Source organism: Triticum aestivum, chromosome 5A, assembly GCF_018294505.1.
Source record: "Triticum aestivum cultivar Chinese Spring chromosome 5A, IWGSC CS RefSeq v2.1, whole genome shotgun sequence".
Taxonomy (NCBI): Eukaryota; Viridiplantae; Streptophyta; class Magnoliopsida; order Poales; family Poaceae; genus Triticum; species Triticum aestivum.
In genome coordinates, this window is record NC_057806.1 from 584,664,135 (window position 1) to 584,736,223 (window position 72,089).

A 72,089-nucleotide genomic window follows, 5' to 3' on the forward strand; every position below is an offset into this window, starting at 1 on the left:
GCCTGAACATTCTGTATGCAGAAACGTTGAAAGGAATGGGCATTCCGATGTCCAGACTTAGTGAAAGCCATATGAGTTTCCATGGGGTCATACCAGGCAAGAAGGCTGCGTCCCTCGGTCAGATTGCACTCAACGTGGTTTTCGGTGATGCCAAAAATTACCGCAAAGAAAAGTTGATGTTTGAAGTCGTGGATTTTCAGAGTGCATATCATGCAATTCTGGGCAAGCCGGCTTATGCACGATTCATGGCTCGACCTTGTTACGTGTACCTCAAACTGAAGATGCCTGGTCCCAGAGGAGTGATCACTATCTCTGGTAATCGGAAAAAGGCGGAAGAGTGTTTCCAGAAGGGCTCAAAGATCGCCAATGCCCAGATGGCCATGGCAGAATTGCAAGAATACCAGAAAAATGCAGACCCGAGTGCCTTGTTGCGAGCCAAGAAGCCAGCCACGGATTCAGCATTCCAGTCGTCTGGCGAGACGAAGTCTGTTCACATCCACCCGACGGACCCCAATGCAGCTCCGACCCACATTTCGACCACACTCGACTCCAAATAGGAAGAAGCGCTCATCCAGTTCCTCCGTGAGAACTGGGACATCTTTGCATGGAAGCCTTCTGACATGCCAGGTGTTCCCAGGGGACTGGCTGAGCATCGTTTGCGAGTCGACCCGAAAGTGAAACCAGTCAAAGAGCATCTTCGACGGTCCGCCGTCCAGAAAAGAAAAGCAATCGACAAAGAGGTGGCTCGGCTTTTGGCAGCTGAGTTTATCCGAGAGATTTACCACTCCGAGTGGTTAGCCAATGTTGTCATGGTCCCAAAGAAAGATGACTCACTCCGCATGTGCATCGATTTCAAGCATATCAATCGGGCCTGCCCGAAAGATCACTTCCCTCTCCCTCACATCGAACAAATAGTCGACTCGACTGCTGGGTGCGAGCGTTTGTCCTTTTTGGATGCCTACTCCGGGTACCACTAGATCCGTCTGTACGGAACCGACGAAATAAAGACAGCTTTTATCACCCCATTCGGGTGCTTCTGTTATGTCACAATGCCATTCGGCTTGAAGAACGCCGGAGCCACATTTATGCGAATGATTCAAAAGTGCCTGCTCACTCAGATCAGTCGGAATGTGGAAGCATACATGGATGACATTGTGGTCAAGTCACGTAAAGGTTCCGACCTACTGACCGACCTTGCTGAAACCTTTGCCAACCTCAGAAGGTATGATATCAAGCTCAATCCATCAAAGTGCATGTTTGGAGTTCCAGGTGGAAAGTTGCTCGGTTTTCTTGTATCCGAACGAGGAATCGATGCTAACCTAGAGAAAGTAGGCGCTATACTCCGAATGAAACGCCCTGTGCATGTGCATGATGTCCAGAAGCTTACTGCTTGCTTGGCCGCCCTAAGTCAATTCATTTCTCGTCTCGGTGAAAAGGCACTGCCCCTTTACCGACTGATGAAGAAATAAGATAAGTTCGAGTGGACTCCAGAAGCTGATACAACATTTGCAGAGCTAAAATCCGTGCTTTCCACCCAGCCGGTGCTTGCTGGTCCAATCACCAAAGAGCCTCTTTTGCTTTATATAGCATCCATTGGACAAGTCGTCGGTACAGTACTTACGGTCGAGCAGGAAGAAGGAAAAGCGTACAAAGTTCAACGCCTAGTTTATTATATTTCTGAAGTCCTGACCCCGTCAAAGCAGAGATATCCTCACTATCAGAAGCTTGTCTATGGAATTTAGATGACCACGAAGAAAGTTGCACACTACTTCTTAGATCACTCTGTTACAGTCGTCAGCGATGCTCCATTGTCAGAGATTCTGCACAACAGGAATGCAACTGGTCAAGTGGCAAAATGGGCGATTGAACTCCTTCCCTTGGATATCAAGTTTGAGGCAAAGAAAGCTATCAAGTCCCAAGCAATAGCAGATTTCCTCGCCGAGTGGATCGAACAGCAACTGCCGACTCAAGTTCACTCTGAGCACTGGACCATGTTCTTTGACGGATCCAAGATGTTGAACGGTTCTGGTGCTGGAGTAGTTCTGGTATCCCCCCGAGGAGACAAGCTCAGATATGTCCTCCAGATTCACTTTGATTCCTCCAACAATGAAGCAGAATATGAAGCACTCCTGTATGGGTTGCGCATGGCCATCTCACTCGGCGTCCGTCGCCTCATGGTCTATGGCGACTCAGATTTGGTAGTTAATCAAGTGATGAAGGAGTGGGACGTTAGAAGCCCAGCCATGACTGGTTACTGCAACGCGGTGAGAAAGCTTGAGAAGAAGTTCGAGGGGTTAGAACTCCACCACATCCCCCGATTGAAAAATCAAGCAGCCGATGAATTGGCAAAGATAGGTTCCAAGAGAGAAGCCATTCCCAGCAATGTGTTCTTGGAGCATCTTCACACGCCGACAGTTCAGGAAGACCCTTTCACTGAAGAGCCCCCACAACCCAAGAGCGCCACGGATCCGACTGAAGTCGAGGTCCCAGCTGTGGTCGACCTAATCATGGAGGTTCTGGCCATTACTCCCGATTGGACGGTGCCCTACATTGCGTACATCCTCAGGAAAGAGCTCCCAGAGGATGAAGAAGAAGCTCGACAGATCGTCTGCCGATCTAAAGCTTTTACTGTGATAAGAGGGCAGCTGTTCAGAGAAAGTGTGACTGGAGTCGGTTAGAAGTGCATAACACCAGAAGAAGGTTGAATGATCCTCAATGACATCCACTCGGGGACCTATGGCCACCATGCGTCCTCTCGGGCCATCGTGGCTGAAGCATATTGAGCTGGATTCTATTGGCCACGAGCAAATGAGATGGCGAAAGATATAGTCGACAGATGTGAAGGCTGTCAATTTTACTCCGATATGTCTCACAAGCCAGTGTCAGCCCTGAAGACCATTCCCCTCGTCTAGCTCTTCGCTGTTTGGGGACTGGATATGGTTGGACCGCTGAGGACCGGCAAAAGGGGCTTCACTCACGTGCTCGTTGCAGTCGACAAGTTTACCAAATGGATCGAAGCCAAACCTATCAAGAACCTTGACGCTAGCACCGCTGTCAGTTTTATCAGAGAATTGACATTCAGATATGGAGTCCCACACAACATCATCACGGACAATGGATCGAACTTCGATTCCGATGAGTTCAGAATTTTCTGCGCCTCTCAGGGCACTCGAGTCGACTATGCTTCTGCTGCTCACCCGCAGTCGAACGGACAAGCAGAAAGAGCCCATGGCCTAATTCTCAAAGGACTGAAGCCTCGACTGATGTTGATCTCAAACACGCAGCAGGTGCTTGGGTTGATGAACTTCCGTCAGTTATGTGGGGTTTAAGGACAACTCCTAATCGGTCGACTGGAAGAACTCCTTTCTTCTTAGTCTATGGAGCCGAAGCTGTTCTGCCAAGTGACTTGCTTCACAACGCGCCCCGAGTCGAACTCTTCTCCGAAGCAGAAGCAGAGCAGGCCCGGCAGGATTCAGTCAATCTCTTAGAGGAGGAAAGAGAGATGGCCTTGATCCGCTCGACCATTTATCAGCAAGATTTGCGTCGATTCCACGCCAGGAATGTGAGGGGTTGGGCCTTTCAAGAAGGAGACTTGGTTCTTCGAGTGGATCAGCAAAAACCACACAAGCTCGCTCCAACTTGGGAAGGCCCCTTCATCATCACCAAAGTTCTCCACAACAAAGCATACCATCTTTACAGTATCGAGCATCAGAAAGACGAGCCACGGGCTTGGAACGTGGAGCTTCTCTACCCCTTTTATACTTAAACACTCGTTTGAATAAAATGTAATAAGCAACACCTTTTGTAATTCGTTTATCAAAGACAAGAGCTTACGGTTCTCTCATTCGATTGTGTTGTTCTTATTTACTCCTAAAATCCCCAAGTGGGTGGCTTAGTCGCGAATCCGTTCCGCCTAAGTTCGAAAAAATCCTACCGAGTGGAGAGCAATCCTCCCACTCGGGGGCTTAGCTGCAGTCGAGCACTCGCCTAAGTTCTCTCACTAAGAGGCTTAACAGCAGTCCAGCACTCGCCTAAGTTTGAAAAAATCCTACAGAGTGGAGAGCAGTCCTCCCACTCGGGGGCTTAGCTCTAGTTGAGCACTCGCCTAAGTTCTCTCACTAAGAGGCTTAACGGCAGTCCAGCACTCGCCTAAGTTTGGAAAAATCCTACCGACTGGAGAGCAATCCTCCCACTCGGGGGCTTAGCTGCAGTCGAGCACTCGCCTAAGTTCTCTCACTAAGAGGCTTAACGGCAGTCCAGCACTCGCCTAAGTTTGGAAAAATCCTACCGAGTGGAGAGCAATCCTCCCACTCGGGGGCTTAGCTGCAGTCGAGCACTCACCTAAGTTCTCTCACTAAGAGGCTTAACGGCAGTCCAGCACTCGCCTAAGTTTGGAAAAATCCTACCGAGTGGAGAGCAATCCTCCCACTCGGGGGCTTAGCTGCAGTCGAACACTCACCTAAGTTCTCTCACTAAGAGGCTTAACGGCAGTCCAACACTCGCCTAAGTTTGAAAAAATCCTACCAAGTGGAGAGAAATCCTCCCACTCGAGGGCTTAGCTGCATTCGAGCACTCGCCTAAGTTCTCTCACTAAGAGGCTAAATGGCAGTCCAGCACTCGCCTAAGTTTGAAAAAATCCTACCGAGTGGAGAGCAGTCCTCCCACTCGGGGGCTTAGCTGCAGTCGAGCACTTGCCTAAGTTCTCTCACTAAGAGGCTTAACGGCAGTCCAGCACTCGCCTAAGTTTGAAAAAATCCTACCGAGTGGAGAGCAGTCCTCCCACTCGGGGGCTTAGCTGCAGTCGAGCACTCGCCTAAGTTCTCTCACTAAGAGACTTAACGGCAGTCTAGCACTCGCCTAAGTTTGAAAAAACCCTACCGAGTGGAGAGCAGTCCTCTCACTGGGAGGCTTAGCTGTAGTCGAGCACTCGCCTAAGTTCTCTCACTAAGAGGCTTAACGGCAGTCCAGCACTCGCCTAAGTTTGGAAAAATCCTACCGAGTGGAGAGCAATCATCCCACTCGGGGGCTTAGCTGCAGTCCAGTACTCGCCTAAGTTTAAGACCCATTCCTATCTGCAAGGACGACAAGGTGCAGGTCGACTGCAACCTTCTCCTTCGGAGCTGTGGCACAAATACAACGTCTGCTCCATCCCTATCCACAAGGACGACGAGGTGCAGGTCGACTGCAACCTTCTCCTTCAGAGCTGCGGCACAAATACAACGTCCGCTCCATCCCTATCCGCAAGGATGACGAGGTGCAGGTTGACTACAACCTTCTCCTTCGGAGCTACGGCACAAATACAACGTCCGCTCCATCCCTATCCGCAAGGACGACGAGGTGCAGGTCGACTGCAACCTTCTCCTTCGGAGCTGCGGCACAAATACAACGTCCGCTCCATCCCTATCCGCAAGGACGACGAGGTGCAGGTCGACTACAACCTTCTCCTTCGGAGCTCCGGCACAAATACAACGTCTGCTCCATCCCTATCTGCAAGGACGACGAGGTGTAGGTCGACTGCAACCTTCTCCTTCCGAGCTGCAGCACAAATACAACGCCCGCTCCATCCCTATCCGCAAGGACGACGAGGTGCAGGTCGACTGCAACCTTCTCCTTCGGAGCTGCGGCACAAATACAACATCCGCTCCATCCTTATCCGCAAGGACGATGAGGTGCAGGTCGACTGTCACCTTCTCCTTCGGAGCTGCGGCACAAATACAACGTCCGCTCCATCCCTATCCGCAAGGATGAAGAGGTGCAGCAAGCAAAGTCCATCCGAAGGCAAACACAAGCACATCGAAGATAAACCAAATTCAGATAAATACTAAAAGGTTCCAAGCAGCGAATCAAAGGTACTCGGGCACCAAGCCCGGAGGAGTTTAACGGTTACAGAAACCACTCGGCATTCCGAGGCAAATTTAAAGTGTATCCAAGTTTCATAAGATTGTTCACTAGGCCGGAGGAGGGCTGGCAGGCTCCACGAATGAGTCCAGATCGATCCCATCAGCGATCCGAGTGGCGGCAGTAATGAAAGTATCCATGAAGGAATGGAAGTCGTGCTTTTTGGTGTTAGCGACTTTGATCGCAGCCAGGTTGTCTTCACGAGCCTCCTTGCAATGGACTCGCACCAGGGACAGCGCCACATCAGCACCACACCGGGCGGAGGATTTCTTCCATTCTTGCACTCGGTCAGGGATCTCGTTTAGTCGAGTCATCAGAGATTCCAGATCATTCTGAAGCGTCGCCCCCGGCCAAAGTGTCGAGTCGATTCGAGAGACAACCTCCTTCAGGCGTGCGAGGTAGCTTGTGGCGCTGGCGATACAGGACTCCAGTCAGAGCACGTTCATCGCAGTTTCGTCACAGACCGGGGAAGCGATATGGTCCAGACCCGTCTCGACCCTTCCAGTTTCTTTGTCAAAGTCTTGACAGAGTTCTGCAGCCAAAAGTCAGTTCAATCAACCGAGCAAAATCCGATGGCAAGCATCAACACAGTCGGATTAAAAGAAATACCTCCCAGCACGAGATAAAGCTTCTTGGCGAGGGTCCTCAGATAAGCTTCTGTGTCGTTCCTCTTGCGGATCGCAGACTCCAACTTTTCGTTCAGGACGACGTTATCCTTTTTCAGGCTGGTCACTTCGCGATTAGCTTCATTAAGACAAGATGTCAGTCTAGTCACCACTCCTTCAAGCGTTCCGACTGAAGCAAGCTTCTTGTCTACGAGAACGGTTTTGTCTTGGGCTGCTTTTTGCGCGGCGGCGAGGTCCGAGTCCTTCTTGTCCAGAGCCAACTTCATTTTCTCTGCAAAAGAAATAATCGAATCAAAAAAGAGATCAAAGAGATATATTGAAGTTCAGTCGGCAATCAGTTACCTTCCATACCAGCGGCCTCATCTTGAGCTTTTTCAGATTTTGCTGAGCCAATTCCAAGTCTAAGTTGAGTTGCCTCTGCTTATCTTCGAGTTTGGCAAACTTGGAGATAAGAGTACAAGACTTCTGCAGGAGGCAAGAGACAAATCAATCGATAGGTTCGAAGGCAGTTCATTTTCGAGTGAATAAAACCTAAAGAAGTGGACAACAAGCTGTTCAGACCCCAGTCGACTGCCAGCAATCGACCGCAGTCTCGGGGACTACACCCAGTGGGTGCACTTGGCATGCCCCCACCAGTTCTGATCCCACTCGACCGGCCTGCCGGAGTCGAGTGCAAGGAGTAAAGAGAGAGAGAGAGAGAGAGAGAGAGAGAGAGAGAGGGAGAGAGAGAGAGAGAAAGAACAATTGCGCCGTCAAGAAAGAAGAACTCAGACCATAGTCGACTGCCAGCAGTCGACCGCGGTATCGGGGACTACACCCAGTGGGTGCACTTGGCGTGACCCCACCAGTTCTGATCCCACTCACCCAGACCAAGTGGAAGAGCGAAACTACCAAAAACGACAACAACACCCAGTGGGTGCTCTAATTCAACGCGAACAACAGGAGATTGTGCAGAAGAAGATTTTTCAAGAACAAAAATAGTAGGAAAGTCTACTCACCTGGACATTGGCCCGAAGGGCGGCACTAGCGTCGTAGGCAGCCTGACTGCTCTCGTGCACTATCTTCACCCGCTCCATCATCATATCAGCCTGTCGGATGGCTTCCGCAGCTGCTTCCGACTGGTTGTCTGGGACGGGGTAGCTGGTGAAAAAATGTGCAGACAACCCAAGTGCGGCTGCTTGAGGCTCCGTGGTGTGGAGTTGGATAGTTGAAGGAACCACAGGCGCGGTCGACCGCGTGGGATGCCCACTCGGCAAGGGTGCAGCGAACGTCACAGTGGCCCTGCCCGCATCGTCAGCTTGACAGACGGGAGGCGTTGCAGTTGGTTCTTGCCGAGCCACCCTGCCAGCTGTTACCTTCTTGCTCTTCCTAGGCTTAGGAGCCACATCTTCGTCGTCTTCCGGAAGGTCAATGATGTTGGGTGGAGCTGCTAGACAGAACATTCGACCCCAAGTGAACCACTCGACCCTAAAAGGATCAAGAATTGAAATCGCAAGAGTTCATACCTGGGTTAGAGGTTACCGCATCCTCCATTTCCTCGTCCCGGTACTGGTATGAAGAGGTCCCTGATGTAGCAGCACTACTAAGGCCCGCATTCAATCGGATACACCCAGTTAATCGAATCCATATAAAGGACAAGTCAGATGGTTACCCGGAGATAGTAGGAACGGTCACTTTGATCTGAGGCAAAGCTTTGGGCGGTTTGGAAGAGATGGCTTTCGGCACTTTCGGGGCTGGAAGCGGCACGACCTTGGATTGCTTTGGAGGCTTCTCAGTCGGCGTCAGGGAAGACGTCCTGGGGCGCTTCAAGGATTGCCAGATCGGCGCAGCCACCAAGTCCGGAGTGCGTGCCAGGTCATGAGTGTGCTTGGCCCTCCTCTCCCTGCGAGGAGGCGAGTCGACTTCTTCCTCATCGATCGATTCATCGCTCTCCTCGTCCTCCTCGGCTTCCGAATGCTCCTCGCCGCTCTCGCCCCCGCTCCCTTCTTCTTCAGCGCCGGGGTCCTGCACTCCGTTGGGCATCGAGTACATTTCAATGAGGGCCTGAGAGGATAACAATCAAAAGACATTCAGTCGACGACAAACGGGACATCACATGGTGAATCGGAAAGATACTTGATAAAACAGAAATATACCTGCTCCGGCTGGTGCGAGTTGTCGAATGGAATCACCCTCCTGGATCCCCGAGGGTTGTCTTTGTTGCCAGTGATTCCCCTCAACCAGTTCTCCAAGATATCCTCGCTAACCTCCTCCGGGTGGATCCGAGTGGTATCCTCGATCCCAGAGTACATCCACATCGGATGATCGCGCGCCTGAAGAGGTTGGATGTGTCAACCGAGAAAGACCTCCAGCAGATCCATCCCGGTCACTCCGTCGCGGACAAGCTGGACGACCCGTTCAACCAGCTCCTTGACCTGCGCCTTCTCTTCTGGAACTACCTTCAGGGGAGCAGGCTTCTCCACTCGAGCCAAGGAAAAAGGAGGAAGTCCAGTCGATTGGCCGGGGGTTGGCTGATCCTTGCAGTAAAACCAAGTCGACTGCCAGCCCCGGACCGAGTCAGGAAGGATCGTCGCTGGGAAAGTACTCTTGCTCCTCATCTGGATCCCCAGACCACCGCACATCTGGATCACCCGCGTCCTCTCGTCACTCGACTTGGCATTTTTGACCGACTGAGAACGGCAAGTGAAGATGTGTTTGAAAAGCCCCTAGTGCGGTCGACAGCCCAAGAAGTTTTCGCACATGGACACGAAAGCGGCCAGATAGACTATGGTGTTCGGAGTGAAATGGTGGAGTTGAGCCCCAAAGAAGTTCAAAAAACCCCAGAAGAAAGGGTGAGGAGGCAGTGAGAATCCGCGATCTATGTGGGTTGCTAGGAGGACACACTCACCCTCTCTAGGATGCAGCTCGTTTTCGTCCCCCGGGAGCCGAGCCGACTTGTGGGGGATCAATCCCACCTCCACCAGGTCATCGAGGTCGTCCTGCGTGATTGCCGAGCGGATCCAGTCGCCCTGGATCCAGCCCGCCAGCAGGCCGGACCTCGACGAGGATCCGCCCCGGCTGGTCCGCTTGCCCTTCGCCTTCACGGTCGCCTTCTTCACACGTTCCAGCGCCGCCGTCTTATCCTTCCCCATGGTGGCGGATCGAGCTCGAGCGGAGGTCCGGCGACGAGGCAGAAGCGAGAGTGGCAGAGGGATCGGGAGAAAGAGAAGAGAGAATGGGGGCGTGCAGAGCAGAGGCCTGGCCCGAGACCTTTTATAAGGCCTTCCACCAAGTGGTTGACTAGTGGACCCAAGCGATCTAAACAAATCCCGCAACAGTCGCGCGCACAGTACGTGGCGAAAAAGGTGGCGCGGGGATCGAGGAGACCTACCTAATCCGTCCCGATAACCTCGGTTCCTTCCGTCTGGCGCGCTTCCCAAAATTCGAATCCCGCGAGATCCGCGGAGAGCAGAACAAGCTGTCAGACTGAAGACAAACACCCTCTACATCATCATTCAGAATTCAACCATGAAAGTTCACTCGATAACAACCAAGAATGGACCAAGGCGATTGAGAAAGGAGTCGACGCCGTCTCCTCAACTCATTGTTTTAGGACAAGGCATATTCACAGCACTAAGAGTGGGTCGGGAGTGTTCTCAACCCCTTCCTCACTCAAACCCTGATCCATTCAGGGGCTAATGATGAAGCTATGTACCTAGGGTAGGGTCATGGACCTACCAGCATACCCTCCCCAAGGACATCTTTACAAAGAATCAGAAGCAGCCGAAGAGAAATCATCATCCACTCGACCGTGGAGATGCGCTCACTCGACCACCTTGGAGACACTCGACCATCAGAAGATGAGGAACCCTCCACTCTGCAACGGTTAGGACTTAAACCATAGCATTATGAGCATTTATGACATTTACTGTAGACGTTACCAGTAACGCCTTTCCTTTATGAGCATTGAACTCTGTGTAACGGAGGGGAGCTGGGGTCCTGGCGCACTCTATATGTCGGGGGTTGGGTGCGACATATGCCAAAGGATGGCTTATCATGGTGGGGGCGAGTAGAATGTCGCCAATGCCTGGAAACAGGATGAGGTGAAGACATGCACGCCGGTGAATCTTACCCAGCTTCAGGGCTCTCCGAGGAGATAATACCCCTACTGCTGCTCTGCAGGGTCTCCGCGTGATCACTATGGCAAAGTGTTTACACGATTGCTCCTTGAGCTGTTTCCTGGAGGTAGGAGAGGGCAGGGCTAGCTCTCTCCCTCCTATATGATCTGGTCTAGAGCTAATGGATTCCAACCCTTTGCATGGGTGCCCTGGGGGGTTTATATAGGCCTACCCCCCAGGGGTACAACGGTAATCCGGCTGGACGCGGGCCCAGCCATTAGTGCCTCTGGCCTCCGTCTTCTCCGCCAATTGCTGGGGCCCGCCGACTGGTGGGCCCCGCCGACTGGTCTGGTACGGAGCCGATAGGCGTGTTCGCCGTGGGCGGGTCTTGTCGGCTGCTGATTACTGTAGCCGTGCTTCTGATGACGCGGGCTTGATCATGGAGTTGTGGCAACAGCCCCGCCGCCTGGCGGGCGATCACTATTGCCGCTCTCCATCACATCTGATTAATGGCGTGTGGGCCCCCCGGGGGAGTGCTTGGCTGACTTCGAGGCCGACTAGCGACGCACTTGCCGTCTCCTGGGGTCTCACTGACTGGTGGGACCTGCTGCCTCCGAGCCGTACAGACAAGCCGCCGTGGGCGCTAGATTTGGTCCTGCGGTGTTGATGTCAGGGCCGGCACGGAAACAGTGTCACGCCGCACGGAGATCTCCCTGGGTACGACGTACTGTGCCCATGCCTGCCTTTGGTAAGGGGTGGGAGTGGGTTTTACTGTAGCCACTCCCCAGTCCTGTCCCTCCCGATGAGGACATGGGGTTTGTTGGAGTCGCAGGCCGACTCCCCAAAGCCGACTTCTCTGGAAGTCGCCAGTCAGGAGTTGGCTTACCCTGAAGTCGTCCCTGGGACTCGGCCGTGAGTGGGCAGTCGGCCGTCTCGTCGTCGACTCCTTAGAAGGCGGCTCTTCGCCCTGGGGTCTTGAGGGGCGCAGCCTGCCCCGATGTCTTGAGAGGTTCTGGGGCTCGGGTTGGCCTACCCGTGGCCCATTACTCCGATAGTAGTCCCCGAAGCTGGTGAGGCACCGCGGACGATCGGCCGAGAAGCCTCAGCAGTTTCTCTTTCCGGGTGCTCAACACATGGTTCTTGGTTGACTTCTGCCGGGCCGGCTAGAAGGAGTCGGACTCGCCCAACTCTGACTCGCACAATATTTCGAACGTCGCGGCGGGATCCAAGTAGCGTGCTAGCTAAGCCTCCAGGCCGCCGCCCGTTCTAGGCCTGTCATGCGATGACACGTGGCTGGGCCATTCTGCCAGCCTACGCGCGCGACGGGACAGGCCCATAGGTGGGGCGCGCCACTACCGTGCCTCGGCGCCCGAGCGGATCCGCTGCGGCCCCGGCGGACGGTTGGGATTCCCGTGGAGTTACTGCGCACAGTAACTTTGTCGTGGAACGTGGGGGTCGTGGGACCGTGGGCGCGGTAAATCCAACGAATGCCCCCTCAGCTTCGCAGCCCACGAGGCTGTAAGTAGGGGAAAGAGGGGGGCACGCGCGGCCCTCCTTCCTACTACTCCTCGCTCTCCTCCTTCTTCTTCATCGCTCCGCCGCGCGCCCAAGCTTCGACGAACGCTGCGGCGATCAACTCGCGATGAGTTCTTCCTCTGCCGCCGCGCCTCCCCCGGTGCGCTCCGGCACTTGGGATGGCTCCGAAGTTCACGACGACCACATCGAGTTCCTCCGCAAGACTTGTCGGCTCCCCGGCGAGGATCACATGCGGGTGCGTCTTGCGCCGAAGGGGGAGATTTCCCCTGCGCCGCAGGAGGGCGAGCGGGTCATGTTCCGCTCGCACTGCTTGCGCGGGTTGGGTCTGCCGGCGAGCAGTTTCTTCCGCTCCTTCCTGGAGTTCTACGGCCTCCAGCCGCACCACCTCACCCCCAACACGGTGGTGCTGCTGTCCGCATTCGTGGCCTTGTGTGAAGGCTTCCTCGGAGTCCTCCCACCCTCGAGCTCTAGGGGGAGTTCTTCTCCAAGCTCGGCACCCAGGCTGCAGGCGTGCCGGATCAATGCGGCGCTTTCATCGCCATGCGAAGGTTGGGGGCCGACAACCCCTTCCCCACCATCTCGCTGATTAAGTCGGTGAAGATGTGGCAGCGATCATACTTCTATGTCAGGAGCGTCTCTGTGAGGGGCGACTAGGTCAACCTGCCGGCTTTCGAAGCCGGCCCGCCAGCTGGGAGGCTGCCCAACTGGTCGTACCAGGCCAAGTCGCTGACGCCTGCGGGAGCCGGCGCCGTCGCGCGACTCCGAGTGTTAACGCAGTCGGAGGGCTTGACTGGTCCAGACCTGCTGGCCGCCTTCGTGGCGCACCGAGTTCTCCCGCTCCAAGGTCGCCCCCACATGATATGCCAAACTAGCGGGCGCCACGACCCGAGTCGGATGTGCACCAAGGACATGCCTCAGGAGGAGGTGGCCTACATGGTGAACTACCTCTCAGACAGCAAGCTCCTGGAGGATTGGCGGTTCGGCAAGGAGTCGTACTACCGCGCCAACCCCCCGCCCGTGGTGAGTTGCCTTTTCTTTCTTTCTTTGGATTGTCTTCTTTCTTTCTAAGTTTGTTTTGACTAGTCGGCTTTGGTCAGAATCCCCTCCTCCATCCACCAGCCGGCACCTCGGGGCCGGCTCGCGAGTTCCTTGCCGACCGGGCGGAGAGAGATGTCGACGCCCTGATCTAGGGGCGGCGGCTCTGGAGGACGACACCAAGGGAGGAGGAGGAGCAACAGACGGCTCCAGGCCTTCGGCCACTTTCGCTGACTGGCCTGACAACGATGCCGAGGGAGAAGTCGCCCCCCGCCATCGGCCAGGAGCCAGCCAGCCTGGTGCGGGCTCTTCTGCCGCGCCGGGCGCTCTGGGCGGCGGGAAGAAGCGTAGGGCCGTGCCGACTTTGTTCGGCAGTCGGCCGAAGAAACCCAAGGGTTCGGCCGCGGCGACCCGGCGGGACGAGGCGGCTGCGAAGGCCATCCACTTCCGTAAGGAAGTGAAGAAGCCATCGCTGGTCTCCGCGTGAGTATTCTGTCTCAACACTTTATTCTTTCTTTGTGGCTTTGTCTGAGTCTTTTGCTTGCTTCCCTTGCTTCAGGGCTCCCCTCACTCTTGAGAGGGTCACCGCCACCTCCGTCATGGGGTCAGCGGAGACGTCCGCCACCACCCGGCGGATTGACCCCGCTGCTGACCTCCGGGAGGCAACAAAGCTAAATGCGCAGGAGAAGCGCAATGAAGAAGAGGCCGCTCGCCTGGAGAAGGCGGATACCGGTAGGGCGGAGGCCTCCGCCAAGAAGAAACTAGCGGAGGCCAAAGCCGTCGCCGCGGCGAAATGGCAGGATGAGGAGGCCACGCGCCGCCAATCGGTGGTGTTCGTCACCCCGCTGAACTCTGCGCCGCCGCCTCTGGAGTTCACCGGGCAGACTGGGGAAGCCGGCGGCGAGAACCCCGTCATGGAGAGGGAAGGCGATGACTCCTCTACGCCGGACGTGATCGTTCCACCGCCGCCTCCGCCGCCGTCTGGGAGCCCGCAAGGCAAACAGCCAGCGGACCCTCTGGTGCCGCCGACCGAAGACGAGGCCATAGCGAGGCTACTCCTCCAAGTTGGCTCGCCAATGCGCCGCCGTTTGGAGAAGGGGACTTCGGCACCCCGCCCCCTGGAGGCCGGCACCGCCAGCTCGGCGATCCCAGGCGCCGAAGCGACGAGCGCCGTGCCCATTGGGTGGGTGCGAGGAGGCGGCACATCGCCACTGAACCAGGCGCTTCTAGATGTCCAGGCGAAGCTTCGTGCTGAGGGCGACGCTCTCCAGAATTGCACCAAGGCGTACCTAGCATCGCGGGCAGTCGCCCGGGTATGTTTTTTTCCTTTGGTCCTTGTTTTCTTGTTCCTCTCTGTGGGGGCGCGCCAGCGCACCCACTGGGTGTAGTCCCCGAGTTTCGGGCTGGCTGCTGAGCAGGTGGCCCAGAACTCCAATTGATGAACTCTGGGTATTAACTTTTTGTCTGAAACGCTTGTCGCAGGATTACCACAACCTCCGCGTCACTGCCTTCAACCGTAATGTTGAAGAGCTGGGGAAGCGGACCACCGATTTGTCAGAGAGCCGGAGTAAGTCCTTTTCTTCCTTGCGGGGGCGCGCTGGCGCACCCGCGGGCTGTAGTCCCCGAGATTCGGGCCGACTGCTGAGCAGTCGGGCCGGATCTCCCCGACGACCTTCTTTATTGATGAATTAACGCTTTCTTTCTTTCTTCTTTCAGGAGCCAACGCTACTCTTCAATAGCAGCTGAGCGAAGCTAACTTCGCATTGCGTGCGAAAGGGGAGGAGTGCAGCAAGCTCGCCACAGAGCGCGATCTGCTGGCCACTCAATTAGCAGAGCAGAGGGAGCTGCTTGCGAAGGCGCAGAGGGAGGCGGAAGAGACGAAAACCGCCCTCCTGGCCGAGTTCGCGAGCGAGTGCTCCTCCTGGTCTGACAAGGAGGCGATGCTAGCCTCCGACTTCCATGAGATTGAAGACATCGTTGATGGTGAGTTTCTTTGCTTTCTTTCTTCGAGCTGCCGATTATAAGTCGTGCCGACTCCTAGTTTTTGACTTGCTTCTTCATTTCTTCCGTCTTGGCAGACTTCTTTCCCGGGCACTCACAGGCCGCCATCCAAGCTATCGAGGCTAACCATGAAGGTCGGAGGGCGGAGGGCGCAGAGATCGCCGCCGACGCCCCCCGAACCCTTGACGAGCACATCCTGAGTATCGAGGCTCGACTTCGGCCGACTCACCGGACGTTGCGCCAGCTTCGGCGTGTCGGTGCCCAGGCGATTGCCTCCATGTGGCCGTACATGCAGGCTCCGCGCACCCCCAGCCTGACGGACGACTGGCTAGAGGTCGCGGCTGGTCGTCTTGAGGCCTGGAAGGGCTCTTCGGCCCGAGCTGGAGCGCGTCGGGCCTTGGAGTTCGTCAAGGCGTGGTATCCGGGGCTGGATCTAGACCGGCTGGCCACACTTCGGTCGGAGGCCCAGGCGGAGCTGGCAGCTGCGGAAGACGCCCTCGTCAAGCGCGCTGCGGCGATCGCCGAGTACACTGACACCAGCATCTTCGTCCCTGAGCGGTCTGAAGACGGCAAGGAGGTACCGTCGGAGTGGTTTGGGATGAACCCAGACTACGGCGAGGACTTGGCTGAGGTGATTGGCTCCAGCGCCGAGGAGGAAGGCAAGGCGGAGGACAGAGGCGAGACGGAGGCACCAGAAGACGGAGCAGATGGCCAGCCCTCTTCCAGCAAATCGACGCTGTCTTGTCATGCTTCTTCTGCTTCCTCCTCGGTGTACATGGTGATTCGCGGGGAGTCGAACTCTATGTCCGTTGGGATGACGGCTTCGGCACCGTAGACGAGGAAGAAAGGCATGAAGCCGGTTGACTTGTTTGGAGTCGTGCGCAGACTCTAGAGGACGGCTGGTAGCTCGTCGAGCCAACAGCCAGCCAAGCGCTCCAGAGGCTCGATCAGCTGGGGTTTGATGCCGGATAGGATGAGGCCGTTTGCTCGCTCCACCTGGCCGTTTGACTGTGGGTGGGCGACGGACGCTAGGTCCAGTCGGATGCCCTGTGTTGTGCAGAAATGGGCCAAGGCGCCTTTGGCAAAATTTGTGCCATTGTCAGTGATGATGCTGTGTGGTATGCCGTACCGAATTGTGATACTAGAGATGAAAGTTACGGCAGTCGGACCATTCAGATTCTTGATTGGCTTTGCTTCTATCCACTTGGTGAACTTGTCCACTACGACGAGTAAGTGAGTTAAGCCACCTCGTGTTGTCTTGAATGGTCCCACCATGTCTAGACCCTAAACTGCGAAAGGCTAGGCAATGGGGATGGTCTTGAGTGCAGAAGCTGGCTAGTGCGGCTTGGAGCTGAACCTCTGGCACCCTTTGCATTTTTGGACCAATTCCTTGGCCTCTTCTAAGGCAGTCAGCCAGAAGAAACCGTGTCGAAAAGCTTTTGCGACGAGTGCTCTTGAAGCCGCATGGTGGCCGCACTCGCCTTGATGGATGTCTTTGAGAATTGCTTGGCCTTGCTCTGGCTCTACGCCAGCGCTGGGAGACACCAGTGAGGCTGCGCCTAATCAGCTCTCTGTTGACTATGGTGTAGGCTGCCGCCCGGCGTTACACTTCCCGAGCTGAGGTCTCATTGGTCGACAGCTTTTTGCTCACCAGGAATTTGAGGATGGGCTGGGCCCATGAGGGTGCTGCTATTTCTTCGACTGCCAGAACTGCGACTTAGACAAGGGCGGTTGGGCTGGGAGGCGGCGGGTTGGAGTCAACACTCGCTTGCTGGGTTAATGAAGTCCCCAGGCCGACTGGCGCGGCCCTTGGGTCGAGTTCTCTAGTCTTCGAGTCCGCCGCCGCAGTCCCTGGGCCGTGTTCAACTGTGGCGGCTTTGGAGTCATCTGCCAAAATCCCCGTACCGTCTGCCGGGGCTCTGGAGTCGGATCCGACGTCTTCGGGAGGAGCCGACACAAAGATGGAGTCTAATTCTGGTGAAGGCTTGACGGACGGCTTGAGGAGGCATTGAAGGGCGACGCCGAATGGTATTGCTTGGCAGGTAGATCCGATTCATGCCAAGGCGTCTGCTTGGTCGTTGTCGTTTCTTGGCACATGGAGGAACTCGCACCCTTCGAAATACCCGCTGAGTTGCTGCACGAGGAAACGGTAACTCGCCACGTTTGCATCCTTCGCATCCCAGTCGCTAGATGACTGCTGGACCACTAAGTCCGAGTCGCCATAACACAAGATCCGGCGGATGCCAAGTTCTTTGGCAAGCCGGAGCCCGTGAATGAGTGCCTCGTACTCGGCGATGTTGTTGGAGGTGGCAAAATGGATTTGTAGTGCGTATTTGAGCTTGTCGCCTTTAGGAGAGGTGAGGACGACGCCGGCTCCCAAGCCGGTGCGCATCTTGGAGCCGTCGAAATGCATCCGCCAATGGGTGGACTCAGGCGCTGGAGGTAGGTACTGGGTCTCGGCCCAGTCGACGAGGAAGTCGGCCAGTGCTTGTGACTTGATGGCGGTGCGGGGATGATAGTGGATGGTGTAGGGAGCCAGCTCTATGGCCCACTTGGCCACTCGGCCAGAAGCATCTCGTCTTCCGATGATCTCGGCAAGTGGGTCCGTGCAGACCACAGTGATCGGATGCTCTTGAAATTAAGGCTTCAATTTCTTGGTAGTAAAGTGTACGCCATAGCACATCTTCTGGTAGTGGGGGTAGTTCTGCTTGGAGGTCGACAGTACATCGCTCAGGTAATATACCGGTCTCTGGACAGGTAGTGCCTTGCCTTCCTCCTTGCGTTCCACTACAATGACCATGCTGACTACCTAGCTGGTGGCGGTGATGTACAGGAGCATGGGTTCCTTGGGAGTCGGAGCCGCTAGGACGGGTGGAGTAGTCAGCATCTTCTTCAACTGGAGAAAAGCTTCGTCCGCCTTATGGTTCCACTCAAAAAAAGTGGTCTTCTTCATGAGTTGGTATAAGGGGAGAGCTTTCTCGCCCAGCCGACTGATGAATCGGCTGATGGACGCCAAGCAGCCGGTGAAATTTTGCACATCCAGCAGTCGGCTGGGTACCTCCATTCTCTCAATGGCCTTGATCTTTACAGGGTTGCACTCTATGTCGCGTTCAGAGACCAGGAAGCCAAGGAGCTGGCCGGCTGGTACCCCGAAGACACACTTCTCGGGATTGAGCTTGATCTGGAATTGGCGCAGGTTCTCAAAGGTCTCCTTGAGGTCTTCCAGCAGTGTTCCACGCTTTTCTGTCTTCACCACTACGTCGTCCACGTAGACGTGGGCGTTCCTGCCGAGCTGCTTGAGGAGGCACTTCTGCATGCAACGCTGAAAGGTGGCGCCGGCATTCCTTAAGCCGAACGTCATGGTGAGGTAGCAGAAGGCTCCAAACGGCATGATGAAGGCGGTCTTCAGTCTGTCAGCCGGGTTCAGCTTGATCTGGTGATATCCTGAGTATGCATCCAAAAAACTCAACAGCTCGCATCCGGCTGTGGAGTCTATCACCTGATCAATTCTTGGTAGAGCAAACGGGTCCTTGGGGCAGGCCTTGTTGAGGCTCGTGTAGTCAATACACATTCGCCACTGCTTGTTCTTCTTCAGTACCAGGACCGGATTTGCTAGCCATTCTGGAAAGAATACTTCCATAATGAAGCCGGCTGCTAGGAGTCGGGCTATCTCTTCTCCGACAACTCTTCTCTTCTCTTCTGATAGGCGGCGCAGGGGCTGCCTGACCGGCTTTGCATCAGATCGGACATGTAACTTGTGCTCGGCGAATTCCGTCGGTACACCTGGCATGTCTTTGGGGGACCATGCGAAGATGTCCCGATTCTCATGGAGGAAATCGACGAGCTCGCCTTCCTATTTGCTGTCGAGGTTTGCGCCTACGACAGCGTACCTCTCTGGGTGCTCCGGATCCAAGGGTATCTTCTTTGTCTCTTTGGCCGGCTTGAACGAACCCTCAGCCTCCGACTCCTTTGGGTTGGGCGATACCTCTGGCTGCTTGCCGGCCATCGCCACAACTCGCTCAAGGAGCCGCTTCTCGGCCGCGATCACCAGGGACTCGGCTAGCCGACTGCTCTCAGCCGCACAGGCAGACGACTTCCGGTAGTCGCCGGCTACAGTCAGAATTCCCCTGGAACTGGGCATCTTCATTTTGAGGTAGGCGTAGTGGGGGACCGCCATGAACTTGGCCAAGGCGGGTCGGCCGAGTAGCGCATGGTATGGGCTCTCAAGGTCCACCACCTCAAACCAAACCGACTCTCGGCGGAAGTGATCTTTGTCTCCGAAGAGGATGTCCATCAAAATCTTGCCGATTGGTGAGCAGGAAAGCCCAGGAACAATGCTGTGGAACACAGTCCGGATCTTCTGAAGTTGTCTTTGCTTGATTCCTAACTTCTCCATGGTGTCCTTGTACAGGATATTGATGTTGCTGCCTCCGTCTATCAGAACTCACGAGAAACGCGCGGCTCGTCTATCCGTAGCAAAGGTGGCGTCCAAGACCAAGGCATAGGAGCCTGGACTCGACATCACCTCTGGGTGGTCAGCCCTGCTCCAGCTGATGGGCTTCTCGGACCAGTGCATGAACTCTGGCGTCTCTGATGCTACTGCATTCACCTCTTGTCGCTGCAGCCGCCTGCTACGTCGATCATCGGCCATACTGGTAAACACCACGTAGGCTCCGTATTCTTTAGAGTATTTGTCTTGTACTACGCTGACTGGCCTGACAGCCGGCTGCTGGGGCGGAGGCGGAGGCGGCTGCCCAGCAGGCGGGGGAGGCAGGAGGCCGTCTCCCTTGGCGATCCTGGTGAGCTAGTGGCACTTCTGGGTGGTGTGATTTGACGGCTTTGCGCCGCTATGGAACTTGCAAGGTCCATCAAGAGTCTGCTCGTAGGAGAAGGCCGGCAACCAGTTCGGCTTGCCGCCTTTCTGTCGCTTGGGTGGAGGCTGCTCGTCCAGCTGCTGGGCTTCAACGGTCGTGACCTGCCGGCTGCTGGAAGCCGGCAGCGGGGCCTTGCACTTGTGGTCGCCCTGCTGTTGTCGCCGATTGGCGTCTCCCGCCGGAGTTCTTGGAGCTTGAAGGGCCACTTTGCCAGTTATGTTGACTTGAATCTCCACCTTCATGGAGGAGTCGGTTGTGGCGTACTTGTCCGCTATGATCAGCAGCTCGTCGAGGGTTTTTGGCTCGTCGCAAAGGAGCTTGTGCTTGAGGAGGGTGCCTTCTCTGCACCCGGCCGTGAAGTACTCGATGGCCTGCACCTCATGCACGCCCTCGCAGGAGTTCCGAAGCTCGGCCCAATGCGTGAGGTAGTCGCGAGTCGACTCGTCGGGACCTTGCACGCACAAGGAGAGCTGACGAGGCTCGGGAGGACGCTTGTACGTGCTGGTGAAGTTGCGGACGAACGCTTCGGTGAAGTCGACCCAGCTGTTGATGCTGCGGGGCTTCAGGCTGTTCAGCCATGTTCGTGCCGTGCCCTGGAGCATGAGCGGAACGTATTTTACGGCGACACGCTTGTTGCCGTTTGCTATGTTGACAGCCGTGGAGTAGTCGACCAGCTAGTCTTCGGGCTTCACAGAGCCGGTATACTTGGGCGTGTCTCTTGGGAGCGTGAACCCTCTGGGAAAGGGATCATCTCGAATGTGGGGTCCGAAACAAGGCGGACCCAACTCGTCTTCTTCTTCCAGTGCTAGGGATCGGTGAAGTCGGTCGATCCGGTGGCGGGCGTCATTTTCTCTGACTCCCTCTCGGTGGCCAAGGCAATCGCCGAGAGTCGGATGGTCAACAGGCGGTGGGGAGACTGGCCTCTCCTTGCGAGGAGGAGGAGGCGGACAGTCGTCCCGTCGTTCCACTGCTCTCGGGCGGCCGTCTCGGTCGCACTCTATGGTAATGTGAGTCCGACTATGGCTGACAGCCGGATCCTTGTCTCTTCTTCCTCGGGCGCCGCCAGTCAACGTCCGAGACGTCGCGCCTTGATGTCGGCGAAGGTCGTCGTTTTGCCGCTGCAGCGCCTCCGTGCGGCAGCCGGCCTTGTTCTGCGCGGCAGCCGCGTCGAGGAGCCGCTGGACTCGCTCCATCATTAGGCGACGTTCTTCGCCCTTGTAATTGTCCAGCTCGTCCGCCACTGCCTGGGCGGCTCGGATGTTCTCCGCTGGTGTAGTGTACACAGGGCGGCTGGCCCCAAACAGGTTGGCGATGGCTACGCCATGCTGCTGGACCGCGGCAAGGCGGCTGGGCCCTGCCGGGGCCGGCGAGCCACCAACGGCATGATCCATCTCCCGCTGGTAGGCTTCTGACAAGCGTCTCATGCTGGCCAGCTTCTTCGCGCCTTCGACGAGCTGAAGGCGGCGCGCCTCCAACGTCTCTGCATCAACGTCTTCCGGAACGGGCGCAGTTAGGTCTTGTAGTGCCGCACCGAGTGAGCCGTGCGCTCCTCCGCCGGGGAGCTCGTCATGACTGATGACGAGCACCTCGGTGACGGTGCTTCTGTCGCTCTCCGTGCGAGGGAGAGGTTCGTCATAGACCACCACATTAGTGGGGAACGCGTCGAGCGACGCGGTGTCGGAGTCAACCAGCATCGGGTCGGTGGAGCCTACAGACTCCAAGTCTACGACACGCTCGCCGAAAACGCGGAGTTGATCGAGGAGGCCCGCGAGGAGGCTCTCGGAGCCGCCCGTGCCTGCGTTGGATGAAGGTTCGTCGGAGAGGCGAACCTCTCCGACAAGTTCGGCGAGGCAACTGGCTGTGCAGGCGATCTCAACGCCGCGTAGTGCGTCAGTGCAAACTCAATCTGGTGTGCCTGGCTGGCTGCACTCGCCAGGGAGGAAAAGGGTTCCCGTCCAGAACAAGTCTCCGGACGGCGGTGCACCAGGCCCCACGGTGGGCGCCAAATGTCGGGGGTTGGGTGCGACATATGCCAAAGGATGGCTTATCATGGTGGGGGCGAGTAGAACGTCGCCGGTGCCTGGAAACGGGATGAGGCGAAGACATGCACGCCGGCGAATCTTACCCAGCTTCAGGGCTCTCCGGGGAGATAATACCCCTACTGCTGCTCTGCGGGGTCTCCGCATGATCACTATGGCAAAGTGTTCACACGATTGCTCCTTGAGCTGTTTCCTGGAGGTAGGAGAGGGCAGGGCTAGCTCTCTCCCTCCTATATGATCTGGTCTAGAGCTAATGGATTCCAGCCCTTTGCATGGGTGCCCTGGGGGGTTTATATAGGCCTACCCCCCAGGGGTACAACGGTAATTCGGCTGGACGCGGGCCCAGTCGTCAGTGCCTCTGGCCTCCGTCTTCTCCGCCGATTGCTGGGGCCCGCCGACTGGTGGGCCCTGCCGACTGGTCTGGTACGGAACCAACAGGCCGTGTCCGCCGTGGGCGGGTCTTGCCGGCTGCTGATTACTGTAGCCGTGCTTCTGATGACGCAGGCTTGATCATGGAGTCATGGCAACAGCCCCGCCGCCTGGCGGGCGATCACTATTGCCGCTCTCCATCACATCTGATTAATGGCGCGTGGGCCCCCTGGGGGAGTGCTTGGCCGACTCCGGGGGCCGACTAGCGGCGCACTTGCCGTCTCCTGGGGTCTCACTGACTGGTGGGACCTGCTGCCTCCGGGCCGTATAGACAAGCCGTCATGGGCGCTGGATTCGATCCTGCGGTGCTGATGTCAGGGCCGGCACGGCAACAGTGTCAGGCCGCACGGAGATCTCCCTGGGTACGGCGTACTGTGCCCATGTCTGCCCTTGGTAAGGGGCGGGAGCGGGTTTTACTGTAGCCACTCCCCGGTCCTGTCCCTCCAGATGAGGACATGGGGTTTGTTGGAGTCGCAGGCCGACTCCCCAAAGCCGGCTTCTCTGGAAGTCGCCAGTCAGGAGTCGGCTTACCCTGAAGTCGTCCCTGGGACTCGGCCGTGAGTGGGCAGTCGGCCGTCTCGCCGTCGACTCCTTAGAAGGCGGCTCTTCGCCCTGGGGTCTTGAGGGGCGCAGCCTACCCCGATGTCTTGAAAGGTTCTGGGGCTCGGGTTGGCCTACCCGTGGCCCATTACTCCGACACTATATAAGCCACCTCCCTCCTCTGGGACAAGGGTTCGCACTTTTGTAAACACATACACACATATAATCCAGTCGACCGCCTTAGGGCACCGAGACGTAGGGCTGTTACTTCCTCCGAGAAGGGCCTGAACTCGTAAAACTCGTGTGTACAACTACTCCATAGCTAGGATCTTGCCTCCTCATACCTACCCCCCATTCTACTGTCAGTCTTAGATCCACGACACCGCTTGCGCCCGTTCCTAGCGAATCTGATTGGGCGCCGATCATGGAGTTTACCTCCGCGGATATTTTTCAGCACTCGCCCTTTGGCGACATACTGAACTCATTAAGGTCTCTCTCCTTGTCAGGAGGATCCTGGCCGAACTATGTCCGGCAGGATTGGGATGCGGATGACGAAGAAATTCGCTGCCCACCCACCACCCACTTAGTAGACACTGACGACGACTTAACCGACATGCTCGACTTCGACTCCGAAGACATCGACGGTATGGATGACGATGTGGGAGACAAAGAGGAACCACTGCCCACAGGGCACTGGACAGCCACCTCATCATATGATATATATATGGTGGACACACCCAAAGAAGGCAATGGCAACGAGACAACGGAGGATGACCCCTCCAAGAAGCAACCCAAGCGCCAACGTCAGCGGCGCCGCTCTAAGTCCCGCCAAAGCAAAAGTGGTGATACCGGCACAGGAGATAATAACACTTCGGATAGTGCCGAAGATGGCAATAATCCCCTCCAGCACGATTTAAGGCAGGAGGATGGAGAGGCCATCCCTCCTGAGAGAGCGGCAGATGAGGAGGATGATAATTACATGCCTCCCTCCGAAGATGAGGCAAGCCTCGACGATGACGAATTCGTCGTGTCAGAGGATCCCGTCGAACAAGAGCGCTTCAAGCGCCGGATTATAGCCACGGCAAATAGCCTTAAGAAAAAGCAGCAGCAGCTTCAAGCTGATCAAGATCTGCTAGCTGACAGATGGACTGAAGTCCTCGCGTTCGAGGAATATAAACTCGAACGCCCCTCCAAGAGTTACCCAAAATGCAGGTTGCTACCCCGAATGGAGGAAGAAGTGTATGACGCGGCTGACCGGCCACCTCGTGGCCACGACAGAGAGGCATTCCAGCCAAAAGTTCAGCCTGCACCCTGGCGCCATTCAAATAAAAAGGCATGGGGAAATACGCCAGACCTGCGAGACGTATTGGAGGACAAAGCAAAACATGCAAGTTTGATCTACGGATCACGAGGGCGCGCCACTACACGAGACGATAATCGTCATGCCGGATACAGTAAAAGTAAATCCGGCCAGGCCGAGCACAGCGGGCAAGACTCATTGGAGCTGCGTCGCGATATAGCCCAGTACAGAGGCGCCGCACACCCCTTATGCTTCACATACAAAGTAATGGATCATCAAATCCCAAAGGGTTTCAAACCCGTAAATATAGAATCATACGACAACACAACAGATCCTGCGGTATGGATCGAGGATTTCCTCCTGCATATCCACATGACACGCGGTGATGATCTACACGCCATTAAATACCTCCCACTCAAACTCAAAGGACCAGCGCGGCATTGGCTCAATAGCTTGCCAGCAGAGTCCATTGGCTGTTGGGAAGATCTGGAAGCCGCATTCCTCGACAACTTTCAGGGCACTTATGTGCGACCACCAAATGTCGATGACTTGAGCCACATAATTCAGCAGCCAGAGGAATCGGCCAGGTAATTCTGGACACGGTTCCTAACAAAGAAAAATTAAATCATCGACTGTCCGGATGCAGAGGACCTAGCAGCTTTCAAGCACAACATCCGTGATGAGTGGCTAGCCCAGCACCTTGGTCAGGAAAAGCCAAAATCTATGGCAGCCCTCACGACACTCATGACCCGCTTTTGTGCGGGAGAAGACAGCTGGCTAGCTCGCAGTAATAACATATCAAAGAACCATGGTACTTCGGATACCAAGGACGGCAATAGAAGGTCACGTCGCCACAAACATAATCACCGCATTAACAGCGACAATACCAAGGATACGGCAGTCAATGCCGGATTCAAAGGCTCTAAACCCGGCCAGCGAAAAAATCCATTCAAAAGAAGCACTCCGGGCCCGTCCAGTTTGGACCGTATACTCGATCGCTCGTGTCAAATACACGGCACCCCCGACAAGCCAGCTAACCACACCAATAGGGATTGTTGGGTGTTCAAGCAGGCCGGCAAGTTAATTGCCGAACACAAAGATAAGAGGCCACATAGCGATGACGAGGAGGAGCCCCGGCAGCCGAACACCGGAGGACAGAAGAGGTTCCCCCCACAAGTGCGGATGGTGAACATGATATATGCAACCCACATCCCCAAGAGGGAGCGGAAGCGTGCGCTCAGGGACATATATGCGTTGGAGCCAGTCTCCCCAAAGTTCAACCCATGGTCTTCCTGTCCGATCACCTTCGATCGCAGGGACCACCCCACTAGTATCCGTCATGGCGGATTCGCCGCACTGATCCTAGACCCAATCATTGACGGATTTCACCTCACTCGAGTCCTTATGGATGGCGGCAGCAGCCTGAACCTGCTTTACCAGGACACAGTGCGCAAAATGGGTATAGACCCCTCAAGGATCAAACCCACAAAATCGACCTTTAAAGGCGTCATACCGGGTGTAGAGGCCCATTGCACAGGCTCAGTCACACTGGAAGTGGTCTTTGGATCCCTGGATAACTTCCGAAGTGAAGAGTTAATCTTCGATATAGTCCCGTAACGCAGTGGTTATCATGCACTGCTCGGGCGAACCACATTTGCGAGATTCAATGTGGTACCGCATTATGCATACCTCAAGCTCAAGATGCCAGGACCTCAGGGGGTCATTACAGTTAATGGAAACACAGAGCGCTCTCTTTGAACAGAGGAGCACACTGCAGCCCTCGCAGCGGAAGCGCAAAGCAGCCTCTTAAGGCAATCCACTAGTTCGGCATTTAAGGACCCGAACACCTTCAAGCACGCCCGGAGTAATCGGCAATTGGACCGCCTGGCACGTTCCGAGCTCGCATAGCAATGCGGCCCCCACCCTGGCCCAAGCCAAACGGCGAAACTCATGCCACGCGTACATAATTACGCATTAAAAATACCATGGTCACAGGAGGGGAGGGGGGCACGACTGCGGCACGCTCCAAGACGCGGCTTAAACCGCACTAGGGGCTTCCCGCTTTGTTATTTTTCTCTTTTAGGACTTTAATCTCTGGAAACCCTGTCCGGCAGTATGATTGCCGAACACATGATGCAGCAACCAAGGAGGCAGAAAGCTACGTCACACCACGGAACTCCCAGGTGGATTACGATAACGAGTGAAATATTTGCTTTAATATTATTCCTCAGCTTGCCCTTGGAGGGGACATAGTCCTACTTTTTGCTTATCGCACTACCTGTATCATTCTGCTTTAACGCATGTTTTTGAATAAACAATGCATTGCATTAAGGCTTTTATTGCATTCTTCTTTATATATATATATGTTCATTCATGACATCCAGCACCCGTACACTCTGGTACGGCCAATACGCTAGGGGCTTAAGTATACCCACCAATACGGTGTGAGAAGTTCGAACACTTTCGACAGTGCGGCACCCCGAACTTATAGCATTATATGCATCAGCTCCGAATCATGTCTTGGGTCAATAGTTGGGTTTGCCCGGCTCCCATGTTTTGGTACCTTACATTCCGCTATATCGGCTAAGGTAGCACTGGGAGAACTACTGCGATTGTGCCCCGGTTCTGCTGGGCTAAGCACCTCAGTAGAGAAAGCTAAAACTGACTGTCATGATAAGGCAAGAGACTGTTCGTTGTTCAAGAGGTTTTCGAGTCCTTAAAGACTTATGCCGCTTAGAGCGAGGAGTCGGCCCTGTTTGGCTTAAGGCGTGTATCGCGCCCCAAATTCGGCCTTCCGAATACTAGGGGCTCCGCCGAAATTTAAAATTATAGAATTCTATGGCTAAGTGAGAGTGATAATGCATTATAGTCTGATTGCCTTGTTCATTGTGCTGAGCACATCCCTCGAAGGACCCAAAAATGGGAACAAGAGTGCTCAGGTTTATCCCGAACACCCCAGCACTCGTGGCATGGGGGCAGAAGCCGACGACTAGCCATCTCTCAGATTTGATAAACAACCAAACAGAAGGTAATATTTTAAATTCAAACAAGCGTTGCATAGCGCATATGAACAAGTTTTCATAAATACAGGATTGCACAAGCGAATTTACTCAAATATTATATCTTTCGTACACTCGTCTGCTACGAGACGAGCACCCTTCAGGACACCCTCATAGTACATCTCGGGGTGGCGATGCTCCTTGCCCTCCGGCGGCCCTTCCTTAATCAGCTTCACGGCGTCCAGCTTGACCCATTGCACCTTCACACGGGCGAAAGCCCGGCGTGCACCTTCGATGCAGACGGACCACTTGATGACTTCCAGCCATGGGCAGGCATCCACAAGTCGCCTCACCAGGCCGAAGTAGTTGTTGGGAAGGGCATCGCCAGGCCACATCCGAACTATAAAGCCCTTCATGGCCTATTCGGCCGCCTTGTGCAGCTCGACCAGTTGCTTCAGCTGGTCGCTCAGAGGTATCGGGTGTTCGGTCCCAGTATACTGAGACCAGAATAGCTTCTCTATTGAGCTTCCCTCCTTGCCCTGGTAAAACTGTGCAGCATCCGACACGCTGCGGGGCAAATCTACGAATGCTCCTGGAGAGCTCCGGATTCGGGTAAGTAACAGGTAATTTACTTTCACATGCTTGCTTTGCATATAGAATGCCTTACCCGCCGCTATCTTCTTCTTCGCATCAATCTCCTGGAGGGCCTTTTGGGCTTCAGCCTTGGCATTCTTTGCGCTCTCAAGGGCCGTGGCAAGCTCAGACTCTCGTGTCTTCAAGTCAAGCTCCAACGCCTCGTGCTTCGTCACGAGAGCGTGGAGCCCTTGCTGCACCTCGCCCACCCGTGCCTCATGCCTTTCCCGCTCGGTGCGCTCCTTGGCCGCTTTGTTTTCGGCCTCGGATAGCGCTTGCTTCAGGGTCGCCACCTCGGTCGTGGCCCCTGGCAAATTTACGATGATCCTGTCATTTTGCAATCGCGTTCTCTTTATACATATACATAGACTAGGTACTACTTATGTTTGTTCTCCTCGAGCTGCCTCTTGGCAAGGCCGAGCTCGTCCTTGGATCCTTTAAGGTCCTGCTTCAGTGCTGCGACCTCCGCAGTTAGTGCGGCAGAGGCCAGCAACGAAGCCTGCATACGCATATTGACATACTTATATTAGACTCCTGCGATATTATTTGATCCTCCGTTCGGCTTTTCTTTGTGAACACCGAACAGAGCATCAGGGGCTACTGTCTATGCAGTAATATTTCTCCTATATTTCAAAAACTTACCTCAAAGCCTGTTAGAAGGCTGGCGTAGGCTTCAGTCAGTCCGCTCTTGGCGGACTGAACCTTCTGGACCACCGCACTCATAATAGTGTGGTGCTCTTTGTCAATGGAAGCGATGCGAAGTGCTCCCAGCAGATTGTCCGGTGCCTCTGGATGGGCAGAGGTCACCGGCATAGGCGTCTTGCCCCTCTTGGAAGGAGGCCGCCTGCCCGAGTCCGGAACCACTGGAGGTTCCGGCGTGGTGTTCGGCTGAGGGACGAACTCGGAGCCTTCGGGGGGTTTGCTCCCCCTGCTCCCGGAGTCCGGAAGGTCTCTTTGAGGCGCTTCTGGGACTGTCTCCCCTCGACCAAGTGCCTCTTGAGACAACACCTCGGCGTTGTCCGTAGGGCAAGGGGAGGTGGCGGTCGGAAGTGGATCGCTATCCATATCCAACGAGCCCAGGGAGCCGTCCGACGAGGATACATCGATACGGGTTCGGGGCGGTCTGCACAATCATAATTCGGCGTTAGGAGAAGTAGTGCGGCAAAGGAATGCTATGAGTTACTCTGGTATCCGAATACTTATGACTTCGCCAGGGGCTTGGCCCTGAGCAGCCACTCGTCTTCGCCTTCGGCGGCGGTGGTGGAGTAGTCCGGAAGGAGAGTCCTTCCCTTCTTGGACCCTTCGCCCCCCTCCCCCCCCCCCCGTTGGGGCGGCCTTCCTTTTCTTGTCTTCCCCGACTGGAGGGGGAGCATCTTCATCTTCCTCCTCATCTTTGGGGGAGGAGTGCATCGCGGAGTTATCGGACGATGAGTCCGATATCACCTGGCGGCGGAACTCTTCCGGGTTCACTTGGCCTTCTTGGTCTTCTCCGGCATCTTGTAAGGAGCCAGAGTCAGCATCTCCGTCACGAGAGCGTCCGCAGTGTCTTCGGGCAGAGGGGCCGGACAGTTAATCTGCCCCGACGTCTCCACCCAGTCCTGTCAAAGGCATGGAGACTCAGATCCTGCACATGGTTAAGCAAAGGGAAGTAAAAATCCTATCGGATGTATAGAACTCACCGAATGCGATCGGCGCTTCGCGCTTAGCCCGCGGTCCTCTGTAAGAGAGGGAGGGACCTCGGGGCCCTTGAACAGCACCCTTCAGACGTCCTTGTGCATCGTGTCAAAGAGCTCGCTCAGAGTTTGGTGCCGGGTCGGGTCGAACTCCCACAAGTTAAAATCTCGTTGTTGACACGGGAGGATCCGGCGGATGAGCATGACCTGGACTATGTTGACCAGCTTGAGTTTCTTGCTTGCCATGTTCAGGATACATTTCTGGAGTCCGTCCAGCTCCACCGATGAACCCCACGACAAGCCCTTCTCTTTCCAGGAAGTGAGCCATGTAGGGAATCCGGATCAAAACTCGGGGCCCGCCGCCCAGTTGGTGTCGCGCGGCTCGGTGATGTAGAACCAGGCTGATTGCCACCCCTTTATGGTCTCCACGAAGGAGCCTTCAAGCCATATAACATTGGGCATCTTTCCCACCATGGCTCTGCCGCATTCCTCTTGTTAGCCTCCCACCACCTTTGGCTTGATATTGAAGGTCTTCAGCCACAGGCCGAAGTGAGGCCGGATGCGGAGGAAAGCCTCACAGACGATGATGAATGCCGAAATGTTGAGGATGAAGTTTGGGGCTAGATCATAAAAGTCCAGCCCGTAGTAGAACATGAGACCACGGACGAATGGATGAACGGGAAACCCCAGTCCGCGGGGGAAGTGGTGGAGGAAAACTACCCTCTCATGAGGTTTCGGGGTAGGAACGATCTGCCCCGCAGCAGGCAGCCGATGTCCGATATTCGCGGCTAAGTATCCGGCATCGTGCATCTTTTTGATGTGCCCCTCCGTAACGGAGGAAGCCATCCATTTGCCCCTGCTCCGGATATGTTTGGAGAAGATTGAGGGAAGGATGCAGACTTGGGCGTTGGAGCTCAAGTGCGCAAGAACGGATGAGCAAGGAGGAAGAAGGCGTGGGTAGAGAAAGTTTAAACCTTATCCCTTTATAAGGGCGGCCGAAACTATGCGCCCCCACTAGCCTGGTAAAACTCGCTTATCCCCCAAACGCCGTAATCGATGGTGCGGTTGGGTTACCCACACCCGTATTGATGAGAATCCCATGATAAGGGGAACACGATCTCTGCTTTGACAAGACGTGTCAAGAAACTGCCTCGCGTTATGTGCGGGGCTAGTTAAAGAGAAACGATTCAAATAATCGCCGAGCCATGGCATGATGTCATGTTACCTAAACGTGTCAGCAAATTAGATTTGTGGAAATATTATTCTCTCTACGGTGGTATGTGGAACTTATTTTGCAGGGTCGGACACTATCCTTTATTTGAACTCTTTTGTGGTATATCCGGAGGAGGAACCCGCCTTGCAATGCCGAATACAACACTGCACGCCGGACTCGTCGCCATTGAAGCCTGGTTTAGGGGCTACTGAGGGAGTCCGGGATTAGGGGGTCTCCGGACAGCCGGACTCTATCCTTTGGCCAGACTGTTGGACTATGAAGATACAAGATTGAAGACTTCGTCCCGTGTCCGGATGGGACTCTACTTGGCGTGGAAGGCAAGCTAGGCAGTACGGATGTGTATATCTCCTCCTTTGTAACCGACCTTGTGTAACCCTAGCCCCCTCCGGTGTCTATATAAACCGGAGGGTTTTAGTCCGTAGGACAACATACAATCATACCATAGGCTAGCTTTTAGGGTTTAGCCTCTCCGATCTCGTGGTAGATCAACTCTTGTAATACCCATATCATCAAGAATAAATCAAGCAGGACGTAGGGTTTTACCTCCATCAACAAGGGCCCGAACCTGGGTAAAACATCGTGTCCCCTGCCTCCTGTTACCATCCGCCTTAGACGCATAGTTCGGGACCCCCTACCCGAGATCCGCCGGTTTTGGCACCGACACTCGGAGGCGGCACAAGAAGCAATCTGGATGAAGGAGTTCATTACCGACCTACGAGTTATTCCCACTGCGTCGGGCCCGATGACACTCTTCTGTGACAACACTGGAGCTATTGCCCTTGCCAAGGAGCAGGTTTCACAGGAAGACCAGGCATATCAAGTGTCGCTTCAACTCCATTCGTGAAAATGTTCAAAATGGATACATAGATATTTCTAAAGTGCAGACGGACCTGAATGTCGCAGAACCATTGACTAAACCTCTTCCTCGAGCAAAACATGATCAACACCAGAACTCTATGGGTGTTCGATTCATCACAATGTAACTAGATTATTGACTCTAGTGCAAGTGGGAGACTGTTGGAAATATGCCCTAGAGGCAATAATAAAATGGTTATTATTATATTTCCTTGTTCATGATAATTGTCTATTGTTCATGCTATAATTGTATTATTCGGAAATCGTAATACATGTGTGAATACATAGACCACAACATGTCCCTAGTGAGCCTCTAATTGACTAGCTCGTTAATCAATAGATGGTTACGGTTTCTTGACCATGGACGTTGGATGTCATTGATAACGGGATCACATCATTAGGAGAATGATGTGATGGACAAGACCCAATCCTAAGCATAGTGCAAGATCGTGTAGTTCGTCTGCTAAAGCTTTTCTAATGTCAAGTATCTTTTCCTTAGACCATGAAATTGTGCAACTCCCGGATACTATAGGAATACTTTGGGTATGCCAAACGTCACAACGTAACTGGGTGACTATAAAGGTGCACTACGGGTATCCCTGAAAGTGTCTGTTGGGTTGGCACGAATCAAGATTGGGATTTGTCACTCCATATGACGGAGATGTATCTCTGGGCCCACTCGGTAAGACATCATCGTAATGATCTCAATGTGACTAAGGGTTGGTCACGGGATGATGTGTTACGCGACGAGTAAAGTGACATGCCGGTAACGAGATTAAACAAGGTATTGGGATACTGACGATCGAATTTCGGGCAAGTAACGTACCGATTGACAAAGGGAATTGTATACAGGATTGCTTGAATCCTCGACATCGTGGTTCATCCGATGAGATCATCGTGGAACATGTGGGAGCCAACATGGGTATCCAGATCCCGCGGTTGGTTATTGGCCGGAGAGTTGTCTCGGTCATGTCTGCATGGTTCCCGAACCCATAGGGTCTACACACTTAAGGTTCGATGACGCTAGAGTTATTAGGAAGATTTGTATGTGATTACCGAATGTTGTTCAGAGTCCCGGATGAGATCCCGGACGTCATGAGGAGTTCCGGAATAGTCCGGAGGTGAAGATTTATATATGGGAAGTCATCATACGGTCACCGGAAATATTCGGGGGTATACCGGTATTGTACTGGGACCACCAGAGGGGTTCCGGGGGTCCACCGGGAGGGTCCACCTGCCCCCGGAGGGCCTTATGGGCTGTAGGTGGAAGGGAACCAGCCCCTAGTGGGTTGGGCGCCATTCCCCCCTAGGGCCCATGCGCCTAGGGTTTGGGGGGGACCCTAAAGGGGGGCGCCCCCCTTGCTTGGGGGGCAAGCCCCCTCCCCCTTGGTCGCTGCCCTCCCTCTAGATCTCATCTAGAGGGGCCGGCCCCGTTCCCCTTTCTCCCTATAAATAGAGGGGCGAGGGGAGGGCTGCAGCAACACATCCAAGGCGCAGCCCCTCCCCTCCCCAAAACCTCTCCTCCTCCGTGTGAGCTTGGCGAAGCCCTGCCGGAGAACTGCCACTCCATCACCACCACGTCGTCGTTCTGCTGTTGGAGCCTTCTTCCTCAACCTCTCCCTCCTCTTTGCTGGATCAAGGCGCGTGAGACGTCACCGGGCTGCACGTGTGTTGAGCTCGGAGGCACCGTTGTTTGGTGCTTAGATCGGATTCGGCCGCGATCTGAATCGCTATGTGTACGACTCCGCCAACCGCATTCTTGCAACGCTTCCGAGTCGCGATCTTCAAGGGTATGAAGATGCACTCCCCTCTCGTTGCTAGTTACTCCATAGATTGATCTTGGTGATGCGTAGAAATTTTTTAATTTCTGCAACGATCCCCAACAGAAATTACTTTGGGTGAAGCCACCAAATTTCTTAACAATATCATGGCAAATTATTCACAATGGCATACCGAAAGGGCTCCTACTAGTAAAAAAGTTAATTCGGTTGAAGAAATTTCTCCTTTGAGTGAAAAAGTTGATGCTCTTGTGAAATTGGTTGCTAGTAGAAGTGCTCCTATTGATCTTAATGATATGCCTTTGTCTACTTTGATTGAGCAAAATAGTGATGCCATTGATGTGAATTTTATTTCTCGCAATAATTTCAACAACAATGCTTATAGAGGTAATTTTAATCCTAGGCCTTTTCCTAGTAATTCCTCTAATAATTATGGTAATTCCTATGGAAATCAATCTTATAATAATAATAGGAACACCTCTGATCTTGGGAATAATATTAAAGAATTTATCAACACACAAAAAGTTTTCAACACTTCCATAGAAGAAAAGTTGAGTAAGATTGATGATTTGTCTAGAAGTGTTGATAGAATTGCTCATGATGTGGAAAATCTCAAGATGAAAATTTTTGTGCCTAAAGTAGGTGAATCAATTAAATCTCTTTATGTTTCTATGGATGAAAATAAGAAAAGAACCGCTATGCTTAGAGCTAAAAGAGAATTTCTAGAAAAAGCTTTTTGTAGTGATTATTCTTGCAAAGATGATGAAAATCTTAAAATGATTGGTGTTTCTTCTATTGGTTCTTTGTTTAGTAAAGTTAAGAATTATGAAAAAGGGACTGGATAAGAGTCAACTTTACAAAGAAGGCGTCCCAATATTTCGAAGGGTGAAAATCTTGTTGAGAAAATTGATGAAAGTGGTTTGGAGAGGTCAAAACTTTAGCTAGTGATGCACCCACTCTTTTGGATTACAAAGGCTTTAATTATGATAGTTTCTCTTTGATTGATTGTATTTCTTTGTTGCAATCCATGATGAATTCACCCCATGCTTATGAACAAAACAAAGCTTTTACTAAACATATTGTTGATGCTATGATGAAAGCTCTTGAAGAAAAAATGGAATTAGAAGTTTCCATTCCTAGAAAATTGCATGATGAATGGGAACCTACTATCAAAGTCAAGATTAAAAATTCTGAGTGTTTTGCTTTGTGTGACTTGGGTGCAAGTGTTTCGACAATTCCGAAATCTTTATGTGATGTGCTTGGTCTTACTAATCTTGAAGAATGTTCTTTGAATTTGCACTTGGCGGATTCTACTATTAAAAAGCCTATGGGAAGAATTAATGATGTTCTTATTCTTTCAAATAGGAATTATGTTCCCATAGATTTTATTGTTCTTGATATTGATTGCAATCCATCTTGTCCAATTATTCTTGGCAGACCATTTTTACGCACTATCAGTGTCGTGATTGATATGAAAGAAGGCAATATTAAGTTCCAATTTCCTTTTAGGAAGGGTATGGAACACTTTCCTAGAACTAGAATTAAGCCACCTTATGAATCAATCATGAGGGCATCTTATGGATTTCGAACCAAAGATGACAAAACTTAGAGCGCTTGTTGGGAGGCAACCCAATGAAATAAATTTTATTTTTTCTTTTTGCTTCCTGTTTTTGAGTGTTAGCACAATTATGCTATTTTTATGATTGTGTTTTTTATGTTTTAATTAGTGTTTGTGCTAAGTAAAGCCTTTAGGATCTTCTTGGGTGATAGTTGTTTGATCTTGCTGAAAAACAGAAACTTTTACGCTCATGAAATTAATTTTCATTTTTTACCAGAGAGCGATAAAATACCCATTCCAATTGAGGTGGATTGATATACAAATTTATCAGGTCTTCGTAATTTTTCAGAGTTTTTTGAGTTACAGAAGTATTCGAAATAGTCAGATTTCTACAGACTGTTCTGTATTGACGGATTCTGTTTTCTTTGTGTTGTGTGCTTATTTTGATGGCTCTATGGTTTTCTTTGATGAGTTTTTTTCCATATAAAAGTTGGAATAAAGTAGATATAATACCAAACAAAATATGAATTGGTTTGATTCAGCACTTATAGTAGTGATTTATTATTCTTATACTAACGGATCTCACGAAGGCTTTGTTGAGTTTTGTGTGATTGAAGTTTTCAAGTTTTGGGTTATCTTATGATGGATGAAGGAAGGATGTAAGAGACTAAGTTTGAGTATGCCCTGGCATCCCAAGCTATCATCCAAGAATAAGAAACCAACTAAGCTTGGGGATGCCCTCGAGTGGCATCCCCGCTTTCTTCCAACAACTATCGGTATTTTACTCGAGACTATATTTTTATTCGTCACATGATATGTGTTTTTCTTAGAGCGTCTTGTATGATATGTGTCTTTGCTTGCTTCATTTTGTGTTTTAAGTCATGAATCCTTGCTGGACACACCTATTTGAGAGAAGCAAAATTATATCTTGGCTTGTTATAATTACTCTCTATGCTTCACTTAAATTTTTTATGAGCAATGGACTTGCTCTAGTGCTTCACTTATATCTTTTTGAGCATGGTGTGCTTTAGTATTTTTGAAGAAATTCTCTCTTGCTTCACTTAGATTTATTTGAGATTTAGTAAAATTCTGAATAAATTATCTCTTACTTCACTTAAATTATTTTGAGAGAAAGAAAAATTGTTATGCTCATGATCTTCACTTATATTTGTTTGAGCTTATGAAAAGAAACTCATGACAATTAGTCCCAAAGTGATAGATATCCAATAAGAATAAATAAAAAATAAAAAATATCATGAAGATCATTGGACAAAATAAACTTGATTCTTAGTAATAGTTTTGAGATATGATGATGTGATATGTGAGTCATCTTGATGAGTAATTATGCTTTAGTAAGAATATTGGTGTTAAGGTTTGTGATTCCCTATGCATGCACGAAAGTCAATAATCATGCAATGAAATTATATCCTACTTGTGGTGCATTATTCGGTGTTAATTATGCTTAATGCTTGCTTATGAGATTATTCGTTTCTTGATTGGTTGCTTCTCAATCTTTTGCTAGCCTTCATTTTGCACTAAGTATGATCACTACTTGTGCATCCAAAAACCTTAAACCAGTTTTGCCACATGAGTCCACTATATCTACCTATATGTGGTATTCTTTTGCTATTATAAGCAAATTTGCATGTGCCATCTCTAATTTTCAAAATAAACTTCTCTTTTGTGTGTTTGTTTCTCTCACGGAGCAGTGAGGGTGGCTAATATTTTCCATGCTAGATGTGTTATTCTCAAGATGAGTGTTTATGCACTTGTCATTGCATGAGAGTAAGGCAAAGGTATTAGGGATGCCCAGTCCCAAAATGCAAAAAAAAATTGAATTTAATTTATGTTGTCAAATAATAAATTCCTTGGAAAGTTTTGGTATGGAAGGCACCCGTGGATACGGTTAGCCATGGAAAGTGAAAGTTATGGTGGAAAAAGGAATAAACTTTATTTTCTGTTTGGGAACCGCCTATGATATATCTATGCATGGAAAGTATTGGGAACTCTAAGTCATTTTCGTTGGTGGGATGGATACACCTCCCAAAATGTTTTTATCTCAATTTTTTTGCTTTGAGCTGTGGCACATCTACAAATCCCTACTTCCCTCTGTGAAGGGCCTATCTTTTGCTTTATGCAATTTTTATTTTGAGTCTCCATCTTCTCTTATAAAAGCACCAACTAGGAGGCAATATGATCGTGCTTAAGTATTGCGTCTAGTTAATATTCGAGTGTGTTTCATAAATGGATCATTGTTTGAGCATGATGGGATAGGGATAACTTATTTTAGCATTGATATTTTGAAAGACATGGTTGCTTGTTGATATGCTTGAGTATCTAAATTATTATGTCAAAACTAGACTATTTCTTTGAATCACATAAAAGTCCAAATGTCAATGCAATAAAGAAAATAATATGATATGACATGACACTCCATATCAAAAATTTGTTTTTATCACTTACCTACTCAAGGACGAGTAGGAGTTAAGCTTGGGCATGCTGATACGTCTCCAATGTATTTATAATTTTTGATTGTTCCATGCTATTTTATTATCAATGTTGGAGGTTTTATAATCATTTTATATCATTTTTTGGTACTAACCTATTGACATAGTGCCAAGTGCCAGTTGCTATTTTTTTCATGTTTTTTACATCACAGAAAATCAATATCAAACGGAGTCCAAATGCCACGAAACTTACGGAGATTTTTTATGGACCAGAAGGAAGATGTTGGGCCCTAGTTGCACCTGGGGGAGTCCCGAGGAGGGGGCAACCCACCAGGGCGCGCCAGGAGGCCCAGGCATGCCATGGTGGTTGTGCCCACCTTGGGTGCCCCCTGGACCGCATCTTTGCTCTATAAATACCCCAAAAATCCCAGAACCCTAGGGGAGTCGACGAAATATTCATCCAGCCACCGCAGAGTCCAGAACCACTAGACCAATCTAGACACCATCACGGAGGGGTTCACCACCTCCATTGGTTCATCATTCTTTATTTGGTGCTTATGTAATTCTTGAACATATGTACCTGTGAATCAAATAATGCATTGGTTGTTTGAACCTGATGGATATGAATAAAGTTATAGGCTATTTCAAATTCAAATTCGGTACAATTTTAGATAGCAGAAATTAAATTAGGGTGAAATTACAGTCTGCGGGTAATTACGGCGCAAACGGTTTATAAAGCACAACATGTGTGATATACATCATAATCCGACATGGTTCACGAAGAGGAAACGTGTGTAACCATGCACACAGTTGCCGTTTGCAAAGCGTGTGTGATGTAAGAAAATATCTCAAACGGTGCCGGAAAACTAAATGTGTGTGATTGTCGACCAATCGTACACGGTTTACAATCATGAACTGTTTGTGATGTGCCAGGCATCGTAAACATAGAGCCAGTTTGACACGTGCCTGGAATGTGCCTGGACTACGCCTAGTTTTAGGGAAAACCACATAACTCCGACTGCGATGGCAATGCGAACACAAATGAGTAGCAAGGATGAAGCGTTTGCGATATTCGAGATATCAGAAACAATTTTATAGGGACAACTGTATGCATTAAGGCTCCCAATCCCCGATGGTTTCTGGGTTATGTGGGAAGGACCCCTCTATTGTAGTCACTCACTTGGCGACGGTTCAAAACACCGTCACAGAAAGGGGTTTAAACCGTTTGTATAGCACCTCGCTGTACTAGTGTGTTTTTTTGTGCAGAAATGGAAGTTCTTCAAATGAGCTGAAACTTTTTGACGATTATTTTTGGAAGAAAAGAGACCCCCGAAGCTTTGTGGGAGGGCCAGAAGAGCCACGAGGAGGGCACAACCCTCCAGGGCGCGCCTGGAGCCCAACCCGAGGAGTGGTGGGTTGTGCTCACCTCGAGGCCCATCTTAGTGTGAGACCGACGCCAAAAAAATCCTATAAATACAGAAACCTCTAGAAATAACCCTAGATCAGAGGTTCCGTGCCACAGGCCTCTTTAGCAATGAAAAACCAATCTAGACCCTGTTTCGGCACTCCATCGGAGGGGGAAATTTCACCAGAGGCCATCTTCATCATCCCGACCGCCACCACGATGAGGAGGGAGTAGTCCACCCTAGGGGATGAGGGTTTGTACCAGTAGCTATGTGTTTAATCTCTCTATCACTCTCTCATGTTCTTGAGATGTCACGATCTTGATGTATCACGGGCTTTGTTAATATAGTTGGATCATATGGTGTTTTCCCTCTCTATCTTGTTGTGAATTGAGTTTTCCCTTTGAGATTTCGTTCTTACAGGACTGAATACTTTTATGAATTTGAGAGCACTTGATGTATGTCTTGCTATGAATACTCGTGGTGGCAATGGGGTATCATATTGATTCACTTGATATGTGTTTTGGCACTCAACTCGCAGATTCCCGAGGTGACATTGGGGTAATCTATGCATAGGGGTTGATGCACGTTCTTGTCTTTGTTTCTCCAGTAGAAATCTTGGGGCACTCTTTGAGGTACTTTGTGTTGGATTGAGTATTATGAATCTGAAATTGTTTGATGCACATCGCATAATCAACTCACGGATACTCGCGGTGACATTGGAGTATCTAGGTGACATTAGAGTTCGCTGATGTGTATCATATGGTGTTACTTTAGTACGAACTCTTGGTTAGATCGATAGAATAGCTTGTTGTTATTTTAGTACGAACTCTAGGATAGATTGATCGAAAAGATTAGCTTTGAGGTGGTTTCATACCCTACAAACAATTTCTTCTTATGTTCTTCGCTAGATAGGAACTTTGGAGTGATTCTTCATTGCACGTTGAGGGAAGGTTATATGATCCAATTATATTAGCATTGTTGAGAGACTGCACTAGCGAAAGTACGTACCCTAGGCCTCATTTTTAAGCATTGCAATACCGTTTGTGCTCTGTTTTATCAATTGCTACCTTGTTGTTTTTTATTGTGCTTATTACAAAAATCAATATCTACTATCATTACTACACTTGTATCACTATCTCTTCGTCGAACTAGTGCACCTATACAATTTACCATTGTATTTGGTGTGTTGGGGACACAAGAGACTTTTTATTATTTGGTTGCAGGGTTGTTGGAGAGAGACCATCTTCATCCTACACCTCCCACGGATTGATAAACCTTAGGTCATCCACTTGAGGGAAATTTGCTACTGTGCTACAAAACTCTACGCTTGGAGGCCCAACACGAGTCTACAAGAACAAGTTGCATAGTAGACATCACCCCACAATCGGAACCAACTGTCGTCGTTTTGTCATGCCAGATGTCCTCATGAAAGGACTAAGTCTTGAGGCTATCGCAACTAGGTGGTTTCTTCAACGGGGTTAACCGGGAACGAAGGACACAAGTTTACCCAGGTTTAGCACCTTATAAGGGTGCAGATTCTCTAACCTAGGTTTCGAGAGAATGCAACTTAGTCTTTTCATCCTAGGGGCTTCCCTTTATATAACGGGTTGAGTCCCTAGGTTTTACAGGAGATTCCGGGCCGTACTGCTCACTCGTATCCTACTCTAACTCTTATCCATCTTACCTTCCAAGTTAGGGAACTTTCTCCACTTGGGCCTTCTCTGTGAGCCGGCCCATTGGGTTCCTTCATGAGCCGGATTTTTGACGGGTCTCACTTTAAGCTCTTAGCCCTTCTTGTCTTCACTTTATAATGACCCAGAAGTGAACTGACTCATGGAGCCTCCATCCTCCTGGCCGGGTCAAACTCCTGTCGGGTCTCATCGTGGGGAACATCCCCAACACCATGGATGGGGAAGCTCCGCCTGGTTCTTCAGATCTAAATAGGAGGAAGAAAGGAGGAGGAAGGAGGAACAAGACCCAGGCATGGGCGTGCTCGTCAAGAAAGAGAGAAAAAGGGTCGCAACATGAGAGGAGGGAGAGGGGGTGAGGGAGTCCTGGATTAGGGGGTGTCCGGATAGCCAGACTATACCTTCGGCCGGACTCCTGGACTATGAAGATACAAGATTGAAGACTTCGTCTCGTGTCCGGAGACTTTCCTTGGCGTGGAAGGCAAGCTTGGCGATACGGATATGTAGGTCTCCTACCATTGTAACCGACTATGTGTAACACTAGCCCTCTCCGGTGTCTATATAAACCGGAGGGTTTTAGTCCATAGGACGAACAACAATCATACCATAGGCTAGCTTCTAGGGTTTAGCCTCTCTGATCTCGTGGTAGATCTACTCTTGTACTACCCATATCATCAATATTAATCAAGCAGGACGTAGGGTTTTACCTCCATCAAGAGGGCCCAAACCTGGGTAAAACATCGTGTCCCCTGCCTCCTGTTACCATCCGGCCTAGACGCACAGTTCGGGACCCCCTACCCGAGATCCGCCAGTTTTGACACTGACATTGGTGCTTTCATTGAGAGTTCCTCTATGTCGTCACTTTTAGGCACGATGGCTTCTCCGATCATCAACAACGATGCGATCCAGGGTGAGACTTTTCTCCCGGGACAGATCTTCATATTCGGCGGCTTTGCACTGCGGGCCAATTCGCTTGGTCATCTGGAGCAGATCGAAAGCTACGCCCCTGGCCATCAGGTCAGATTTGGAAGTTTGAACTACACGATCGACATCCGTGGAGACTTGATCTTCGACGGATTCCAGCCACAGCCGAGCGCACCGCACTGTCACGATGGGCATGATCTAGCTCTGCTGCCGAACAGTGCCCTGGAGGCCGAACCTATGTCTGCTCCGACCTCTAGCCCGGAGCCGATCACACCAATCGAGGATGGGTGGTTAGACACCGCCTCGGGGGCTCCAATCTCTACGGCGATCAAACCGAGCACCAGCCTTGTCCTCCACGAAGCCCGTGACTCCAAGGTGCCGGACTCCTCTCCGGGCTCCGAGCCCTCCGCGCCCCTACCGATCGAATCAGATTGGGCGCCGATCATGGAGTTCACCGCCGCAGACATCTTTCAGCACTCACCCTTCGGCGACATTCTGAATTCACTCAGGTCTCTCTCTTTGTCAGGAGAGTCCTGGCCGGACTATGACCGGCAGGATTGGGATGTGGACGATGAAGAAATTCGATGCCCACCCACCACCCACTTCGTAGCCACTGTCGATAATTTAAACGACGTGCTCGACTTCGACTCCGAAGACATCGACGGTATGGACGACGATGTAGGAGATGAACATGAACCAACGCCTATAAGGCACTGGACAGCCACCTCATCTCATGATGTATACATGGTGGACATACCCAAAGGAAGCGACGACGAGGAACATAGGGATGCAATGAGGGATCGTTCACTCGAAAAGCAATCAAAGCGGCGACGTAAGCGCCGCTCCAAGCCCCGCCTCGACAGAGACAACAGCCATACAGACCCAGCCGTAGAGCAGGACGAGCCGGTGGACGACGAACATGCCTTCGAGCAAACGTCCAAACAGGGCAACCTGGATAAACAAACCGAACACCCCGTCCCCGACGAAAACAACAGTTCAGACGACCTTACGCCGGATAAACTCATGGAGTAGAAGAACCTCCACAAAAGGCTCGTCTCCACTGTGCATAGCCTGAAAAAGCAGAAGCGGAAGCTCAAAACTACGGAAGATGCACTCAGAATCAGATGGAGCAAAGTATGCAACACCGCAGACAAATATGGCGGCAGTCGCCCCACAAAAAGCTATCCAAAGCGAAAGCTACTGCCTGAATTTGACGAGGAGGCCTTAGAGCCCCCGCAGTCAAAAAATAGGAAAGCCATCCGGTCGGATAGACGACCGCATGGCCAGCATGGAGCGGCAAGCGGCGCCGCACACAAGCCGGCACGCGATCCACCAAAGGATCTGCATCAAAAAGACGGCCTAGCCAGATCTATCTACGGGCCAAGAAAGCAACCTCTAGTAAGTAATGCAACACAACAAATATCCGAACATCACGGCACACCCAAATACAGGGGTGCCGCACACCCCCTATGTTTCACTGATGAGGTGCTAGACCATGACTTTCCAGCGGGATTCAAGCCCGTAAACATAGAGGCGTACGACGGAACAACAGACCTTGGGGTCTGGATCGAGGATTATATCCTCCACATACACATGGCCAGAGGAGATGACCTCCACGCCATAAAATACTTACCCCTCAAGCTTAAAGGGCCAGCCCGGCATTGGATCAAAAGCCTTCCCGAAAACACCATTGGAAGTTGGGAAGAGCTTGAGGATGCTTTCCGGGCAAATTTTCAAGGGACCTATGTCCTCCCTTCGGATGCAGACGATCTCAGTCACATAACTCAATAGCCCGGAGAGTCAGCCCGGAAATTCTGCAACAGATTTCTTACTAAAAAGAATCAGATAGTCGACTGTCCGGACGCCGAAGCCCTAGCAGCTTTTAAGCATAACGTTCGAGACGAATGGCTCGCCAGACACCTCGGCCAAGAAAAGCCAAGAACAATGGCCGCATTAACAAACCTCATGACCCGCTTTTGCGCAGGAGAGGACAACTGGTTGGCAAGATGTAGCACCAGCAACCCAAGTACATCCGAAGTTAGGGATGGAAACGGAAAACCCCGACGCAGCAAGGACCAACGCTGGAATAAGGGAAACAACCCAAAGAGCACGGCGGTCAACGCCGGATTCAAAAGCTCGCGGCAGAATCAGAGAAAGCCGCCCCTCAAGGATAACAGGGACGAGCTATCCAACTTAAACAAAATCTTGGACAAGATATGGCAAATACACAGTACTCTCTGGAAGCCTGCGAACCATACCCACAGAGATTGTTGGGTTTTCAAGCAAGCTGGCAAACTCAACGCCGAACACAAGGGGATCGACACACCAAGTGAGGACGACGACGAACCCCACAAGCAGAGCACCAGGAAACAAAAGGATTTCCCACAAGAAGTCAAAACAGTAAACTTACTTCACGTGACGAACAGAACGGCACCACCAGAGATACGCGCCATACGACCTATCCCAAAGGAGTCTCGCCAATGGTTGTTAAAACCGATCACCTTCGACCATCAGGATTACTCTAGAAGTATCCGGAACGCGGGCTGGACTGCCTTGGTATTAGATCCAATAATCGGCGGACTCCAATTTACGAATGTCCTGATGGACGGCGGCAGTGGTCTAAACCTGTTATACCAGGACACAATCCGCAACATGGGGATAGACCCAACAAAAATTTGCCATAGCAAAACCTCCTTTCAAGGGGTAAAGCCAGGCCCGGATGCCCGATGTATGGGTTCTCTCCAGCTAGAAGTTATGTTCGGCTCCCCCGATAACTTCCGTCGCGAACAGCTAACTTTCCACATCGCCCCATTCTCAAGTAGCTATCAAGCACTGCTGGGACGTGAAGCTTTCGCCCGCTTTAACACAATACCGCATTATGCATCTCTTACGCTTAAGATTCCCGGTCCATGAGGCATCATCTCATTAAAGTGAAAACATTGAGTGCTCCTCTCGCGCGGAAGACAGTGCGGCTGCCTTGACAGCCCCACAATAAAGCGGCTTCACTAGCCAAAGCACCTAAACAGGTCGTCAAGACCACAGACACGGCTAGACAAGTCCGGAATAAACATACAATTGATAAAGGCTTAATAGCCATATACCCCTGTACTAGGGGCTCCGCGCATATAAAACAAGAGACAATAAAGCTCAATTTTACCCATTTCGATTTATACTTTGTTTATTTAGTATAACTTATGTTCGGCACAATCTTTCTTCAACTAAGCTCCTCTCTTTTTATAGATGAACACCGTGCTACGCCCGTCCAGGATACGGCACAACAGAGACACAGGCGCAGACGTGCAGGAGGGACCCGTTCCAAGGATTCTTTTCAGATTAAGACCCTGCGTAAACCTTTTTTACTGTCTCTATTGTTGATACACATCCCCTGGTTTCTTGGTATAACCAAGGAGGAGGGTGTTGTTTTGGCATGTGGCCACGTTAGAGTTTTGCACGTACCTGGACACTAGAGGCTTATTACTAAGGGCGTTATCCCGCCCGCCCTCATAAAGACCGAATACCTTAGGGAGTGTTCGGCGTCGCGAGTTTGGCCTTATATGCATCAGCTCCGAATCATGTCTTTGGTCAAATGTTGGGTTTGTCTGGCTCCTGTGTTTTGCTTCCTTACGTTCCGCTCTATCAGCTAAGGCGGCACCAGGAGAACTACTGCGATTGTGCCACGGTTCGGCCAGGCGAGCACCTCAGTAGAGAAAGCCGAAAACTGACTGTCATGATATAGCGTGAGACTGGTCAACCACTCGATGACTTACCAGAATCTTTAGGATTCCTCCGCATTAACGAAGGGCCGTTTCCCAGCCAGGCACATACGCGCCCCGAGTTCGGGCGAGCGCAGGCGCCACCAGGGGCTATATAAGTAGCCTCACTGTCAAACTCCTATGGCTAAGTGAAAGTGATAAAGCATCATAGTCCGATTGCCTAGTTCGTTGCGCTATCACCTCCTTTGTAGGACCAAGACGTTGGATCAAGTGTGAAAATGCGCCTTCTGCGAACACCCCCGCATTATGTGCATGGGGGCTGAAGCCGACGACTGCCATCTTTCAGATTATATATACATATATGTTAAACAGCCGCACAGGAGGTACCATAATACTTGCAGGCACAAGTATAACAAGCTTCTACAATTTATCAAAATATTGTTTTACAATAATATATGCTATTCGAATATAGTATCCTTCGAGCACTGCGTCTCTATTAAACGAGCGCCTTGCAGAACTTCCTGAAAATAGTGCTCGGCAGGTACTCGGCTTCCATCCGAGTCTGGGGATGCAACAGCGGTGGCTTCCATTTCCGCCCAGTATGTCTTGACACGGGCAAGAGCCATCCGCGCACCCTCTATGCACGTTGACCTCTTCATTGCATTGATATGCAGCGCCGCACCAAGGAACTGCTACACCAAGTTGAAATAACTTTTCGGCTCTGGCCTCTCTGGCCACAGATGACTCATGACATACTTCATGGCGAGTCCGGACAACCTATTTAGCTCGGCCCATTCGGCCAAACGATCGTCTAATGACAGTGGACGCTCTGGATTGTGGAACTGCGACCAGAAGAGCTTTTCCACTTCGCCATCTTCTTGATCTCGGAAGTGTTCGGCCGCATCTGCGCCACTCGCTGCTAAATACAGATAGGTGTCCGCCGTACTCCACATCTGGTCTAACAGAGCATGTTTAGGATCAGAGAACTGCCTCCGCAGCATAAAGGGCTTTCCAGCCGCGATCTCTCTGGCCTGACGCAGCTCCTCCTTCATAGCTCTCATCGCAGAGCGAGCATCCTTGGCATCAGCAACGGCCTTCTTCAGGTTCGTCTGTTCCGCCCGATCTTCTTTTTCAAGAAGCTTGCAACGGTCAGCAGCGTTCTTCAGCTTCACGGCCATCTCGGCCATTTCCTTCTTGCTTCGACAGTGAGCAGCCTGTTCGGCTTTCAGCTCTTCAATTGCCTTTCCGGCAGCCGCATCACTTTTCCTGGCTTGCTCCTTGGCTCGGGCAAGTTCCGCCCGAAGATTCTCCATGGCAACAGCGCCATCTGCATCAAGCGCACACATTGTAAGATACTGGCATAAAGCTCCTCTTACCAGGTGCCGCCGGAGGAATTACATAGCTTGTGCCTCGTCAAGCCGCTTGTTGACAAGCGCGATGTCGGCATCTGCCACGTCAAGTTGCCGCTTTAGCTCGGCAAATTCATCAGTCCGGCTGGCCACTGGACACTTCGCCACCTACGTATGAAGGCGGCATATTAGACCTGGGATTATGATCCTCTGCGCGCTGTCACTTTTGACAATGCACAGAGTCTCAGGGGCTACTATCTACACAGGGCGCATCTTATTTATGCGCAACTGTCCAAAAAGGGTACATTATTTCGCGTACCTCACAACCTGTCAGTAAACTCCTGACGGCCTCGTGCAATCCGCTCTCCGCGGATGAAATCCTCTCAATCACCGTACCCATCAATGCACGGTGCTCCTCTGAGATAGATGCTCGCCCTAGCAGATCCTTCAGCTCCTCCAACCGCGCACCAGACAGTGCCAGACTCGTCCGATGGCCCTTTTCGAAGGCCGGACGCGGAGGGGATTTGGGGTGCCATATGACTACCTGCCGGCCCTGCCGGATTCGGAGAAACCCTTTGCGACGATACCTCAGGGTCGCCCGCCTCGCAAGGCGGTACGACAGGGGGAGGCGTTCCGCTCTCCATCATTTCCGGAAGAAGATCTCCCGAAGATGAGCTCTGCTGAGAAGGGCTAAGGTCCGAGCTACAAGGTAAATTTTCGATTACTTTTCTCAGATATAAAGCAAGGATTTCTCTCATCTCTTAAAAAGAAAAACTCCTCTCTACTTACGGCTCGGTGGAGGGCTGATCCCCTTGAGGGCATAATTCGGCCGAAGCATCCCCTAGCATTGGACCCTCTGGCGAAGATTTCTTCCCCCGCTTTGAGGCCATGGTCTCCGGGTCTTCAGAGGGGTCCTCTTCTTCCCCCGAGGAGAGGAATTTTCGATTCCTCCCTTCCAAACAGCCTCCTTCGAGGAGGCCGTAGCTTCCCTGTCCCCTCCCTCGCTTTCCTCCGAAGGCACAACCTCCAACATCCTGACTAGCACGGGACCCGGCGTGGTCTCGGGGAGGGGGGCCGGACACCTGATTAGCTTTGCTTTCGCTATCCACTCCTGTTTAAAGGACAGCTCTTTTAAGGGCAATTTTATGATAAATATGCGGATTGCGAGTCCGGGCACGGGCCTACTTACTTGAGTATCCGGGTGGTTGCAGCTCAGACCTGCGTCCTCGGTCAAGTCTGGACACATTGCTTGTGATCCGAAGAACAATTTGTACATCTCCATGGGCGTCGCGCCCATAAAATGTTGGAGAGCTTGTGGTCCCTCCGGATTGAACTCCCACAGGCGGAGGGGGAGACGTTTGCAGGGCAGAGCTCGGCGAATCAGCATAACCTGTGTCGCCACGACCAGACTGATATCTCTTTCTAGGAGATCTCGAATGCGGCCCTGCAACAAGGGCACGTCCTTGGACGGCCCCAGTCCGGTCCTTTATTAACCCATGACGCTAGCTGTGGTGGGGGACCCGGGCGAAAGGCAGGTGGCGCCACCCACTTGGGGCCCCTGGGAGCGGTAATATAAAACCACTCTCATTGCCATAAGCTGGACTCCTCTTGAAAAGAGCCCTCGGGCCATGGAGCACCAGCATTCTTGCTTATAAAAGCACCTCCGCACTCTGAGTGCCGTCCCTCGATCATCTTCGGCTCTACTTTGAAGGTCTTGAGCCATAGTCCGAATTGAGGAGTGATACGGAGGAAGGCTTCACACATGACGATGAATGAGGAAATATGGAGGATGGACTCCGGGGCTAAGTCATGAAATTCTAGCCCATAATAATACATGAGCCCCCTCACGAAGGGATCCGTCGGGAAGCCTAGCCCCCGAAGGAAGTGAGACATGAACACCACACTCTCACCAGGCTTGGGAGTGGGAATGACCTGCCCTTGAGCAGGCAGCCTATGCCAGATTTCGCCAGTCAAGAACCTGGCCTCTCTCAACTTCGGCACGTCCTCCTCCGTGACGGAGGAGGGCATCCATCGGTCTCGAAGGTCGGAACCGGACATTGTCGAAGGTCCGAAGCGCCTGAAATCTGGAGCCTTAGGTGTTGGAACTCGAGGCGAAGGGCGAACTCGTTTGAGATTGAAAGAAAAGAGTAAGGCCTTGGTCTCTTTATAAGGGGTTGAATACCAAGGGCCCTCTCCGTGACTGTTTGGGACTCGCCTTTGATCGAGAAAACATACCAACGGGTATGACTGGGTTACCCACGCCCGTATTGATGAGAATCCCGGAATAAGGGGACATGATCTCTGCTTTAACAAGACGTGCCAAGGAAACCGCCTCGCTAAACGCGCTGAGGTGGGACAGTAAAATGATTCGAATAAAGACTTGGCCGTAGTGTGACGTCACACTACGGAATACGTCAGCAGATTAGATTTGTGTAAATATTATTCTCTCTATGGCAATATGTGGAAACTTATTTTGCAGAGCCGGACACTACCTTTGTGTTCAAAATCTTCTACGAAGTACTTGGAGGATGAACCCGCCATGCAATGCCGAAGACAATCTGCGCGCCGGACTCGTCATTGAAGCCTGGTTCAGGGGCTACTGAGGGAGTCCTGGATTAGGGGGTGTCCGGATAGCCGGACTATACCTTCGGCCGGACTCCTGGACTATGAAGATACAAGATTGAAGACTTCGTCCCATGTCCGGAAGGGACTTTCCTTGGCGTGGAAGGCAAGCTTGGTGATACGGATATGTAGGTCTCCTACCATTGTAACCGACTCTGTGTAACCCTAGCCCTCTCCGGTGTCTATATAAACCGGAGGGTTTTAGTTCATAGGACGAACAACAATCATACCATAGACTAGCTTCTAGGGTTTAGCCTCTCTGATCTCGTAGTAGATCTACTCTTGTACTACCCATATCATCAATATTAATCAAGCAGGACATAGGGTTTTACCTCCATCAAGAGGGCCCGAACCTAGGTAAAACATCGTGTCCCCTGCCTCCTGTTACCATCCGGCCTAGACGCACAGTTCGGGACCCCCTACCCGAGATCCGCCGGTTTTGACACCGACAGGGGGGACCAGGTGGGGTTTGTGGGTCGCGGCCAGACCGCGTGAGTGCTGGAAGCGCGGGTTGGCGGCCAGGCATGGGCATAGGTGGAGAACCAGACGTGCCCGCGGGATCCTTCCTCTTTTGGCTGTCCTGGTCGCATGTGGGAGTGCTCCTTCCTTTTTTGCGACAGCGCTCGCTCCCGCGAATGGGCGCCCATGCGCCAGCTAGTCACGTCCTAATTTAAAACATTGGGAGCCAGCCAAGGCCTCAAAGAAGGCAGCTACCGAACACGCATGGCATAAAAACATGTTTATATTTTCTCGATTTTTTCTTGTTTTACTTCATACGATTAGTTTGATTAAAGTTGTCTATTTTTATTTCTTGAAACCCCTTTCAATTTTTTGCTTTTCCTATCCTTCAGATACATGAAAGTTATTTTTAGATAAACAAACAATTACTTCAACACTCATGAATATTTTAAATAAAAAACCATTGATATCAAATAAATTGATGTTTCTAAAATACACAACATTTTTTTGGGTAGTCATGGATTATTTTTGGGAAAAAAATGAACAATGTAAACACATATTACATGAAAGGTAGGTTTATATGGCACCAAATAGTTTTGTCACTTTACTGAAATTATTTCTAAAAGTAGGCTAAACATGTTTTACATGTTGGACTTCTTTGAGCACACACACATATTTTTTTGTAGCTGGTGAAACATATTTGAGAATAAACTCATTATATGAAGTGTTGTTGAGATACTGTATCGTAGACTCCCTTTGTAACCAAACATAATTTACAAAGCATTCATTTTAATTTATAAAAAAATATAAACATAGATAGATATATTTTTGGGTAGGCATGCACATGTATATTACTCCCTCTGTTCCCTAATATAAGATATTTTAGCTTTTGCTTGATTCATATGTATCTAGACATATTTTAATATGTAGGTTCACTCATTTTAGTATGTACTAGTAAATATACCCGTGCGTTGCTACGAGCTATTGTCTGAACCATGCATCATATAGTTCAAAGAAGTTGCATTCATGTCCTCTCTCGCAGAGCCTCTTTCAGCCGGGTACTGCCCTCGAGTGGAGGGCCGTGGTTGTAGAGGAATTTGGCCGGATGCTTATTTTCTTCTCAACTTTGAAACATGTTCTTCGACACTTCAGTTATTGCTACTCGTGATCATTGTAACGTTTATAGTACATAACTTCTTGCGTACTCTCAAAAAGCATGATTATTTTTGTGTATCAAATTTCAAATGGATCTTATCTTTCAAGCATGCATATTTTAAATTGACTACTACTTCTTTCATTCCTAAATATAATAAGTCTTTCTAGAGATTTCAATATGAACTACATACTTATATTTAGGAACGGAGGGAGTATAATATATTAGAAATTAATAAGCCCCTATGACAAATAAAAATTAGCATATTTTCAACAGTTATAATGTTATAGAAAAGATAACCTTGATTTATCTATGTGAGCTTGCCCGTGTAATTAGACATGTAAATCAGCCGAGGTGAGCATCTGTTTATTTCTACATTGAAAGCACCCCCAAAAAGATGATTTCGGCCAATACCGTACCAGAACAAAGTGGATCCGACTCGAAAGAGAAAAGCTTAGCTTTATCGCTATGATTTACTTGGACCCAATGAAAATCATTGTAAAATTGTACACTCATGTAAAGTTTTACTTCTCCTGTTTGGATAGAGTGCTTCATCTCTTCAAATCTGGTGTGGTGTCATCTAAACTCTTATGTAGTAAAATCCTGGTAAAATTCATGTATGCAATTAGCCAAAAAAAGAGACGTTCGTCAAACATGCATGCTTACCTGCGTCCAGTGCCTCCGATCCAACTTCTTGGTGGAACGCCGATGTAGTGTTGTGCCTGGACTCATCACATGGACATGCTTACGGACTCTTCAGATGACTCTACTCTGTTGGACGCTCTCGGATTTGCATGATGACTCGTCTGGCCTCACAACAACGCCCGAGTCATCCTCTCCTTCACCTCATGGGGACCTCCCGGGGACAGAAGTGTGCAGACCTTCCCTGTGGGTAGCGAGCATGAAGGAGAACTTGAGAAGGGACCCAAAAGTGATGCCCTTGCAATCCTAAAAAAATTCTGTGGAGACCGTATGCAAAGCCTCTTCCGTGCGTACTCTCATTGATCTGGTGACACCTGTCCCTGCTTTGCGTCGGACGGAATCCCGTTCTCACATGCTTCTGGCTTCCTCGATCGGCTCGATGGCGTGCCCCATCCGCTCTAGCTCGCTGTAACCAAGGCAAGCGCGGACATGGCCGATCACTGGAATTGCGGGACGACAGGAGCGCCATGGCCTAGCGCCTCACGCCTGACCACTGGCGGCTGCGGACCGGATTTTATGGAGGCTCCTGCCGGTGAGTCTCAAGATCGTTCTTGTTGGGCTCCTTGTCAATGGCGTGGATGATAATCAATTAAGGTTCTAGACCTTAACGGTGATAGGGCATCTTTACATGGATGAGAATCAATTAATTGAGGTTCTAGACCATGGCGTCAATGTACAACGTGCCATCGTCGGCGGGGGCGGGTTTCGTCTTGCTTGTTGACGCCTCAACCCCCTTGGCTCTCAATCGCTCCATCTCCATCTCGACGGTTGTGCCAAGGCGAGACCATGACGTCCTCCTGTTCTGCCGCCACCACCAGTCTGCTTGCCGATGCGGCGCTACCCGTTGTTCTCGGAATTCCGGCAATCGGTCATGGCCGCGCCGCCTCGGTTGCAGTCGAGCTAATCCAGACGCACGATCGCGAGCCGGCGGAATGCTCAATCGAGCTGATCGAGGATGGGCGTACGAGAGCCAGGTTTCGTCCGACTTATCGCAGGTACAGGTTGTTGCCAGATCAACGTGGGTACTCACGGGAGGGGCTTTGCATACGGCCTCCACGCACCACAAACCCTGCTCTCCTGAGATTTTTCCCGTCGACGTCGCCTCCTTCAGCACACGACGGATGTCGCTCCCATGATTGGTGCCACCGTCGCTGGCTATAGGTTCCTTCCTCTCCCTCGCTTACCCTCGCTGCGAGGTTGCTTCGATGAGGTTGCCGCGTTCCTTGTTCTTGTCTTCGTCGTTGCCTCAGTCAGATGATGGGCAATATCGCTCCGTGTTGCTTGTTCCTGTCGTCGTCATCTCGATCAGATTGTCGGCAACGTCATGGTTAATTAGCTCTAGGGTTTCTTGTCCCAAGCTTGGAGACCGACTATTTTTATTACCAAGGAGTTGAAAGTCGTGGCAGCTGGTCGAGGAGTCACTAACGGACACAATTGTGGAACATGAAGGAAGGGCCGGCAGATTTCACAGATTGTATTTTGCACGATAGAGGAGGAAGGGCGAGGGCTGTTTTTTTGGCTGCATTTTTTTTGCACGAGAGAAGTGGAAGGCCGACACTGTTTTTCCAGGTTTATTGCATATCTTACTCTATCGTGTGCCGCTTAATCTCAACCGTCGATCTATATGGTCAGCATAAAACTAACGAATATAAAGAGATGACTTATGGAGAACTATGAAAGCCTCCATCCTTTATTATTATTAGGTAAAGATAAAGATGTATTCAATCTTTTAAAATAGCTAAAAGGTCTTATATTAGGGAACGGAGGGAGTATAATTTTAGAATAAATCAAACTCATTTATTTTATTCTATACATGCTAAACGGGACATGTATTGTAAGCCAGGTCCATCACCACCCCATGTGTATGGTGTGTTTCACTGCAGTATTTTTCACCCAAGGATTGGAAAAAATTTAAGATGCAAATGGTAATTGGTGGAATGCTGATATGCAAAATGTGAAGATATAGATCATGTCTTCAATGATTAGAAAAAGACTTTGACTAACTGGGACATTTATCAATTGATATTTTTCATTTTAATTTACCCAAAATACTTTGTTTAATTAAGAAATGTGTAAACTACTGCGGTTTGATAAAGCATTGAGTGTTAAGTTTTCTTTCAGATAATGAGAGTGAAGTTTTTGACCTCTTTTATTGCTCAAAAGTAGGCTTGTTTTTTCGCATGGTTACATCGGACTTTGAGATGGGAATATGTACAAAGAAATTAGAGAATACCACGTGTGTTGCTGCGAGAATTGGTGGATAAAAATTTGGGTTGATAACATGAGAACCAAAATTAAATATACATATGAATACTATAGTTGGTTATGTATAGTTGTAAGATATTTATTGAATATAAATAGAATAATTGAATGGAAAACATTTTCCCACGCATGGTTGAATGTTGTGGTTGTTTTTTCCCCATGCATAATTGCATGTTGAGGTGGGCCTTATCCCATTTGTAATTCTATGATGAGGTGGCATGCTTGCATATTGAGATAAATAAGTTAGTATGAATGACTCTTTTAGGTATACGGATTCCCCGCGCATTGTTACGAGAATTGGTTGATGAAAATGTGGGTTAATAACATGAGAACCAAAATTAAAAATTCATATGACTTATTATATTTGATATTACATTGTTGTAAATGTATTTATTGAATATAAGTAAAATAATTGAATGGAAAATATTTTCCCGTGCATGGTTGAATGTTGTGGTGTGTCTTTTTCCATGCATGATTGCATGTTGAGGTGGGCTTTATCCCATTCATATTTGTACAGTGAGGTGGCATACTTGCATTTCGAGATAAATAAATTAGTGGGGATGACTCTCTTATGTATATAGGATATAGGATATGATTCATGGATTTACTATCGGTATGATAACATGAAGCCAAGATTTGTGCAAAATTATGACCCTTTTGTGTACCTTAAAAAAGACGAATTATGAGTATACCAACCATAAATACTCTTTTTTTGTAAGGTTCACAAATGATCTGTGTTTGTGTATACCTTGTTACCCTCATTTGTTTTTTTAGGTTTGTTACTCTCATTATGCTAACATTTTAAACGTGTAATGAACTCGCAAATACCTGGACAATACGATTCTAAAAAAAACTTTTTTTCGAGAGTACGCCAATGACGTACCATATTTTTATAGAAGGTAGGGAGTATAATTACAAGAAGCCAAGTCGAGATGCGAACATCTCGATTGACACAACCCCACACCAACACCAACTAGCTAGCCTAGGTCACTCTCTCACAAAAAGATCTAAACCTCTGACGCCCAAGCCAGCAAGCCTCCAATCTCTGACCTCCCAAAGCACCTGTTCCACGAATCCTTGTGCGCCAAGGTGATCAAGGCAAAATATTACCCCCAGGGGCATCTCCTTGATACTGTTTTTCCACAATCGACATCTCTCTCTTGGCAAGGTATTGTGCATGGATTGGATCTGCTAAAATCAGGAGTAATTTGGAGAGTGTCTGATGGGTCTAATATTAATATCTGGAGAGATAACTGGCTCCCTAGAATCTCTGGGCTTAAATTTACTGCAAGGAAGAATAGGACCAGAATTAAATGGGTATCTGACTTGTTCTTGAGTGGTCCTAGGAGATGGGATGAGGATATGGTCAAGCATCTATTTTACCCGCATGATGCGGAGGAGATCCTTAGTTTGTGCATTCAATCAGTAGGGGATGGTGACTTTGTTGCTTAGCATTTTGAGAAGAATGGGTTGTTCTCGGTTAAAGGTGCATACAAGCTTGCGCTCAATCTTAAGGAAAAAGAAGAAGATGAGGGGCAACATAGTAGGGCTATGAGGGGGGAGATAAAAATTTGGGATTTGATCTGGAAAGCCAATGTTCCTCAGAAAATTCGTATTTTTGCGTGGCGGGTAGCTACCAATAGCTTGGCTGTCCAGGTTAACAGAGTGGCGCATCACCAAGCTATGGTTAGTACTTTCTCAATTTGTGGAGTGAAGGATGAAAGTACGTTTCATGCGCTTGTCCACTGTCCAAAGGCTTATGCTTTGCGTATGGCCATGAGGGACACTTGGGAATTACCTGCGGAGGAGGTGTTCAGGTATATTGGGTGTGATTGGTTTCTTATCCTTCTGGATCAATTGAGTCCTCTGATGCGTGACAGAATTATCTTCATTTTTTGGAGAGCCTGGCATTTGAGAAATGATTTGATTTTTGGTAAGGGGAAGGAATCTGTCACAGGCTCTGCTAGTTTTGTGGATAATTACTGGTCGTCGTTTGTTGCTTGCAATTCCTATCCACTGGTGGACTCGAAGAATAAAGGAAAAGGTACCGCTCCCGGTCTAAAATATGTTCCTAATACCTTGGGAACTCAGGTGGCTTGGCAACCCCCTCCTTCGGATTATATCAAGATAAATGTCGATGCAAGCTTTGTGGAGAGCATTAGTGTTGCAAGTGTGGGTGTGGTGGCTAGGGACTCCTCTGAAAATGTCATTGTCTCCTCTTGGGATTTCATTGGGTGTTGTAAAAGCGCGGAGGAAGCGGAACTTCGGGCTTGCATTGCTGGTCTCTATGTAGGTATTACGCTCCACAATCCTATAATTTTAGAGACTGACTGTGTGCTTGTTGCTGCTCTCTTGCAACGGAAAGTTTTGACAGGTCAGCGCTATTTGATTTGAAGAAGGAAGCAATGAGTATCTCCTAGATGCTACCTATGGTCAAAATTTCAGAGATTAACCGTTCAGCCAATGTGGTGGCTCATCTTATTGCTAAGTATAGTTTTGATAATAGGTCAGACGGTATTCTTGTTAATGATTTTCCGGCCTGTGTGGTGAATTTTGTAATGAGTGATTGTAATAACTCTGTTGGTTAATTAATATATGAGGTGATTTTCAAAAAAAAGCACCTGTTCCACAAGTTGTGATGGAGGATACCCCGCGCATTGCTACGAGAATTGGTTGATAAAAATGTGGGTTAATAACATGAGAACAAAATTTAAAAATTCATATGACTTATTATAATTGATTTTATATTGTTGTAAATGTATTTATTGAATATGAGTAAAATAATTGAATGGAAATATTTTCCCGTGCATGGTTGAATGTTGTGGTGTGTCTTTTTCCATGCATGATTGCATGTTGAGGTGTGCCTTACCCCATTCATATTTGTACGGTGAGGTGCATACTTGCATTTTGAGATAAATAAATTAGCGGGGATGACTCTCTTATGTATATAGGATATAGGATATGATTCATGGATTTACTATCGGTATGACAACATGAACCCAAGATTTGTGCAAAATTATGACCCTTTTGTGTACCTTGAAAAACAAGAGCCAAATTATGAGTATACCAACCATAAATACTCTTTTTTTGTAAGGTTCACAAATGATCTTTGTTTTGTGTATACCTTGTTACCCTCATTTGTTTTTTAGGTTTGTTACTCTCATTATGCTAACGTTTTAAATGTGTAACCTTGAACTCGTAAATACCTTGACAATACGATTCTAATTTTTTTCGAGAGTACGGCAATGGCGTACCATATTCTTATAGAAGGGCAGAAGGCGGAGAGTATAATTACAAGAAGCCAAGTTGAGATGCGAACATCCCGATTGACACAACCCCACACCAACACCAACTAGCTAGCCTAGGTCACTCTCTCACAAAAGGATTTAAACCTCTGACGCCCAAGCCAGCAAGCCTCCAATCTCTGACCTCCCTAAGCACATGCTCCACGAGTTGTAATGGTGATCTCTGATCATGCACTCTGTTAAACAACATGTCATTCCTATGCTTTCACAGCAACCAAGCTGTCCCGACCACAAAAGAATCGAAGCCACGCAGGATTCTACCCGAGAAGCTCCTTCTCCTTGCGAGCCGCAAATATCTAAAAGTGTCCGTCTAAGTGGGAGCCTGGATGTTAATTCTTAGGGCCTCAAAGCAGCGGCGTCAAACCTCTCTCGCATAAGTGCATTGGGTGAGGATGTGGTCGACGTTATCTTCTTCTTGCAAGCAAGTATAGCAGTGTGATCGTTCATCTTGCAGCCCGTGCCTCTCACGCCCGTCTAAGGTCCATAGTCTGTATTGAATGCTGAGCCAAGCAAAAAATTTGCACCGCAGTGACGCCCAGCTCCTCCAAATGCACGCATCCATTGGCGATCTGATTAAACCCAAACAAATTCATGCATAGACTGATTTCGCCGTGTAGCTCCCGGTTACGTCTGCAGACCAATGAAATTGATCCTATTGATCCATGTTTCAATCCATCGTGGCGATCGCCTGATAGAGGCTGGCCACTTGTATGTGAGCCACAAAGGAGATGTCCCCATGCACGTCATGTGACCACACGTTGTCGATGAGGGCTTTCTGAACCGTCCCAGTGTTGCGCGCACGCGTGTTGACAAACTCCATGATGGTCGGAGGGATGTCGCCCACAGTGAATCCATGGATCCATCTATCCTTCGAGAGAGGTGCCAACCTCGATCTTCACCATGCTGTTAAAGAGCATGTTTGCCTCTTTATCCTCAATCATCGGGATTCCTTGCCACGGCCCGCTGGGATCTGCCCTTCGAAGCCACTCCCATCTGACGCGGAGAGCCAACACTTGGAGCTGCAAGTTCTTCACCCCTATGCTGAAATCTGAGATGGGCTCTAGGCCCATATTGCAATTTCTGAAAAATCTCTAAGGGCCCATGTGGGTTATATGGCACTAGGTGTGGTGGGAAGTTTAGTCCCACCCCGGAAGTGGAAGGAGAGTTGGAGTGGTTTATAAGGGTTTCTCTTCTACATGCTATTGGAGCTTGAGAAGAGAAGAGGCCCTCGCGCACTCCTCCTCCGCCGCCCGCCTCGGACGCGCCGCGGGTTGCGGGATTGAGCCGAGCCGAGCTCACACCTACGTGCTTATTTTTGCCAGTCACTAACGGAGAGTTTTCTGACAGCTGGGCCACGATCTGAGACGTCGGATCATGGGCTGTCACGGACTCGGACGTGGGTCGAGCCCACGTCTCTCCACGCGGCTGCGCCTATAAGTATGCGGTGTCTCCTAACCCTAGCCGCCACGAACAGATCACATCTGCTCACGCGCACGCCCACCGTCGTTCCTTTGCTGCTGCTGCCGCCGGTGACTCCATCCCGTCCGCCACGTACACGGTCGACGGGAGAGCAGGTCTCCGAAACCACGCCCTTCTGGTTCCTGTACGGGCTGAGGGGCGAATAGGTTTTTGGGCAGCGATTACGCGACTGCTCGCTTCCGATCGACTACTTCCTCTACGTCCGCGTCGCCTTCGTCATCACCATGTCCACCGACGCCGACCATGCCGCCGCCGAGAAAGCTGAAGCCGACAAGAAGGTCGCCGAGGACGCCGCTGCTGCCACCAAAGCCGCGGCCTCTGCGTGGCCTACTGGAGGGTATAACTCGTTTATCCCGCTCCTGATTATTTTCATATTAGCAGTACTAGCAGTATGTGTAGATTTGTCTACTGTTTGCTTAGTACGTGCATGTTTAGATCAGAGTCAGTACGTCATCAACTTAGTCAATGCCATGCTAGTGATTTACTCATGGATTAATTTAATCGAGAAATTGCCTATTTACTCAACAATCCAAAAACCTATTATGTGTAGGAATTTCTCGGCAAGTGGTTTTGCCGCTGCACTGAAACCGGATAAGTTTACCGGTACATACTTCAAGCGTTGGCAGACTAAGACCACGTTATGGCTCACGGCTATGAACGTGTTCTGGGTCACCGGTGTCTCCACGGGAACGATTGCTCCTGAACAGGAGAAGGCGTTCAAGGAGGCTACCGTTGTGTTTCTCGGAGCAGTTCTTAGCGTGATCGGAGATAAACTGGTCGACGCATATTTACATGTGCATGTCGCCAAGGACTTGTGGGAGGCGCTCGAATCTAAATTCGGGGCCGCCGATGCAGGGAGCGAGATGTATATTATAGAGCAGTTCCACGATTACAAGATGGTTGAAAACCGTCCTGTATTGGAGCAGGCTCATGAGATAATATGCATTGTTAAGGAACTTGAGCTTCTCAAGTGCGAGTTACCGGGCAAGTTTGTCGCGGGCTGCATAATCGCTAAGCTCCCTAATTCCTGGAGGAACTTTGCCACCACTTTGAAACATCAGAGGCGTGAATTCTCTGTGGAGGATGTCATTGGCCATCTGAGTGTTGAGCAGAATTCGAGGGCAAAAGACTCGCACGGAAAAGGGGCCGAAGGGACTTCTGTTGCCAACATGGTGAACCAGAAGAACTTCAACTCCCACAAGCCCAAGGGAAAGAACGGTGTCCAACACAATACCGACTTTAAGAAGAAGGGTAAGAAGACCTTCAAGAAGAACAAGAAGGACGAGGGCTGCTTTACTTGTGGTTCGGTTGAACATTGGGCCAACAAGTGCCCAAACAAGTACAAGAAGTCAGGACAGGACTCCAAGTCTGTCAACATGATTGTGGGCAACAATGAGAATGGTGCATCTGGGTACGGTAATTTATTTACTATTTTTTCAGTGTTTCAACCCAACGATTGGTGGGTGGACACAGGTGCAGGTGTTCATGTGTGTGCTGACATTTCATTGTTCACTTCTTACCAGGTCACAGGTCACGGGTCCGTATTGATGGGGAATGGCGCGAGTGCTTCTGTTCATGGTGTTGGCACGGTCGATCTGAAGTTTACTTCGGGAAGGATCGTGCAGCTGAAGAACGTGCAGCATGTCCCCGCCATCAAGAAGAACCTCGTTAGTGGCTCCCTTCTATGTAGAGAAGGGTTTAAGTTGGTTTTTGAGTCTAATAAATTAGTTGTTACAAAATATGGACTCTTTGTTGGAAAAGGTTATGAGAGCGGAGGGATGTTCCGCCTTTCCCTCGCAGATTTTTGTAATAAAGTCGTGAACCATATTCATTCGAATGTTAATGAATCTGAAGTTTGGCATTCACGTCTTTGTCACATTAGTTTTGGTGTTATGACGCGGCTAGCCAAGTTGGATTTAATCCCGAGTTTCACTTTAGCCAAAGGTTCTAAGTGCCTTTCATGTGTGCAAGCTAAGCAACCTCGCAAGCCTCATAAGGCCGCGGAGGAGAGACACCTGGCACCATTAGAACTCATACATTCTGATCTTTGTGAGATGAATGGTGTGTTGACTAAAGGTGGAAAGAGATACTTCATGACATTGATAGATGATTCCACTAGATATTGCTATGTGTATCTGTTAAATACTAAAGATGAGGCTCTACACTACTTTAAAATCTATAAGGCAGAAGTTGAAAATCAACTTGAAAAGAAAATTAAATGAGTCCGGTCAGATCGTGGTGGAGAGTACTTCTCGAGTGAGTTTGATTCCTTCTGTGCGGAACACGGCATTATTCATGAGAGGACGCCTCCCTATTCACCCCAGTCAAACGGGGTTGCCGAGCGGAAAAACCGTACTCTAACTGATTTGGTTAACGCCATGTTAGATACATCGGGTTTATCCAAGGCATGGTGGGGGGAGGCTATATTGACGGCATGTCATGTCCTGAATAAAGTTCCGACAAAGGATAGTGAGATCACTCCCTATGAGAAATGGGCAAAGAGAAGGACGACACTCTCGTACTTGCGCACTTGGGGCTGTTTGGCGAAAGTCAACGTGCCGATCCCCAAAAAGCGTAAGCTTGGACATAAGACCGTGGACTGCATTAATTTGGGCTACGCTAAGAACAGCGTTGGCTATAGATTTCTAGTAGTGAAATCTGAGGTACCTGACCAGAAGATTGGTACAATTATGGAGTCTAAGGATGCTACATTCTTTGAGGATATTTTACCTATGAGAGATATGCAAAGCACTTCTAGACAGGAATCTGAGGAGACTCCTGAACCTGCCATCCCTATGGAATATTATGAACAAACACATGATGAAAATCCCGAGGAGGATGACGAGGAAACCCTTGGTAGGGGCAAGAGACAAAGGACTGCAAAGACCTTTGGTGATGATTTCTTCGTGTACCTCGTGGATGATACTCCCACTTCTATTTCAGAAGCGTATGCCTCTCCAGAAGCTGACTACTGGAAGGATGCGGTCCGTAGCGAGATGGATTCCATCATGGCTAACGGGACATGGGAGATCACTGACCGTCCCTATGGTTGCAAACCACTGGGATGTAAGTGGGTGTTCAAAAAGAAGCTTAGGCCCGATGGTACGATTGAAAAGTACAAGGCTAGGCTTGTGGCCAAGGGCTATGACCAGCAAGAAGAGGAAGATTTCTTTGATACTTATTCACCTGTGGCTAGACTGACCACCATTCGAGTATTACTCTGGTTGGCGGCCTCACATGGTCTTCTCGTCCATCAGATGGATGTTAAGACGGCTTTTCTAAATGGAGAGCTAAAGGAGGAAATCTACATGCAACAGCCTGATGGCTTTGTGATAGATGGTCGGGAAAGAAAGGTGTGTAGGTTGATAAAATCTTTATATGGCCTGAAACAAGCACCTAAGCAATGGCATGATAAGTTTAATACAACTCTGACATCTGTTGGTTTCGTTGTTAATGAGGCTGACAAATGTGTATACTATCGCCATGGTGGGGGCGAAGGAGTTATACTGTGCTTGTATGTTGATGACATACTGATATTCGGAACAAACCTCAAAGTCATTGTGGAGGTCAAATCGTTTCTATCTCAGAACTTTGAGATGAAAGACCTTGGTGTGGCTGATGTTATCTTGAACATCAAGCTACTGAGAGATAATGAGGGTGGGATCACACTTCTGCAATCCCATTACGTTGAGAAGGTGTTGAGTCGTTTTGGATATTCGGACTGCACACCATCTCAAACACCATATGATCCTAGCGTATTGATTCGAAAGTCCAAAGGCATCGCTAAAGATCAATTGAGATACTCTCAAATCATTGGTTCACTGATGTACCTAGCGAGCGCAACGAGGCCTGACATCGCGTTTGCTGTGAGCAAACTGAGCCGGTTTGTTTCCAAACCGGGTGATGTACATTGGCATGCTGTTGAGAGAGTTATGCGCTATCTGAAAGGTACTATGAACTATGGACTTCACTATACCGGATACCCGTCGGTACTTGAAGGGTATAGTGATGCGAATTGGATCTCTGATGCTGATGAGATGAAGGCCACAACTGGGTATATGTTTACTCTTGGAGGTGGCGCTGTTTCCTGGAAGTCTTGCAAGCAAACGATCTTAACGAGATCGACAATGGAAGCAGAATTAACGGCATTAGACACATCTGGTGTTGAAGCGAGATGGCTTCGAGATCTTTTGATGGACTTGCCATTGGTTGATAAACCGGTTCCGGCTATCCTTATGAACTGTGACAATCAGACTATCATCACCAAGGTGAAGAGTTCAAAGGACAACATGAAGTCCACCAAACACATAAGAATGAGATTAAAAGCTGTCAGAAAATTAAGAAACTCCGGAGTGATAGCGTTGGACTATGTCCATACGGCTAAGAATCTGGCAGATCCCTTTACAAAAGGGCTATCACGTGTTGTGATAGATAATGCATCGAGGGAGATGGGTATGAGACCCACATGAGTTGCCATGGTGGTAACCCAACCTATATGATCGGAGATCCCGTGAACTAGGACCTGGGAAAACAAGCCAGTGGTGAACTGAGGAGAGTAACTATACTAACCCACTCTGTTGGAGATGCAATACTCTCGATACTGTATGGTAGGATGACTACGGTCTCAATGTGTTCCAAAGCTTATAAAAGCAAGATGCTATCCTACAGAGCGATCTTTGGAGGAACACACCTATATGAGCCCGACTGCTGGTCACAGTCTATGAGATTGGGGTGATCTCTAGTAAGCTCATGAATAGGCCAGGAGTGTGACTTATATGCTCCACCCGAGGGGTCAGCCTTCGGCAGCCTAGTACTAGTAAGACATGTAGTGAAACTTCTTCACGCCAAACTGACAATTCAAGGCATAGTCCATTGTTCAGTTGTGAAGGAGTGTAGCCACTTGTTCTAGGTGAAGTTCAACCTTAACAGGTCTTTACTGAAACACTGGTATATCGAAACAGCAATTGGAACAGAGGACACAATGGGCCCTCGAGATCTGGTGGGGGATTGCTGAAATCTGAGATGGGCTCTAGGCCCATATTGCAATTTTTGAAAAATCTCTAAGGGCCCATGTGGGTTATATGGCACTAGGTGTGGTGGGAAGTTTAGTCCCACCCCGGAAGTGGAAGGAGAGTTGGAGTGGTTTATAAGGGTTTCTCTTCTACATGCTATTGGAGCTTGAGAAGAGAAGAGGCCCTCGCGCACTCCTCCTCCGCCGCCCGCCTCGCCACGCCACGCCTCGTCACGACGCGCCGCGGGTTGCGGGATTGAGCCGAGCCGAGCTCACACCTACGCGCTTATTTTTGCCAGTCACTAACGGAGAGTTTTCTGACAGCTGGGCCACGATCTGAGACGTCGGATCGTGGGCTGTCACGGACTCGGACGTGGGTCGAGCCCACGTCTCTCCACGCGGCTGCGCCTATAAGTATGCGGTGTCTCCTAACCCTAGCCGCCACGAACAGATCACATCTGCTCACGCGCACGCCCATCGTCGTTCCTTTGCTGCTGCTGCCGCCGGTGACTCCATCCCGTCCGCCACGTACACGGTCGACGGGAGAGCAGGTCTCCGAAACCACGCCCTTCTGGTTCCTGTACGGGGTGAGGGGCGAATAGGTTTTTGGGCAGCGATTACGCTACTGCTCGCTTCCGATCGTCTACTTCCTCTACGTCCGCGTCGCCTTCGTCATCACCATGTCCACCGACGCCGACCGTGCCGCCGCCGAGAAAGCTGAAGCCGACAAGAAGGTCGCCGAGGACGCCGCTGCTGCCACCAAAGCCGCGGCCTCTGCGTGGCCTACTGGAGGGTATAACTCGTTTATCCCGCTCCTGATTATTTTCATATTAGCAGTACTAGCAGTATGTGTAGATTTGTCTACTGTTTGCTTAGTACGTGCATGTTTAGATCAGAGTCAGTACGTCATCAACTTAGTCAATGCCATGCTAGTGATTTACGCATGGATTAATTTAATCGAGAAATTGCCTATTTACTCAACAATCCAAAAACCTATTATGTGTAGGAATTTCTCGGCAAGTGGTTTTGCCGCTGCACTGAAACCGGATAAGTTTATCGGTACATACTTCAAGTGTTGGCAGACTAAGACCACGTTATGGCTCACGGCTATGAACGTGTTCTGGGTCACCGGTGTCTCCACGGGAACGATTGCTCCTGAACAGGAGAAGGCGTTCAAGGAGGCTACCGTTGTGTTTCTCGGAGCAGTTCTTAGCGTGATCGGAGATAAACTGGTCGACGCATATTTACATGTGCATGTCGCCAAGGACTTGTGGGAGGCGCTCGAATCTAAATTCGGGGCCGCCGATGCAGGGAGCGAGATGTATATTATAGAGCAGTTCCACGATTACAAGATGGTTGAAAACCGTCCTGTATTGGAGCAGGCTCATGAGATAATATGCATTGTTAAGGAACTTGAGCTTCTCAAGTGCGAGTTACCAGGCAAGTTTGTCGCGGGCTGCATAATCGCTAAGCTCCCTAATTCCTGGAGGAACTTTGCCACCACTCTGAAACATCAGAGGCGTGAATTCTCTGTGGAGGATGTCATTGGCCATCTGAGTGTTGAGCAGAATTCGAGGGCAAAAGACTCGCACGGAAAAGGGGCCGAAGGGACTTCTGTTGCCAACATGGTGAACCAGAAGAACTTCAACTCCCACAAGCCCAAGGGAAAGAACGGTGTCCAACACAATACCGACTTTAAGAAGAAGGGTAAGAAGACCTTCAAGAAGAACAAGAAGGACGAGGGCTGCTTTACTTGTGGTTCGGTTGAACAATGGGCCAACAAGTGCCCAAACAAGTACAAGAAGTCAGGACAGGACTCCAAGTCTGTCAACATGATTGTGGGCAACAATGAGAATGGTGCATCTGGGTACGGTAATTTATTTACTGTTTTTTCAGTGTTTCAACCCAACGATTGGTGGGTGGACACAGGTGCAGGTGTTCATGTGTGTGCTGACATTTCATTGTTCACTTCTTACCAGGTCACAGGTCACGGGTCCGTATTGATGGGGAATGGCGCGAGTGCTTCTGTTCATGGTGTTGGCACGGTCGATCTGAAGTTTACTTCGGGAAGGATCGTGCAGCTGAAGAACGTGCAGCATGTCCCCGCCATCAAGAAGAACCTCGTTAGTGGCTCCCTTCTATGTAGAGAAGGGTTTAAGTTGGTTTTCGAGTCTAATAAATTAGTTGTTACAAAATATGGACTCTTTGTTGGAAAAGGTTATGAGAGCGGAGGGATGTTCCGCCTTTCCCTCGCAGATTTTTGTAATAAAGTCGTGAACCATAGTCATGTCCTGAATAAAGTTCCGACAAAGGATAGTGAGATCACTCCCTATTAGAAATGGGCAAAGAGAAGGACGACACTCTCGTACTTGCGCACTTGGGGCTGTTTGGCGAAAGTCAACGTGCCGATCCCCAAAAAGCGTAAGCTTGGACATAAGACCGTGGACTGCATTAATTTGGGCTACGCTAAGAACAGCGTTGGCTATAGATTTCTAGTAGTGAAATCTGAGGTACTTGACCAGAAGATCGGTACAATTATGGAGTCTAAGGATGCTACATTCTTTGAGGATATTTTTCCTATGAGAGATATGCAAAGCACTTCTAGACAGGAATCTGAGGAGACTCCTGAACCTGCCATCCCTATGGAATATTATGAACAAACACATGATGAAAATCCCGAGGAGGATGACGAGGAAACCCTTGGTAGGGGCAAGAGACAAAGGACTGCAAAGACCTTTGGTGATGATTTCTTCGTGTACCTCGTGGATGATACTCCCACTTCTATTTCAGAAGCGTATGCCTCTCCAGAAGCTGACTACTGGAAGGATGCGGTCCGTAGCGAGATGGACTCCATCATGGCTAACGACATGGGAGATCACTGACCGTCCCTATGGTTGCAAACCACTGGGATGTAAGTGGGTGTTCAAAAAGAAGCTTAGGCCCGATGGTACGATTGAAAAGTACAAGGCTAGGCTTGTGGCCAAGGGCTATGACCAGCAAGAAGAGGAAGATTTCTTTGATACTTATTCACCTGTGGCTAGACTGACCACCATTCGAGTATTACTCTCGTTGGCGGCCTCACATGGTCTTCTCGTCCATCAGATGGATGTTAAGACGGCTTTTCTAAATGGAGAGCTAAAGGAGGAAATCTACATGCAACAGCCTGATGGCTTTGTGATAGATGGTCAGGAAAGAAAGGTGTGTAGGTTGATAAAATCTTTATATGGCCTGAAACAAGCACCTAAGCAATGGCATGATAAGTTTAATACAACTCTGACATCTGTTGGTTTCGTTGTTAATGAGGCTGACAAATGTGTATACTATCGCCATGGTGGGGGCGAAGGAGTTATACTGTGCATGTATGTTGATGACATACTGATATTCGGAACAAACCTCAAAGTCATTGAGGAGGTCAAATCGTTTCTATCTCAGAACTTTGAGATGAAAGACCTTGGTGTGGCTGATGTTATCTTGAACATCAAGCTACTGAGAGATAATGAGGGTGGGATCACACTTCTGCAATCCCATTACGTTGAGAAGGTGTTGAGTCGTTTTGGATATTCGGACTGCACACCATCTCAAACACCATATGATCCTAGCGTATTGATTCGAAAGTCCAAAGGCATGGCTAAAGATCAATTGAGATACTCTCAAATCATTGGTTCACTGATGTACCTAGCGAGCGCAACGAGGCCTGACATCGCGTTTGCTGTGAGCAAACTGAGCCGGTTTGTTTCCAAACCGGGTGATGTACATTGGCATGTTGTTGAGAGAGTTATGCGCTATCTGAAAGGTACTATGAACTATGGACTTCACTATACCGGATACCCGTCGGTACTTGAAGGGTATAGTGATGCGAATTGGATCTCTGATGCTGATGAGATGAAGGCCACAACTGGGTATATGTTTACTCTTGGAGGTGGCGCTATTTCCTGGAAGTCTTGCAAGCAAACGATCTTAACGAGATCGACAATGGAAGCAGAATTAACGGCATTAGACACATCTGGTGTTGAAGCGAGATGGCTTCGAGATCTTTTGATGGACTTGCCATTGGTTGATAAACCGGTTCCGGCTATCCTTATGAACTGTGACAATCAGACTGTCATCACCAAGGTGAAGAGTTCAAAGGACAACATGAAGTCCACCAAACACATAAGAATGAGATTAAAAGCTGTCAGAAAATTAAGAAACTCCGGAGTGATAGCGTTGGACTATGTCCATACGGCTAAGAATCTGGCAGATCCCTTTACAAAAGGGCTATCACGTGTTGTGATAGATAATGCATCGAGGGAGATGGGTATGAGACCCACATGAGTTGCCATGGTGGTAACCCAACCTATATGATCGGAGATCCCGTGAACTAGGACCTAGGAAAACAAGCCAGTGGTGAACTGAGGAGAGTAACTATACTAACCCACTCCATTGGAGATGCAATACTCTCGATACTGTATGGTAGGATGACTACGGTCTCAATGTGTTCCAAAGCTTATAAAAGCAAGATGCTATCCTACAGAGCGATCTTTGGAGGAACACACCTATATGAGCCCGACTGCTGGTCACAGTCTGTGAGATTGGGGTGATCTCTAGTAAGCTCATGAATAGGCCACGAGTGTGACTTATATGCTCCACCCGAGGGGTCAGCCTTCGGCAGCCTAGTACTAGTAAGACATGTAGTGAAACTTCTTTACGCCAAACTGACAATTCAAGGCATTGTCCATTGTTCAGTTGTGAAGGAGTGTAGCCACTTGTTCTAGGTGAAGTTCAACCTTAACAGGTCTTTACTGAAACACTGGTATATCGAAACAGCAATTGGAACAGAGGACACAATGGGCTCTCGAGATCTGGTGGGGGATTGCTGAAATCTGAGATGGGCTCTAGGCCCATATTGCAATTTCTGAAAAATCTCTAAGGGCCCATGTGGGTTATATGGCACTAGGTGTGGTGGGAAGTTTAGTCCCACCCCGGAAGTGGAAGGAGAGTTGGAGTGGTTTATAAGGGTTTCTCTTCTACATGCTATTGGAGCTTGAGAAGAGAAGAGGCCCTCGCGCACTCCTCCTCCGCCGCCCGCCTCGCCACGCCACGCCTCGTCACGACGCGCCGCGGGTTGCGGGATTGAGCCGAGCCGAGCTCACACCTACGCGCTTATTTTTGTCAGTCACTAACGGAGAGTTTTCTGACAGCTGGGCCACGATCTGAGACGTCGGATCGTGGGCTGTCACGGACTCGGACGTGGGTCGAGCCCACGTCTCTCCACGCGGCTGCGCCTATAAGTATGCGGTGTCTCCTAACCCTAGCCGCCACGAACAGATCACATCTGCTCACGCGCACGCCCACCGTCGTTCCTTTGCTGCTGCTGCCGCCGGTGACTCCATCCCGTCCGCCACGTACACGGTCGACGGGAGAGCAGGTCTCCGAAACCACGCCCTTCTGGTTCCTGTACGGGGTGAGGGGCGAATAGGTTTTTGGGCAGAGATTACGCGACTGCTCGCTTCCGATCGTCTACTTCCTCTACGTCTGCGTCGCCTTCGTCATCACCATGTCCACCGACGCCGACCGTGCCGCCGCCGAGAAAGCTGAAGCCGACAAGAAGGTCGCCGAGGACGCCGCTGCTGCCACCAAAGCCGCGGCCTCTGTGTGGCCTACTGGAGGGTATAACTCGTTTATCCCGCTCCTGATTATTTTCATATTAGCAGTACTAGTAGTATGTGTAGATTTGTCTACTGTTTTCTTAGTACATGCATGTTTAGATCAGAGTGAGTACGTCATCAACTTAGTCAATGCCATGCTAGTGATTTACTCATGGATTAATTTAATCGAGAAATTGCCTATTTGCTCAACAATCCAAAAACCTATTATGTGTAGGAATTTCTCGGCAAGTGGCTTTGCCGCTGCACTGAAACCGGATAAGTTTACCGGTACATACTTCAAGCGTTGGCAGACTAAGACCACGTTATGGCTCACGGCTATGAACGTGTTCTGGGTCACCGGTGTCTCCACGGGAACGATTGCTCCTGAACAGGAGAAGGCGTTCAAGGAGGCTACCGTTGTGTTTCTCGGAGCAGTTCTTAGCGTGATCGGAGATAAACTGGTCGACGCATATTTACATGTGCATGTCGCCAAGGACTTGTGGGAGGCGCTCGAATCTAAATTCGGGGCCGCCGATGCAGGGAGCGAGATGTATATTATAGAGCAGTTCCACGATTACAAGATGGTTGAAAACCGTCCTGTATTGGAGCAGGCTCATGAGATAATATGCATTGTTAAGGAACTTGAGCTTCTCAAGTGCGAGTTACCAGGCAAGTTTGTCGCGGGCTGCATAATCGCTAAGCTCCCTAATTCCTGGAGGAACTTTGCCACCACTCTGAAACATCAGAGGCGTGAATTCTCTGTGGAGGATGTCATTGGCCATCTGAGTGTTGAGCAGAATTCGAGGGCAAAAGACTCGCACGGAAAAGGGGCCGAAGGGACTTCTGTTGCCAACATGGTGAACCAGAAGAACTTCAACTCCCACAAGCCCAAGGGAAAGAACGGTGTCCAACACAATACCGACTTTAAGAAGAAGGGTAAGAAGACCTTCAAGAAGAACAAGAAGGACGAGGGCTGCTTTACTTGTGGTTCGGTTGAACAATGGGCCAACAAGTGCCCAAACAAGTACAAGAAGTCAGGACAGGACTCCAAGTCTGTCAACATGATTGTGGGCAACAATGAGAATGGTGCATCTGGGTACGGTAATTTATTTACTGTTTTTTCAGTGTTTCAACCCAACGATTGGTGGGTGGACACAGGTGCAGGTGTTCATGTGTGTGCTGACATTTCATTGTTCACTTCTTACCAGGTCACAGGTCACGGGTCCGTATTGATGGGGAATGGCGCGAGTGCTTCTGTTCATGGTGTTGGCACGGTCGATCTGAAGTTTACTTCGGGAAGGATCGTGCAGCTGAAGAACGTGCAGCATGTCCCCGCCATCAAGAAGAACCTCGTTAGTGGCTCCCTTCTATGTAGAGAAGGGTTTAAGTTGGTTTTCGAGTCTAATAAATTAGTTGTTACAAAATATGGACTCTTTGTTGGAAAAGGTTATGAGAGCGGAGGGATGTTCCGCCTTTCCCTCGCAGATTTTTGTAATAAAGTCAAGAACCATATTCATTCGAATGTTAATGAATCTGAAGTTTGGCATTCACGTCTTTGTCACATTAGTTTTGGTGTTATGACGCGGCTAGCCAAGTTGGATTTAATCCCGAGTTTCACTTTAGCCAAAGGTTCTAAGTGCCTTTCATGTGTGCAAGCTAAGCAACCTCGCAAGCCTCATAAGGCCGCGGAGGAGAGACACCTGGCACCATTAGAACTCATACATTCTGATCTTTGTGAGATGAATGGTGTGTTGACTAAAGGTGGAAAGACATACTTCATGACATTGATAGATGATTCCACTAGATATTGCTATGTGTATCTGTTAAATACTAAAGATGAGGCTCTACACTACTTTAAAATCTATAAGGCAGAAGTTGAAAATCAACTTGAAAAGAAAATTAAACGAGTCCGGTCAGATCGTGGTGGAGAGTACTTCTCGAGTGAGTTTGATTCCTTCTGTGCGGAACACGGCATTATTCATGAGAGGACGCCTCCCTATTCACCCCAGTCAAACGGGGTTGCCGAGCGGAAAAACCGTACTCTAACTGATTTGGTTAACGCCATGTTAGATACATCGGGTTTATCCAAGGCATGGTGGGGGGAGGCTATATTGACGGCATGTCATGTCCTGAATAAAGTTCCGACAAAGGATAGTGAGATCACTCCCTATGAGAAATGGGCAAAGAGAAGGACGACACTCTCGTACTTGCGCACTTGGGGCTGTTTGGCGAAAGTCAACGTGCCGATCCCCAAAAAGCGTAAGCTTGGACATAAGACCGTGGACTGCATTAATTTGGGCTACGCTAAGAACAGCGTTGGCTATAGATTTCTAGTAGTGAAATCTGAGGTACCTGACCAGAAGATTGGTACAATTATGGAGTCTAAGGATGCTACATTCTTTGAGGATATTTTACCTATGAGAGATATGCAAAGCACTTCTAGACAGGAATCTGAGGAGACTCCTGAACCTGCCATCCCTATGGAATATTATGAACAAACACATGATGAAAATCCCGAGGAGGATGACGAGGAAACCCTTGGTAGGGGCAAGAGACAAAGGACTGCAAAGACCTTTGGTGATGATTTCTTCGTGTACCTCGTGGATGATACTCCCACTTCTATTTCAGAAGCGTATGCCTCTCCAGAAGCTGACTACTGGAAGGATGCGGTCCGTAGCGAGATGGATTCCATCATGGCTAACGGGACATGGGAGATCACTGACCGTCCCTATGGTTGCAAACCACTGGGATGTAAGTGGGTGTTCAAAAAGAAGCTTAGGCCCGATGGTACGATTGAAAAGTACAAGGCTAGGCTTGTGGCCAAGGGCTATGACCAG